Source organism: Tripterygium wilfordii, chromosome 10 (assembly GCF_013401445.1).
Source record: "Tripterygium wilfordii isolate XIE 37 chromosome 10, ASM1340144v1, whole genome shotgun sequence".
NCBI classification, from domain to species: Eukaryota; Viridiplantae; Streptophyta; class Magnoliopsida; order Celastrales; family Celastraceae; genus Tripterygium; species Tripterygium wilfordii.
In genome coordinates, this window is record NC_052241.1 from 7,543,625 (window position 1) to 7,604,572 (window position 60,948).

The 60,948-nt window shown below is 38.0% G+C and overlaps 3 protein-coding genes and 1 pseudogene across 5 annotated transcripts; 2 read left to right on the plus strand and 2 right to left on the minus strand.

The window, feature by feature from the left end:
• The first annotated feature begins 994 nt into the window (after positions 1–994).
• LOC120007319 lies at positions 995–7,098 on the plus strand (annotated as a pseudogene).
• A 38,551-nt stretch (positions 7,099–45,649) lies between these two features.
• Positions 45,650–46,042, minus strand: LOC120007320. The gene has a single exon (XM_038857519.1). The coding sequence runs from the start codon at positions 46,040–46,042 to the stop codon at positions 45,650–45,652; it is 393 nt and encodes a 130-aa protein (XP_038713447.1).
• Positions 46,043–46,636: 594 nt separating this feature from the next.
• On the minus strand, positions 46,637–47,161 carry LOC120007321. Its single transcript, XM_038857520.1, has one exon. It carries the CDS (start codon positions 47,159–47,161, stop codon positions 46,637–46,639), a length of 525 nt encoding a protein of 174 aa, XP_038713448.1.
• An 8,998-nt stretch (positions 47,162–56,159) lies between these two features.
• Positions 56,160–60,355, plus strand: LOC120007140 (membrane-embedded CAAX protease MroQ). Of its 3 annotated transcripts, XR_005470149.1 has the most exons (11): positions 56,160–56,389; positions 56,486–56,577; positions 56,718–56,825; positions 57,114–57,196; positions 57,355–57,488; positions 57,943–57,992; positions 58,092–58,184; positions 59,421–59,512; positions 59,672–59,778; positions 59,945–60,115; positions 60,213–60,355. XR_005470149.1 is itself a non-coding variant. In XM_038857331.1 (10 exons), the coding sequence occupies exons 1-10, from the start codon at positions 56,198–56,200 to the stop codon at positions 59,984–59,986; spliced, it is 993 nt and encodes a 330-aa protein (XP_038713259.1). In that variant the 5' UTR covers positions 56,160–56,197; the 3' UTR covers positions 59,987–60,355. The 3 variants fall into 3 exon arrangements, 2 of the variants coding, with proteins under 2 accessions (XP_038713259.1, XP_038713260.1); XM_038857331.1 differs by having other exon boundaries at positions 59,945–60,355; XM_038857332.1 differs by having other exon boundaries at positions 57,114–57,148; positions 59,945–60,355.
• Positions 60,356–60,948: the final 593 nt, after the last annotated feature.

The window sequence follows — 60,948 nt, forward strand, 5'->3', positions numbered from 1 at the left end:
TGGTCCCCTTATTTATATTTTAGGGTTAAAGAACTAGGATTCCTAAAAAAACAAAAATTGCACTTCTATGTTTTGTGGACCAGGGCGCTCGAGCGGCCAAGAATGTGGATATTGATCAATTTTTGCTTGAAAGAAGTGCTCGAGTGCGCCCAAAATATCCCTCTTGGCGTTCGAGGCTCCTTTTGCGCCCGCTTGAGCGCTTCTGGGCGCTGGAGTAGGCCTTCTAGGGTCCTTTTATGCTGATTTAGCTCCTTCTTCCTCTATGTGAATGCACCAACTCTCCTACAGGCCTCGTTTGGTAAAACTATTGAGAGTAGCAAATATGATAGCAAAAAAGATGATCGCAGAAATGTTGGACAATTTTAGTACTAGATATATTGTATGAATGGTTTGTAGTGTTTTGTTCAATTTTTGCTAGTAACATTTATGATGTGTAACATTTGTGACAAATTACATGCAGGGATATTATGTATTTTAGTTGCAACATTTGCATATAAATAAAGATAATTAATTAATTTATATAATAAATATTATTAATTAATTTATAAAATAAAGATTATTAATGAATTTATAAATAAAGATAATTTATTAATTAATGGGGTGATGGGTAGAATGGGAATGACAATTAAATATTAAGGACATAAAATGAATATAAATGTCAATGCTATAAAAATTGTTCAAATTGATAGTATTTTGAAAGTAGCATAAAATGCTGACAAAAGTGTTTCGGAATTGTTATCCAAAAATTGTCGTTTGGTAGCAATGAAGCATTTATGCTAAAGACTAGCATAAATGTTAACAAAAATCGTTTGCCAAACACACCTGCCATGAAAATACAAGAAAACCAAATAGCATCAACTCAATTCAATCATTAATCACCTAGAACTTACATAGAAATAAGCACACAAGTGTCGTATAAATTATGCACATCAGCAAACGTGAGAGATTGTGGGAAACAATCTTCTTGCCAGTTGCTTGAATTGTTGGGTCAAGCAATATAAATTATAACAACGTCAATTAATAAAAGAGATTAATATATTTGCCTATAATTTCTATAGTTTTCTTTAAATGGGAATCTATAACGACTCTGTCAATTTATTTGAAAGTAAATGTACAATTAATTGGATGTGCACCGCAAATGCTACTGTGACCAACAACTAGCTATAGTTGCAAATGATCTCAAGACATTGTTCTTGGACTAAAAATCTTATTGTGTATGATCTTGTCTTCTTTGTGATCTAATTACTAAGTGTGAACTCTCATTGATTATTGGTCTATTTTGTCATTGTTGTTGGTGGTTCATGTTCCTTTCTTGTTCTTGTTCTGTCAAGGTTATCTTAGGTAGGCAGTTAGTGTTTAGAATACTTTGGAATAGTGTTGTCTATTTATGACAAGTATGGAGTTTCTGTCGATTATATTGTGGGTGGGTCAGGTTGAATTTGATTCGCAGGCAGGCTGTTCGATAAAACGCTTCAGTGATTGCTGCTTCTAGTCGCAGGCCTACTGTTCGATAAAATGCTTCAATGACTGCTGCTTACAAAGTCTAGTGCATTCAATGATGCGCATGACCGCAAGGGCTCTTCAAGAATGTGTTTTTCTTTTAGAACAAACAGAACAAGGCAGTTCTTGGTGCCCTGAAGAAGCTGTCAACGAATAGCCTTGACAAGATAACAACAAAAGTGCCAAATTTATGTGATGATGCATTTTGTCAGTGATTCCAAGATACCATAAAGAAGATGGCAACACTAAAACTAGTTAGTTTTTGTTTATGCAGGCATGGCGCCTTGAAGATGCTGTCGATTAATAGCCTTGACAACATAACAACAAAAGTATCAAAATGTCACTATGGTGTCAAGAATTCCAATATACTATGGAGTAGAAGACAAAACTGACGTAGTTTATTAGGTTTTGTTTCTATCATGTGAAGTAAACGGATGAAGAGTTGCAGATAATCTATCTTCAATATCCTTGGCGAAATTCATCGGTACAATTTCCTCATGGACGTCTTTCAATTCCCAAGCTTTTCGATCCTCCTCGGCTTCATTTTCTTTACGTTTATGGTTATGAAAGTGTGGAAGATATTTGAGCCAAATGAATCAAATATGGCTCCTGGGCTGTGGAAGTTACCTATCATAGGGAACTTGCATCAGTTGGTTAGCTCTGCTCCACCCCATCACACTCTTCGGGACTTGGCGAAAAAATATGGACCCTTGATGCGCCTACAACTCGGAGAAGTTAACATCCTTGTTGTTTCTTCTGCGGAATATGCCAAAGAGGTAATGAAAACTCATGATGTTGTATTTGCTTCAAGGCCCCAAATACATAGTTTAAGAGTCATGACCTATGGTTACAAAAACATTTCTTTTTCACCATATGGTGGGTATTGGAGGCAATTGCGAAGAATTTGTGCTCAGGAGCTTTTGAGCGTGAAACGAGTCCAATCATACCAATCAATACGGGAACAAGAGATGTCCAAAATGGAGATTTGTTTCCGTCAATGAAATTTCTTCACTTATTGAGCGGGGTGAGTTCTAAAATGGAGAAGCTACATAAACAACTTGATAGGATTGTTGGAAGCATTCTCGATGAACACCAAAAGCGTAGTACTAGAAGATGTGAAGAAAATGAAGATCTGGTTGATGTTCTTTTGAAGTATCAAGAGCAGGGTGACCATGAGTTTCCGTTATCTATGGATGATATCAAAGCGGTAATCGGTGTAAGTAAATTTCCATTACAGTGAATAATACTAAGACCAATCATATGAACAATAACATAAAACTTAATATTTGATACTTGCTCTCTCAATATCATATTATCATGTGACGATTTTTGTTAGACAAAATCTGTTATTTTTTTAGGATATGTATGCTGGTGGAACTGATACATCAGCCACAACAGTAGATTGGGCTATGGCAGAAATGATAAAAAACCCAAGGGTGATGGAGAAGGCACAAGCTGAGGTGAGACAAGTTTTTGACGCTAGAGAACGCGTGGATGAAACAGGAATTCCTGAACTAAAATATTTGAAGCTGGTTATTAAAGAAACACTAAGATTACATCCTCCCGCTCCTTTATTAGTCCCACGAGAAAATTCAGAAAAGGGCAAGATCAACGGATATGTAATTCCTGCTAAAACCAGAGTAATTGTGAATGCATGGGCGATTGGAAGAGATTCCAAGTACTGGCCTCATGAACCTGAAATGTTCTACCCAGAGAGGTTCCCAGAAAATCCCATTGACTACAAGGGAACCAACTTCGAGTATATCCCATTTGGTGCTGGAAGAAGGATATGTCCTGGAATGACTTTCGGCCTCGCCAATGTCGAGCTTCCACTTTAACAGTTTTTGTATTATTTTGACTGGAAACTTTCAGACGGATTGATGCCAGAAGATCTCAACATGGAAGAGGACTTTGCAGCTGTTGGACAAAGATTTTATTCTAGGGTATAAAGAACACTGTCTATTCCATCTGCAACAGATCCAAGTTGTACTGTGATCTCAGTGATTGCTTCGTGCAATTTATCTGGGTCATGAGTACTTGCTTGTCTGCCCCATGACATATATCGAACACCTTGTATGGCATACCTTGAAACCATAAGTTGCCTTTTGTAGTCTTGAACTTTGTCGGTTGCTTTTTCAAGTCTCCTTTTGGTTTCCATCAAAGCTTCTTGTAGAGATTCGATGGTTTTTTGAGGATCGTCCTCGTATACGTCTTCCCTTATAGGGGAGAGGTTGAATCTGGGATCACCTCCACCTTCTTCTTCTTTAGAAGTAGAACCTTCATCAGTTCTAGACCTTTTTACAGGTGGAGAGTTAGGAGTATCCATCCTTGAAGATTTCTTGAGAAAGATATTGGTTTATGATGATTCTTACTTTTGAATATTTATACGAATGGAATATGAAGAGATTGTTGGACCAAGACTTAGTGTCTAGTCAACATTGTGTTTTTGATGATTGTGTATGATTGTATACTAAAATGTGTGTGAGCATGCTTGACTTGAACATATCCTAAAATGCTAGAAAACATGCTTAAATGATTATTTGGTTAATTGTTTAATATCTTAATTGTGCATATACAAATGAAGGCTTATGCATATCTCTATGTGAATTTGGTATCTATATATTTTTGAGATAGTGCTGGAAATTAAGTTTTGAAAATAAATATACATGGACTAAGTTAGGGTATTAATCTTCTAATGATCATAATTTATCTTACTTAGGTCCAAATTACTTGAAACTTGAACCACATGCACATGAAGGTTTAATATATGTTCTAGGACTATAATCATGAGAAATTAAGTGCATCACATATATATTTGGTCATATGCTTAAATTCCGCCAAAACTAGGTTTTACCTAATTTTGTGCATATGTGTTCTTTGTGAACGTAGTGAACCAAATGAACTCCGATTTAAATGAAATTTCGTGTGCATCTTAGTTTCATCACTATGAACATATTTGATTTAGTAAAGGTCAAGAGAAAAGGTCATTTACACTGAGTTTGCAAAATGACTTTGAATTTACACTTAGAATTTATCGGTTTCACTATTAGTGATCAAATTGCTTGGTTGAGTGACCAAACGATTTCCGATTGTTATGAAATTTTACATGGACATTCTAATACATATAAAATGATTTATCATGCAGTAATATGAATTTTCTGGGTTGTTTTTCTAATATAATTAACCTATGCGCTCTATATGAAGCTCTTTGAGCTTACATGCAATTGGGGAGTTCTACCTCCTATTTCCTTGTAGGTTAATCATCATTGTGGTCTCATATGACTCAGAGTTCAGTATGCTCAGGTGAATTGAAGTCCGGTTTTCAAGTATGAGCTTGGATCTCTAGAAAACCAAGAAAAACCTATGTTCATCAACCTTCTACTAAGGCATTTTGATTGATGTTTGGAATTAGCCTTGGAGCTGTATAATATGAATATATTGGTGCTGCCAAATTCAGAGTTTGAAGTCAAGATTGGAGGGACATGTTTGGTCATGTGAAGGATCTCTTATCTTCATCAAACAAGATCTTGCACATGCTTCCTTTATTGAGGTCAATGATAAGATTTTTGTGAGAAGAAAATTGATGAAGCTAAAGGACAAATGCAATGGTTGAAATTTGTAAGAGATGAGAAAGTATATTTTGCAACTAGACAAGACTTAGATTATGAAGATATTCTTGAAGACTACAAGCTCCAACGGTACACTAATCTATGGCCGAGATTGAATTGTTTTGAATTATGAATGGAGCAGATTACAACAAGACTTGAAGGGTTAAGATGACCATTTAAAAGGTGAATCCAATGGTTGTGCATAAGACCATATTCTTGCTTGAAATTTTTGACTTAAAAGAAGATCTTACTTGATTTTTGGAGTCAAAGATGGCTGCAAGTTGCTACACATTTTGTAGGAAATCGTTGGAGATACCAAGGCCAAGATTTGGTGTAAATTTGATCAAATGATCAAAGATGACAAAATTGTTGAAGATACCAAGGCCAAGATTTGATGCAAGATTGATCAAATGGTCAAAGATGGCTGCAAGTGCACATGACAACTCAAATCTTGCAAAGCTAGACTTGGAAAAAGATGCAAGTGCAACGGCTATGTATTGCAAGGTTGAGATTTAATGATCTATTCATTCAATGGCCGAGATTTGCACATGTAATTGAAGGTCGAGATTTGAAGATGGAAAAAGATCCAATGGTGGAAATCACAAGAGCTTGATAAATTATAAAGAGGGGTTCTTCCTCATTCCAACTTGGAGAAGCCAAAATTACATTGAAGAAATTCTTGCTCTCAAAACTTTCAAGCTAGTTTGTGCCATTGAATCCAAGCTTCTACCCAAGCCACTCTAAAGGCTTCCTCACTATTTTGCTTTTGCAAAGAGGGAGTGCTTCTCATTTGGCTTCTTATTTTCAGATTCAAAAATCCTCATTATTCTTCATTTTCTGTCCAACCCGTGAGGTGATATTGTGATTCTTGAGTGTTCCTCAACCCCATTTGCTTAGTGCAAACCTTGAGTGAACCATTTATACCGAACACTTGTAAAAGTCCCTTCATTGGGCAAAAACCTTGTTGAGATTGAGTTTAAGGGAGTGCTTGAAACCCTTGGTTGTAAAGTTTGAAGATTATCTTGAAATCTTCAGTTTTAAGGGTGACCTAAAAACCCTTGTGAGTTTTGTGGAGCTCTTGAGAAAACCACATCCTTAGTGGAGGTTGAAAAATCCTAGGTTGGTGAACCTAGGTAGTAGATGTAGGAGAAGAGTCTCCGAACTACTATAAATTGCTGTGTGGACTTTCTTGATTGCATTGCTTGCTTGTTGATTGATTAAGTGTTTTGATTGCAGAATTTTCTGAACCACTAGTCTGTCCGTGCACTGTTCACATAGCTAAACTTTGAATTTTAATCTGAATTTTTGATATAGTATTCATTAGGGTGTTGTGATACTGCATACCAAATTTCATTGAATTCTGACTTGATTTGCTAGGTGAAATTTGAGTTGTAAAATCTGTGCACAGTGTGTTGTTTAAAAAAATCTGTTTTTGCAATTCCTTGATTATTTGATAATTGATCATTCACCATATTGTATCACATCTTGCATTGAAATGAATATTGATTAAGATAATCATTAGAGTCCAAATTTGTGTGCTAATTGTTAATTGACATTGATTTCCTTTTAAATTTTAAAAAGAGATTCCTATCGGAATTTGGGGACACAATTCACCCCCCCTATTGTGTTAAGTACGATCCATCAGCAGCAACAGTTAAAAGGAAAGAAGATTTGTTGGTGATTCCTACTCTTCGTCATCCCCCATCTGCCATTAATAAGACTTCATAAGTCTCCCTTCTCTCTCTCTCTCTCTCTGTTCTCTCTCCACAAAGTTTCAGGTCTGCTTTTCGTTTGAGAGGAGGAGGGGCAGATTTTCTGTCTCTTACTCCTCCCTTTGAGTTGCTCATTTCTTACTTTCCTTGTTTGTAAGTACTTTTAATTCAAGATTGGACTAAATTTCTTCTAGTTCCAGCTCCACTCGTGCGTGATGAATCCAACTGTTCAATTGCTATCTCATCTTCAGATTGGTGACTACAAGTTCAACCCATGATGTTTTTCTTTTTTTCTTTTTTTCCTTCTTAAACCAAATGATATTATCGCCTTCTACTGGTGATATACTTACAAAACCCAAGCTTGGGTAGACCTCTTTGAAGGGCAACGGGCCACGCTCCTCACGAGTTGCACTTTCAGTATGTGTGCACTTGTTGTCTTAGTAATGAATGAATCTTATCTTGCCAAAAAAAAAAAGGTATTTAAAAGACATCCATAGTTGTCCCCCTTTTTTACTAATGGAACACAAAGCCAATGCCTATGTGTACAGAAAAAATTCGATATTGGCGACCAAAACCATGGTGTTCTCTTTCACTATAATTTTTCAATATTCGTATTTTCCTTGCAATAGAGGGCGATGAGCTGTAAAATCATACCGACTCTTCGATTGCTCAGTACCTAGCTACACGATTCTGCAGGCATATCAGTTTTAGAGTAGGGATCCAGAGGTGAATATTCTGTATTTGCACAATTCTAAAAATAGAGATTTGGGGTTCACGAGGTGTACCTTAGGGGGACGTTCCGGTGCTCAAGTTCGTTAGTAGAAAATAAGGCTATTGAGATTGCTCAGTGCTAGAGCTCTCTCTTTAGCTAGTAATGAATAATGAGAATGTGATAGAGATTGACTTGAGTGGAGATCCCTTGTTACATGTATTTTGAATTACAAATTGCCCTTGACTGCATGCAAAAATTGTGGAGGTGAATCCCCTACAAATGTCTTGTAGATTTTCTTCCTATTCAGTGATGAGGGCTCCTCAGTACCTCGAGGTGTTTTGGTCACCTAAAAATCCCGGGATTATTTCCTATTAGGCCATACTGAAGACTCCAGGCCAAGGTGACATCTAGGTTGGCCGAGATGCTCCTCAGCTCGATCTCGTCTTCCTTAGACTGTGTAGAAACATATATCAGCGGCGTCTCACTGGAGGAGTATTTTTGGTATTATAAGAAGACATGTGGGACTCTCTTATTTTTGATTCTAAAGTAAATTTCATTAATTGAAAATAAGAGAACAATGTTGTACACCACTCACGCATTAGCTGCCGACTTGATGTGAGAAACATTACAAGCCAAATTGGAAGAAACAATTAAAAGAGACTATAGGACGAACGCAGCAACAAAAAATTAAGTATGCATTGATATACACATGTAACTCATTGATTTGAATACTACTGTAAATATGAAGAACAGAACAAGGATCTTCAATTGGAATGTCATGAGGACCTGATTCCAGATCAATACCAAATCACATCAGAAATCACAAACACCCAAATAATGTCAATCCAAGCAACACCCAAACAACTCAAAATAAGATCAATGTCAAGAACAATGACTAACAATAACAAGAACAATGATTGACAATGGATATTGATGACGAGCGGAATCAGTTTACCTGTTCACTTGATTCGTACGTCTCAATTGATCATACAAATGATAAGGTAAGTTGTTCTTCTCTGCATGTGAAACGAATGTGAGCTAAAGGGTCCCCGAGGTTTTCTTAGGGGAGCCACTCTGACACTCAAGTTAGTTCTGTAATAAAGTGAATTTTGGGAGATTGCTCGGTAATAAGCTTTCTCTTGTTAAGTAAGTGAAAAAAGTGAAGTCCATTTACCTCGATGAGAATTCCCCTTTTATATGTTTCTTGGATAACTGCTACTTTGCTATTACAACCACACTTTGGAGATCGTGGGAGCCATAGACTCATTCTGTATTTGTAGCGGGGGTGATTTACCGATCAAGCCATAATAACGGTTTATAAACCGAGGAGATATTAGCCAAGGTAACACCTAGAGTAGACTAGGTGGTCCCCATCGTAGCTTCCTGTGTCCTAGACACGTGTTAATTTTTAATTGGAGGGTATTTTGGTATTATATATATATATATATATATATATAAATATATATATATATATAAAAGAGGACTACGTCCAATCAGATGAAATACAATGCCGATACAATCTATGAATGGAACATAGATGGCATGTCTGATTACAATATCCTCAATCTGTTGCAACAAATGACCATGGTAAGCAATGCTTACGAAACCAAAATGGATACCACAGACCAAGCGATTGCTAATTTGTTAGTCGTTGGGTTCACTGGTCAATTAAAAGGATGGTGGGATTATCATCTCACATCATCTCAACAAAACGAAATCCTTAGTGCTGTCAAAACTGGTTTGTTTTTCTTCTAAGAGAAGATCTGGTGCAGTTTTTTTGGAATAATATAACTTTTGTGGAGACTGCCACGTCAGTTTGTTAATCTCACAATCTGAATTGTCTGTGTGACTATTCATCTTGTCAAGATTGTGTAGTGCGGGTTTTGATGATGGTTCCGGAGTATCCGGAATCTGTAAGGAAGGGAACTATGTAATATCATTACGCAGTTGATTGAGTTTTTTGTCTAAGTCCTCTATGAAATCACTGTTTTCTGGTTTTAAGGTTTCGACTAATTTTGGAGGGATTTCATAGGGTTTGAAAACTGGTTTATCCAAAGTAGGATGAAGAATCGGTTTTTGGACGTAGTCCTCAATCCTATTCAACTGTTGTCCTATTGTGGATAAATGTTGATTTGTGAAATTGTTTTGTTCGACTAAGTTTTTGAATTCCTTATCGGTTTTTGCTAACTTAAAAGGGGTAGCAATGATAGGGGTATTCTCGTATTCTAATTTGAGTTGGGTTAAAGGCGGATGTTCAGACTCAATGACACTGTCTTGAGTCATGTCGTGCCATGTTTGGACCCTAGCGGTAGTATTTAGCGAAAGTAAGGATAAAGGATAATTATTACCTTTGTCTGGGAAGGTTAATTCAAACCAGTCAAAGAATAATACTTGGATTTGCATTACAGTCATAAAATCGTAATATCTATTTTGGATTGATTCTCTCTTTTGTCCTTTGTAATTGGTAAGGAACCAATCACATTTTAAGGTATTTTCTTTGGAATAAAATTCCTTTTGAACATATTTTTTGTCAATGACGAACTCAACGTCACTGTCTAAGACACCTAATTCAGGAATGGCAGAGTCATCTACCATCTGGGAATAAGTTGGTGACATTGGGGGTGAATCTTTGTGTTTTGTTTGGGAATCCAATGGGGATTCAGATTGTTTGATTGTATAATATGTCCTATTTAAAATTGATAATTTAGGCTCTTTTTTATAAATTTTGTTAATTTCTACTCGGGGAATATCCCTAGTATCAATTGATCTATCTAAGTTTTCAAGATTAATCTCCTCAGTGTTGACGATTCCGTCGCCAACAACTGAGCTGGAGGTAGACATAGATCTAAATAGCGAACTCATGTCTTAACTCGAGTACGGTGACCTATGAGTTGCTTCCTATAGGGTTTGAACAATGCCTACCATGGTGGGAATGTAGTATCCTGACCCGATTATACACTATTTATGGTATTTTGACACATTGATCGAGGTGGAGTGAACCTCGGTAATCGTGAATCGGGATTTAGGGAGAATAAAAATTAAATCAAGATAAAACTATGAAAATATTTTTAATAAATGGGGGATTTAAAAAGAAAATTATTGGCGCAAGAATTACTCGAATCGGATTTAAATTGGATTTATTATAAATTTTTGAAGTTAATTTGAACATTTTAGTTAGGGGTGTTTTTGAAAGATGAGTGTTTTTGAAAGTAAAATATTGTACTTTTCAAAAAAAAAAAAAGAAAGTAAAATATTGTATAAAAGAAAAATTAAAGAAAATAAAAAATAAATAAAAGATTTGGCAGGTTTGGGTAGCCGGATTGCCGGCGGTGACGTTGAATGGGTTCTGGCCGAGTTGATCGAGTTGACTCGGTTGACTAATGTGTTGACCGGTTCAACCCTGTTCAACCCGGTTTGACCCATTTGACCCGGTTTAACCTGGTTTTGACCTATTTCACTTGGTTTGACCTAGTTTGACCCGGTTTTGATCCATTTCACCCGGTTTTGACCCATTTGATCCGGTTTGCCCGTTGACCGTTGACCATAGTTGACCGAACGTATTTTAACTGTATTTTCGTATAATGTGTATTTTCGATGTAGACGGTGATCCCGGTTGAGATTTGAAGCAGGTTGACTTTCAGAGTTAGGGGTTTATTGGGGACGCGTGCGTCGTATTCGGTTTCTGATTTTCAGGTGAGTAGGATTTAGGTGATGCTGGTCAGCGGCGGGACGCATGAGCTGTTTCTTTAGCAGGTTTTGAGGATTTGGGGTTTTGTATTTGTATATATGTTACTTATTTGCTCAGTCTGATCTCGGGTAGATAAGTCTTCTTATTTCCGCTGTTGTATAGATACTCCGATGTTTTCGATAGGTGTATATATGTGGTATTCTGGAGAGACTATGCCCATGTTATATTTCAAGAGTTGTTACTATTTTATTTTATATATTTTATATATTGATTTAGGTATATTGGATTAAGGGTTGGTTCGGGGGATGGGGTCCCCTGTCGGTCACGTTCTTATGGGTTTAGGTACACTTCGGTATACCTTAGGAGAGAGGGGCGTGACAGTTTGATATCGGAGCTGTAGGTTTAGATACTTATGGGGTTAGACTACCTAAGTTATGTCGTTGGCTACACATCATGCACTTCCCGGCTGACCTGGTGAGTTTTTATTTTTGTGTTTCTTGCTTTTAGATTTATGTATACGTGTGTTACATTTTGTAGATATGGTTGACACACGTAATACTTCGGTGCGAGGACGTGGAGGGGGTAGGGGACGACATGAGGCAGATGAGCCTCAGGGGGTAGATGAGGCGGGTATGCTCGAGATGGTTCCATTGTGTTGGACCTATGGTCCTATATGTCTAATTTTGATGATATTAAATCATTTATAAATCATAATGAAACATTAAAGCAATATTTGATTTATATGAATTGAATTTAAATGACTATATATTTTTTAGATAGTGCTGGAAATTAAGTTTTGGAAACAAACATACATGGACTAAGTTAGGGCATTAATCTTCTAATGATCATAATTTATCTTACTTAGGTCCAAATGACTTGAAACTTGAATCACATGCACATGAAGGTTTAATATATGTTCTAGGACTATAATCATGAGAAATTAAGTGCATCACATATATATTTGGTCATATGCTTAAATTCCGCCAAAACTAGGTTTTACCTAATTTTGTGCATATGTGTTCTTTGTGAACGTGGTGAACCAAATGAACTCCGATTTAAATGAAATTTCGTGTGCATCTTAGTTTCATCACTATGAACATATTTGATTTAGTAAAGTTCAAGAGAAAAGGTCATTTACACTGAGTTTGCAAAATGACTTTGAATTTACACTTAGAATTTATCGGTTTCACTATTAGTGATCAAATTGCTTGGTTGAGTGACCAAACGATTTCCGATTGTTATGAAATTTTACATGGACATTCTAATACATATAAAATGATTTATCATGCAGTAATATGAATTTTCTGGGTTGTTTTTCTAATGTAATTAACCTATGCGCTCTATATAAAGCTCTTTGAGCTTACATGCAATTGGGGAGTTCTACCTCCTATTTCCTTGTAGGTTAATCATCATTGTGGTCTCATATGGCTCAGAATTCAGTATGTTCAAGAGTGGTCGAAGTCCAGTTTCTAAGAATGAGCTTGGAGCTCTAGGAAACTATGAAAAATCCTATATTTGCCAACTTTCCACTAAGGCACTTTATCAAGTTGAATGAATCAAACATTGAGGCTATTGGTTGTGGTCTTCATGGAGATACAACTCTTTTCAATCATATGAGACAAACCTTGTCCTCTCTATCATTAGTGATATATTCTTGTTTGACATTTTCACTCAAGACATGTGCTACCAAGAAAGTTAGGTTGGTGCAATCAAACAAGATCCTTGACATTTTCACTCAAGACATGTGCTACCAAGAAAGTTATGTTGGTGCAATCAAACAAGATCCTTGACTAAGGGATCACTTTTGAAGTCTTTGATTCAAAATGAAGGGACAAGATGGCATAGTACAATCTACATCCATGGCTGAGAATTAAAGAGAGTTTGAATGGTCAAGATTTGAAGACATACATTGATCAAATGGTTGTGCATAAGACAACTTTCTTGCTTGCAATTTTTGACTTAAAAAAAGGAGCATGTGCAACGTCTATATGCTCTATGGTGGAGATTTGTTTGCTCAAATCATCAATGACCAAGATTAGGAGCTGCAATGGATGGTAGAGATCAACTCTTGAAGTTTGATCCAATGGCTACAAGCATAGGAGAGAATTGCCTTTAAAAGAGGATCTTCCCTTTCATACAACTTGGAGAAGCAAATTGAAAAATTATCCTTGAGAGAAACCTCTTGCTATCAAGTTCATCAATCATCAAGCTTTCTTGCTATTTGCTACAACAATCTTCTCCAATACAAGCCTCTACAATCAAGGACTTCTCACTACTCTTGCTTTTGCAAAAGGGAAGTTCCTATATCCTTTAGGCTTTGTTTACTTACAATCTAAACCTCTCTTGTTCTTAAAATCCTATCTTTGAGAGTGTTGCTGTAATCTTGAGAGTTCCATACCAAATACCTTTGAGGTAACCTGTGAGAACCTTGGCTGAAAATCTCATTGAGAAATTCCCTTTGTTAGGGGAAATTGTAAACATTGAAGTCTGAGGGAGTTCTTAGAAACCCTTGGTGTAAGGAGTTTTGTGGGTCTCTTAAAACCACACCTTAGTGGAGTTGGGAAAATCCTAGGTTGGTGAATCTAGGTAGTAGACGTAGGAGAAGGGTCTCCGAACTACTATAAATCGCTGTGTTGATTTCTTTGTTTACTTGTTTATATTTACTACTTGTTTCAAACTGCAGGATTTTCAAAACCCTAATCTGTCCGAGATTAGCAGACTGCCATAAACTTTGAATTTTGATCTGAAATTTTGATATAGTGTTTATTGAGGTGTTGTGACATTGCATATAAAATTTCGTTGCATTTTGACATCATTTGATAGGTAAAATCTGAGTTGAAAAATCTGTGTGCAGTGTGTTGCTTGAAAATCTGTTTTGTGCAATTCTTGATTATTTGATATTTGGTCATTCACTATATTGTATCACATCTTGCATTGGATTGAATATTGATTAGGAAAATCATTAGAGTCCAAATTTGTGTGCTACTTGTTAATTGCCATTAATTTGTTTAAATTGAAAAAGGGATTCCAATTGGAATTTGGGGACACAATTCACCCCCCCTCTTGTGTTAAACTCGATCCGTCAATTGGTATCGGAGCAGGTTAGCTAAAACTAGGAGTTATATCCTATTTGGCATATTTATGGCAAATATAAATTCTTATGGTGAGGCCGAAGGCCTATCCATGAATAGACCACCATTTTTCAATGGCTTGCAATACGGTTTTTGGAAAAATAGGATGAAAATTTTTATAAATTCCATTGATTATGATTTGTGGGAAGTTGTAGAGAATGGTCCTTATGTTCCTAGGAAACTTTTGGGTGATGAGATGGTAGATAAGGAAAAGAGTGAGTTTACTAAGGAAGATAAGAGATTACTTAGCCTAAATAATAAGGCAATCAACACTTTGCACATTGCACTTATTAGGAGTGAATTTGATTACATAGCTCAATGTAAGAGTGCAAAGGAGATTTGGGATATGTTAGAGTTGAAGCATGAAGGAACAAGTCAAGTGAAGGACTCTAAGATAAACATGCTAGTCACCGAGTTTGAGACCTTTAGAATGAAGAAGGGTGAGAGCATTAGGGAGATGTTTTCTAGACTTACTTGCATATGTAATGAATTAGAAGCTTTGAACAAACCATATGAGGAAGTTGATAAGGTCCAAAAGATCCTTAGGAGTTTACCTAGGATTTGGAAAGATAAGGTAGTAGCCATTAAAGAGGCTAAAGACCTTAGGAAGCTTAAGATAGAGGAATTAATAGGAAGTCCAATGACACATGAGTTGGAGATGTCAAGATTAGATGAGGAAGATGCACCACCTAAGAAAAATGGCTTAGCTCTTAGGATCAATAGTGACACTAGTTCGGATTCTAGTGATGATGATAGTGAAATAGGGGCAGCCCTAATAGCTAAGCATTTCAAGAAGTTCTTGAAGATGAACAAACGTGGAGGATTCAAGAATAGAAAGGCTTTTAAAGAAAAGAGAGAGGAGAAAGAGAAAGAAAAGAGTCATTGCTTTAAGTGTGGCAAAGTAGGTCACTTTATGGCCGATTGCCCTAAGCTTCAAAAGAAGAAGCATAAGGAATATAGAGAGAAAGAGAAGAAGAAGGACAAAGGGAAGAAGGAGAAGAAGGCATTCAAGGCCACTTGGGATGATTCTTCATCATCATCTTCAAGTGATAGTGAAGAGGAACTCCAAGCCAACTTGTGTCTCATGGCAAATGAGGAAGAGGAAGTGTCCTCATCAAATTCGGATGAGATGGTAACATCTTCTAAACCTTCTTATGATGAGCTCTCTTGTGTTTATGATGAACTTTATATTGCTTATGAGAAATTGATGCATAAACACAAGCATGCTAAGAAAGAAGTTAGTGGACTTTCTAAAGTAGAAAAAATGCATCTAAATGAGTGTTGTGATTTGAAATCTAAATATGATGATGTATGTTTTTCACTTGATGCATTAGTTCAAGAAAATGAGGATTTAAAAAATCAATTGAAAACATGTGTTAATTCTAGTAACATTGCATCATCTAGCAATTCACATGACTTAGATGCTTTGCATGCTAGGATTCATGAGCTAGAAGGTGAGTTGGATACATGGGATGATCATGAGTGCATTATTATGCCTAACTCTTCTTCTCTACAAAAAGAGCTTGATATGGCCAATGAGAAATACAATATGCTTGAAAAACAATTTTCAAAATTTTCTATGAGTTCTTCTAAATTGGATGAACTTCTTGCATCTCAAAGACATTATCTTGACAAGAGTGGATTAGGATATGATCCTATGAAACTTAAGGACACCCTAGAGGCTAAGGAGGCCACGGTCAATGTGAACAAAAATGGTACCTACCCCAAGGGTAAGGCTAATGTTCCTAAGGGAACTACACCTAGGAAGAGAAAAGTTTATGTGAAGAAGGTTTGGGTGCCTAAAGGGTTGAATGACTTTGAAAAGAAAGCATATGTGATGAGAACTTTCAAAATTGATGCATATGCCTTTATTGCTACTAACCCCAAAGGATCCAAAGTTTGGATACCTAAGGTATATTAAACATGTGTTTATCTAGGTGTGCTTAAAATCCAAATCCGAATCATGCAAATGGTATTTGGATAGTGGTTGTTCTAGACACATGACGGGAGATGCTTCATTATTCACATCCTTTGAAGCAAAGAAGAATGGAGGATTTGTGACCTTTGGAGACAAGGTCAAAGGTAAGATCCTAGGCTTGGGATTCATAGGTAACTCTTCTTTCTCCCTTAGTGAAGTAAGATTGGTTGAAAATTTATCTTTTAATTTATTGAGTGTTAGTCACTTAGCCGATAAAGGCTTTGATATTCTTTTCAAAAATGATAAATGTTATGTGTTTGATGTTTATGGTAATGTTGTGAAATTAGGAAGTAGAAGTGGTGATATGTATGTAATGCATTTTGATGCTATGAAAAATTCTAAAATATCTTGCTTGCTTGCTAAGAATGATGATGCTTTGCATTGGCATAGAAGATTAGGTCATATCGGAATGTCTACATTGAAAAAGTTGTGTGCAAATGAACTTATTAGAGGATTGCCTAAGTTAAATTTCAATGTTGAACATGTTTGTGATGTTTGTGTTAGGGGTAAACAAACTAAAGAGTCTTTTAAGCCTAAACTTGATATTAGTACTTCTAGACCTCTAGAATTGTTACATATGGATTTATTTGGTCCTAGTAGAGTTAGGAGTCTAGGTGGAAAATACTATGCATTTGTTATTGTGGATGATTATACTAGATTTACATGGTGTTTGTTTCTTGTGCATAAAAGTGATGCATTGCATGCTTTTGAAAACTTACTTAGGAGATTGCAAAATGAGCATAACTTAAAAGTTTCAAAAATTAGAAGTGACCATGGAGGTGAATTTGAAAATGCTAATTTTGATTCTTTGTGTGCTTCTTTTGGTATTAAACATGAGTTTAGTGCTCCTAGGACACCTCAACAAAATGGGGTTGTAGAAAGGAAGAATAGAACTTTACAAGAACTAGGACGAACCATGCTTCTAGAATATAATCTTCCTAAATATTTTTGGGCCGAAGCTACTAGTAATGCATGTTATGTGAGTAATAGACTTAGCATTAGAAAAGGATTAAAGAAAACTCCTTATGAACTCTTGTATGGCAAGAAACCTAAAGTAGATTACTTTAAGGTTTTTGGTGCTAAATGTTTTATTTTAAATACCAAAGACAATTTGGATAAATTTGATTCAAAGAGTGACATTGGAATATTTTTAGGATATTCATCATCATCTAAAGCATATAGAGTATTTAACTCTAGAACTAAAATTGTGGAAGAAAGTGTAAATGTTAAATTCGATGATATGACCACACTTGCTCCAAATGTGCGTGTAGAAAATAAATTTTCAGATTTGGAACATCCTTTGAAGCACAAAAATGAAGGTACACATGGAGTACAATTGCTAGAAGAAGATGAAAATGATGTCCCTTTGGTGGAGAACTTAAGGGAGATGAATATCTCAAATGAAGAAACACCACCAAATGAAGAAAGTGAAGGTGAACCCGAGGGAAATGAAGAACCAAAAGAAGCTGAAAATGCTATGGAACAACCGGGTGTTCACAAATACAAGGTGATGAAGTCTCATCCAAAAGAACTAATTATTGGAGACTTGCATCAAGGAAGGCAACTAAGAGCCAAAAGGGACTCTACGGTCAATTCTAATCCTTTAAACTCTTTTGCCATGCTTTCTTTAGTAGAGCCTAAAAATGTACGTGATGCTTTGCATGATGATGATTGGGTGTATGCCATGCAAGAGGAGTTAGAACAATTTGAGAGAAGTAAGGTTTGGACTCTTTGTCCTAAACCTAAAGACCACACCATTATAGGAACAAAATGGGTCTATAGGAATAAGATGGATGAAAATGGTAATGTAACTAGGAACAAAGCTAGATTAGTGGCCCAAGGATATTGCCAAGAAGAGGGTATTGACTTTGATGAAACCTTTGCACCGGTTGCAAGGTTAGAGGCTATTAGATTATTGCTTGCATTTGCATGTTACAAAAATATCAAACTTTTTCAAATGAATGTGAAAAGTGCATTTTTAAATGGTGTGATAAATGAGGAAGTTTATGTTAAACAACCTCCCGGATTTGAAAGTAAGAAATTTCCAAACCATGTTTACAAACTAGACAAGGCTTTATATGGTTTAAAACAAGCTCCTAGAGCTTGGTATGAAAGATTGTCTAAGTTCTTGCTTGAAAATGGTTTTCAATGTGGTAGTATTGATGATACTTTGTTTATTAAATACAAAGGTCTTGATATGCTAATTGTGCAAATATATGTTGATGATATTGTGTTTGGTGCTACATTAGAATCTATGTGTGAAGATTTTGCATTATGCATGAAGAATGAATTTGAAATGAGTATGATGGGTGAGTTGACTTACTTTCTAGGTTTACAAATTAAACAAACCCCACTTGGCACTCACATTAGTCAAACTAAGTATACAAATGAGATATTAAAAAGGTTTGGCATGGATATTTCTAAAGGTTCATCCACACCTATGGGAGTGGGAACCAAATTAGAACCCGACCTAGATGGTAATGATGTTGATCAAAAGAGATATAGGTCAATGATTGGTAGTTTACTTTACTTGACCGCATCTAGGCCCGATATTATGCTTAGTGTTTGCATGTGTGCAAGATTTCAATCTAATCCTAAGCAAACACATCTCATGGCCATAAAGAAGATTCTTAGGTACTTAAAAGACACACCTTCCCTAGGGTTGTGGTATGATAAGAAATCTTCATTTGACTTGCATTCATTTGTAGATGCCGACTTTGCGGGTTGCAAAATAAATAGGAAAAGTACTAGTGGTACTTGTCAATACCTAGGAAATATGCTCATATCTTGGTTCTCCAAGAAGCAAACATGTGTTGCTTTGAGCACTACCGAAGCCGAATATATGGCTATTGGTAGTTGTACTTGCCAATTGCTTTGGATTAAACAACAAATGCTTGATTTTAATATGGAATTTTCAAACATTCCAATTCTTTGTGATAACATAAGTGCCATACATTTGTCTAAGAATCCTAGATATCATGGTAAAGCTAAGCATATAGACATTAGACATCATTTCATTAGAGATCATGTTGCTAAAAAGAACATTGTGCTTGAACATGTAGAAGGGGAACATAATATTGCCGATTTGTTCACTAAGCCTTTAGCTAAGGATAGATTCATAAAACTAAGAAATGCATTGGGTTTGTGTGAAGCACCTTGAGTGCATATTACTTGAATGCTTATTATATTTTCTTGGTGATATGTGCTTATAAGCTAAATATATAAATTGGTATGCATGATTGAAGGGGGAGTAACCTAGTGTCATTAGGAGGCCATGGGTCACTTAGTGTGATAGGCTCCAAATTGGGTCACTTAGGTTCTATTAGTTCAATTGGTGTGTTGCCATTTGTTGATGAGAACTAGTTTTGATATTATTTGAAGCATGTTTATGGTCTTAAATCACTTTTGTGATAAAATCTCAAAAATGCTTATAAATCTTTTACAAAACTTGCATCAACCCCTTAGTTCTCCACTTTTTGATTTATTACAAAAAGGGGGAGAGACATGATGATAAATTGCATTAAAATCATTTGCCAAAATGCATATATAGGCATAACTTAAGGGGGAGTGTATATGCCATGATTGGGAGAGAATAGATGTTAAAGTAAGGGGGAGCTAAGCTTACTTAACTAAAGTTGTATATGAGTTTCAAAAGTGTTTTAAATTGATATCATTAAACTTTTTAATGCACTTTGAATTGATATTAAATTCAATTACAATCAAATAGACATTTATATCATGCATGTTTTGTAATCATCAAAAAGGGGGAGATTGTTGGACCTATGGTCCTATATGTCTAATTTTGATGATATTAAATCATTTATAAATCATAATGAAACATTAAAGCAATATTTGATTTATATGAATTGAATTTAAATGACTATATATTTTTTAGATAGTGCTGAAAATTAAGTTTTGGAAACAAACATACATGGACTAAGTTAGGGCATTAATCTTCTAATGATCATAATTTATCTTACTTAGGTCCAAATGACTTGAAACTTGAATCACATGCACATGAAGGTTTAATATATGTTCTAGGACTATAATCATGAGAAATTAAGTGCATCACATATATATTTGGTCATATGCTTAAATTCCGCCAAAACTAGGTTTTACCTAATTTTGTGCATATGTGTTCTTTGTGAACGTGGTGAACCAAATGAACTCCAATTTAAATGAAATTACGTGTGCATCTTAGTTTCATCACTATGAACATATTTGATTTAGTAAAGTTCAAGAGAAAAGGTCATTTACACTGAGTTTGCAAAATGACTTTGAATTTACACTTAGAATTTATCGGTTTCACTATTAGTGATCAAATTGCTTGGTTGAGTGACCAAACGATTTCCGATTGTTATGAAATTTTACATGGACATTCTACTACATATAAAATGATTTATCATGCAGTAATATGAATTTTCTGGGTTGTTTTTCTAATGTAATTAACCTATGCGCTCTATATGAAGCTCTTTGAGCTTACATGCAATTGGGGAGTTCTACCTCCTATTTCCTTGTAGGTTAATCATCATTGTGGTCTCATATGGCTCAGAATTCAGTATGTTCAAGAGTGGTCGAAGTCCAGTTTCTAAGAATGAGCTTGGAGCTCTAGGAAACTATGAAAAATCCTATATTTGCCAACTTTCCACTAAGGCACTTTATCAAGTTGAATGAATCAAACATTGAGGCTATTGGTTGTGGTCTTCATGGAGATACAACTCTTTTCAATCATATGAGACAAACCTTGTCCTCTCTATCATTAGTGATATATTCTTGTTTGACATTTTCACTCAAGACATGTGCTACCAAGAAAGTTAGGTTGGTGCAATCAAACAAGATCCTTGACATTTTCACTCAAGACATGTGCTACCAAGAAAGTTATGTTGGTGCAATCAAACAAGATCCTTGACTAAGGGATCACTTTTGAAGTCTTTGATTCAAAATGAAGGGACAAGATGGCATAGTACAATCTACATCCATGGCTGAGAATTAAAGAGAGTTTGAATGGTCAAGATTTGAAGACATACATTGATCAAATGGTTGTGCATAAGACAACTTTCTTGCTTGCAATTTTTGACTTAAAAAAAGGAGCATGTGCAACGTCTATATGCTCTGTGGTGGAGATTTGTTTGCTCAAATCATCAATGACCAAGATTAGGAGCTGCAATGGATGGTAGAGATCAACTCTTGAAGTTTGATCCAATGGCTACAAGCATAGGAGAGAATTGCCTTTAAAAGAGGATCTTCCCTTTCATACAACTTGGAGAAGCAAATTGAAAAATTATCCTTGAGAGAAACCTCTTGCTATCAAGTTCATCAATCATCAAGCTTTCTTGCTATTTGCTACAACAATCTTCTCCAATACAAGCCTCTACAATCAAGGACTTCTCACTACTCTTGCTTTTGCAAAAGGGAAGTTCCTATATCCTTTAGGCTTTGTTTACTTACAATCTAAACCTCTCTTGTTCTTAAAATCCTATCTTTGAGAGTGTTGCTGTAATCTTGAGAGTTCCATACCAAATACCTTTGAGGTAACCTGTGAGAACCTTGGCTGAAAATCTCATTGAGAAATTCCCTTTGTTAGGGGAAATTGTAAACATTGAAGTTTGAGGGAGTTCTTAGAAACCCTTGGTGTAAGGAGTTTTGTGGGTCTCTTAAAACCACACCTTAGTGGAGTTGGGAAAATCCTAGGTTGGTGAATCTAGGTAGTAGACGTAGGAGAAGGGTCTCCGAACTACTATAAATCGCTGTGTTGATTTCTTTGTTTACTTGTTTATATTTACTACTTGTTTCAAACTGCAGGATTTTCAAAACCCTAATCTGTCCGAGATTAGCAGACTGCCTTAAACTTTGAATTTTGATCTGTAATTTTGATATAGTGTTTATTAAGGTGTTGTGACATTGCATATAAAATTTCGTTGCATTTTGACATCATTTGATAGGTAAAATCTGAGTTGAAAAATCTGTGTGCAGTGTGTTGCTTGAAAATCTGTTTTGTGCAATTCTTGATTATTTGATATTTGGTCATTCACTATATTGTATCACATCTTGCATTGGATTGAATATTGATTAGGAAAATCATTAGAGTCCAAATTTGTGTGCTACTTGTTAATTGCCATTAATTTGTTTAAATTGAAAAAGGGATTCGAATTGGAATTTGGGGACACAATTCACCCCCCCTCTTGTGTTAAACTCGATCCGTCAATTGGTATCGGAGCAGGTTAGCTAAAACTAGGAGTTATATCCTATTTGGCATATTTATGGCAAATATAAATTCTTATGGTGAGGCCGAAGGCCTATCCATGAATAGACCACCATTTTTCAATGGCTTGCAATACGGTTTTTGGAAAAATAGGATGAAAATTTTTATAAATTCCATTGATTATGATTTGTGGGAAGTTGTAGAGAATGGTCCTTATGTTCCTAGGAAACTTTTGGGTGATGAGATGGTAGATAAGGAAAAGAGTGAGTTTACTAAGGAAGATAAGAGATTACTTAGCCTAAATAATAAGGCAATCAACACTTTGCACATTGCACTTATTAGGAGTGAATTTGATTACATAGCTCAATGTAAGAGTGCAAAGGAGATTTGGGATATGTTAGAGTTGAAGCATGAAGGAACAAGTCAAGTGAAGGACTCTAAGATAAACATGCTAGTCACCGAGTTTGAGACCTTTAGAATGAAGAAGGGTGAGAGCATTAGGGAGATGTTTTCTAGACTTACTTGCATATGTAATGAATTAGAAGCTTTGAACAAACCATATGAGGAAGTTGATAAGGTCCAAAAGATCCTTAGGAGTTTACCTAGGATTTGGAAAGATAAGGTAGTAGCCATTAAAGAGGCTAAAGACCTTAGGAAGCTTAAGATAGAGGAATTAATAGGAAGTCCAATGACACATGAGTTGGAGATGTCAAGATTAGATGAGGAAGATGCACCACCTAAGAAAAATGGCTTAGCTCTTAGGATCAATAGTGACACTAGTTCGGATTCTAGTGATGATGATAGTGAAATAGGGGCAGCCCTATTAGCTAAGCATTTCAAGAAGTTCTTGAAGATGAACAAACGTGGAGGATTCAAGAATAGAAAGGCTTTTAAAGAAAAGAGAGAGGAGAAAGAGAAAGAAAAGAGTCCTTGCTTTAAGTGTGGCAAAGTAGGTCACTTTATGGCCGATTGCCCTAAGCTTCAAAAGAAGAAGCATAAGGAATATAGAGAGAAAGAGAAGAAGAAGGACAAAGGGAAGAAGGAGAAGAAGGCATTCAAGGCCACTTGGGATGATTCTTCATCATCATCTTCAAGTGATAGTGAAGAGGAACTCCAAGCCAACTTGTGTCTCATGGCAAATGAGGAAGAGGAAGTGTCCTCATCAAATTCGGATGAGATGGTAACATCTTCTAAACCTTCTTATGATGAGCTCTCTTGTGTTTATGATGAACTTTATATTGCTTATGAGAAATTGATGCATAAACACAAGCATGCTAAGAAAGAAGTTAGTAGACTTTCTAAAGTAGAAAAAATGCATCTAAATGAGTGTTGTGATTTGAAATCTAAATATGATGATGTATGTTTTTCACTTGATGCATTAGTTCAAGAAAATGAGGATTTAAAAAATCAATTGAAAACATGTGTTAATTCTAGTAACATTGCATCATCTAGCAATTCACATGACTTAGATGCTTTGCATGCTAGGATTCATGAGCTAGAAGGTGAGTTGGATACATGGGATGATCATGAGTGCATTATTATGCCTAACTCTTCTTCTCTACAAAAAGAGTTTGATATGGCCAATGAGAAATACAATATGCTTGAAAAACAATTTTCAAAATTTTCTATGAGTTCTTCTAAATTGGATGAACTTCTTGCATCTCAAAGACATTATCTTGACAAGAGTGGATTAGGATATGATCCTATGAAACTTAAGGACACCCTAGAGGCTAAGGAGGCCACGGTCAATGTGAACAAAAATGGTACCTACCCCAAGGGTAAGGCTAATGTTCCTAAGGGAACTACACCTAGGAAGAGAAAAGTTTATGTGAAGAAGGTTTGGGTGCCTAAAGGGTTGAATGACTTTGAAAAGAAAGCATATGTGATGAGAACTTTCAAAATTGATGCATATGCCTTTATTGCTACTAACCCCAAAGGATCCAAAGTTTGGATACCTAAGGCATATTAAACATGTGTTTATCTAGGTGTGCTTAAAATCCAAATCCGAATCATGCAAATGGTATTTGGATAGTGGTTGTTCTAGACACATGACGGGAGATGCTTCATTATTCACATCCTTTGAAGCAAAGAAGAATGGAGGATTTGTGACCTTTGGAGACAAGGTCAAAGGTAAGATCCTAGGCTTGGGATCCATAGGTAACTCTTCTTTCTCCCTTAGTGAAGTAAGATTGGTTGAAAATTTATCTTTTAATTTATTGAGTGTTAGTCACTTAGCCGATAAAGGCTTTGATATTCTTTTCAAAAATGATAAATGTTATGTGTTTGATGTTTATGGTAATGTTGTGAAATTAGGAAGTAGAAGTGGTGATATGTATGTAATGCATTTTGATGCTATGAAAAATTCTAAAATATCTTGCTTGCTTGCTAAGAATGATGATGCTTTGCATTGGCATAGAAGATTAGGTCATATCGGAATGTCTACATTGAAAAAGTTGTGTGCAAATGAACTTATTAGAGGATTGCCTAAGTTAAATTTCAATGTTGAACATGTTTGTGATGTTTGTGTTAGGGGTAAACAAACTAAAGAGTCTTTTAAGTCTAAACTTGATATTAGTACTTCTAGACCTCTAGAATTGTTACATATGGATTTATTTGGTCCTAGTAGAGTTAGGAGTCTAGGTGGAAAATACTATGCATTTGTTATTGTGGATGATTATACTAGATTTACATGGTGTTTGTTTCTTGTGCATAAAAGTGATGCATTGCATGCTTTTGAAAACTTACTTAGGAGATTGCAAAATGAGCATAACTTAAAAGTTTCAAAAATTAGAAGTGACCATGGAGGTGAATTTGAAAATGCTAATTTTGATTCTTTGTGTGCTTCTTTTGGTATTAAACATGAGTTTAGTGCTCCTAGGACACCTCAACAAAATGGGGTTGTAGAAAGGAAGAATAGAACTTTACAAGAACTAGGAAGAACCATGCTTCTAGAATATAATCTTCCTAAATATTTTTGGCCCGAAGCTACTAGTAATGCATGTTATGTGAGTAATAGACTTAGCATTAGAAAAGGATTAAAGAAAACTCCTTATGAACTCTTGTATGGCAAGAAACCTAAAGTAGATTACTTTAAGGTTTTTGGTGCTAAATGTTTTATTTTAAATACCAAAGACAATTTGGATAAATTTGATTCAAAGAGTGACATTGGAATATTTTTAGGATATTCATCATCATCTAAAGCATATAGAGTATTTAACTCTAGAACTAAAATTGTGGAAGAAAGTGTAAATGTTAAATTCGATGATATGACCACACTTGCTCCAAATGTGCGTGTAGAAAATAAATTTTCAGATTTGGAACATCCTTTGAAGCACAAAAATGAAGGTACACATGGAGTACAATTGCTAGAAGAAGATGAAAATGATGTCCCTTTGGTGGAGAACTTAAGGGAGATGAATATCTCAAATGAAGAAACACCACCAAATGAAGAAAGTGAAGGTGAACCCGAGGGAAATGAAGAACCAAAAGAAGCTGAAAATGCTATGGAACAACCGGGTGTTCACAAATACAAGGTGATGAAGTCTCATCCAAAAGAACTAATTATTGGAGACTTGCATCAAGGAAGGCAACTAAGAGCCAAAAGGGACTCTACGGTCAATTCTAATCCTTTAAACTCTTTTGCCATGCTTTCTTTAGTAGAGCCTAAAAATGTACGTGATGCTTTGCATGATGATGATTGGGTGTATGCCATGCAAGAGGAGTTAGAACAATTTGAGAGAAGTAAGGTTTGGACTCTTTGTCCTAAACCTAAAGACCACACCATTATAGGAACAAAATGGGTCTATAGGAATAAGATGGATGAAAATGGTAATGTAACTAGGAACAAAGCTAGATTAGTGGCCCAAGGATATTGCCAAGAAGAGGGTATTGACTTTGATGAAACCTTTGCACCGGTTGCAAGGTTAGAGGCTATTAGATTATTGCTTGCATTTGCATGTTACAAAAATATCAAACTTTTTCAAATGAATGTGAAAAGTGCATTTTTAAATGGTGTGATAAATGAGGAAGTTTATGTTAAACAACCTCCCGGATTTGAAAGTAAGAAATTTCCAAACCATGTTTACAAACTAGACAAGGCTTTATATGGTTTAAAACAAGCTCCTAGAGCTTGGTATGAAAGATTGTCTAAGTTCTTGCTTGAAAATGGTTTTCAATGTGGTAGTATTGATGATACTTTGTTTATTAAATACAAAGGTCTTGATATGCTAATTGTGCAAATATATGTTGATGATATTGTGTTTGGTGCTACATTAGAATCTATGTGTGAAGATTTTGCATTATGCATGAAGAATGAATTTGAAATGAGTATGATGGGTGAGTTGACTTACTTTCTAGGTTTACAAATTAAACAAACCCCACTTGGCACTCACATTAGTCAAACTAAGTATACAAATGAGATATTAAAAAGGTTTGGCATGGATATTTCTAAAGGTTCATCCACACCTATGGGAGTGGGAACCAAATTAGAACCCGACCTAGATGGTAATGATGTTGATCAAAAGAGATATAGGTCAATGATTGGTAGTTTACTTTACTTGACCGCATCTAGGCCCGATATTATGTTTAGTGTTTGCATGTGTGCAAGATTTCAATCTAATCCTAAGCAAACACATCTCATGGCCATAAAGAAGATTCTTAGGTACTTAAAAGACACACCTTCCCTAGGGTTGTGGTATGATAAGAAATCTTCATTTGACTTGCATTCATTTGTAGATGCCGACTTTGCGGGTTGCAAAATAAATAGGAAAAGTACTAGTGGTACTTGTCAATACCTAGGAAATATGCTCATATCTTGGTTCTCCAAGAAGCAAACATGTGTTGCTTTGAGCACTACCGAAGCCGAATATATGGCTATTGGTAGTTGTACTTGCCAATTGCTTTGGATTAAACAACAAATGCTTGATTTTAATATGGAATTTTCAAACATTCCAATTCTTTGTGATAACATAAGTGCCATACATTTGTCTAAGAATCCTAGATATCATGGTAAAGCTAAGCATATAGACATTAGACATCATTTCATTAGAGATCATGTTGCTAAAAAGAACATTGTGCTTGAACATGTAGAAGGGGAACATAATATTGCCGATTTGTTCACTAAGCCTTTAGCTAAGGATAAATTCATAAAACTAAGAAATGCATTGGGTTTGTGTGAAGCACCTTGAGTGCATATTACTTGAATGCTTATTATATTTTCTTGGTGATATGTGCTTATAAGCTAAATATATAAATTGGTATGCATGATTGAAGGGGGAGTAACCTAGTGTCATTAGGAGGCCATGGGTCACTTAGTGTGATAGGCTCCAAATTGGGTCACTTAGGTTCTATTAGTTCAATTGGTGTGTTGCCATTTGTTGATGAGAACTAGTTTTGATATTATTTGAAGCATGTTTATGGTCTTAAATCACTTTTGTGATAAAATCTCAAAAATGCTTATAAATCTTTTACAAAACTTGCATCAACCCCTTAGTTCTCCACTTTTTGATTTATTACAAAAAGGGGGAGAGACATGATGATAAATTGCATTAAAATCATTTGCCAAAATGCATATATAGGCATAACTTAAGGGGGAGTGTATATGCCATGATTGGGAGAGAATAGATGTTAAAGTAAGGGGGAGCTAAGCTTACTTAACTAAAGTTGTATATGAGTTTCAAAAGTGTTTTAAATTGATATCATTAAACTTTTTAATGCACTTTGAATTGATATTAAATTCAATTACAATCAAATAGACATTTATATCATGCATGTTTTGTAATCATCAAAAAGGGGGAGATTGTTGGACCTATGGTCCTATATGTCTAATTTTGATGATATTAAATCATTTATAAATCATAATGAAACATTAAAGCAATATTTGATTTATATGAATTGAATTTAAATGACTATATATTTTTTAGATAGTGCTGAAAATTAAGTTTTGGAAACAAACATACATGGACTAAGTTAGGGCATTAATCTTCTAATGATCATAATTTATCTTACTTAGGTCCAAATGACTTGAAACTTGAATCACATGCACATGAAGGTTTAATATATGTTCTAGGACTATAATCATGAGAAATTAAGTGCATCACATATATATTTGGTCATATGCTTAAATTCCGCCAAAACTAGGTTTTACCTAATTTTGTGCATATGTGTTCTTTGTGAACGTGGTGAACCAAATGAACTCCGATTTAAATGAAATTTCGTGTGCATATTAGTTTCATCACTATGAACATATTTGATTTAGTAAAGTTCAAGAGAAAAGGTCATTTACACTGAGTTTTCAAAATGACTTTGAATTTACACTTAGAATTTATCGGTTTCACTATTAGTGATCAAATTGCTTGGTTGAGTGACCAAACGATTTCCGATTGTTATGAAATTTTACATGGACATTCTACTACATATAAAATGATTTATCATGCAGTAATATGAATTTTCTGGGTTGTTTTTCTAATGTAATTAACCTATGCGCTCTATATGAAGCTCTTTGAGCTTACATGCAATTGGGGAGTTCTACCTCCTATTTCCTTGTAGGTTAATCATCATTGTGGTCTCATATGGCTCAGAATTCAGTATGTTCAAGAGTGGTCGAAGTCCAGTTTCTAAGAATGAGCTTGGAGCTCTAGGAAACTATGAAAAATCCTATATTTGCCAACTTTCCACTAAGGCACTTTATCAAGTTGAATGAATCAAACATTGAGGCTATTGGTTGTGGTCTTCATGGAGATACAACTCTTTTCAATCATATGAGACAAACCTTGTCCTCTCTATCATTAGTGATATATTATTGTTTGACATTTTCACTCAAGACATGTGCTACCAAGAAAGTTAGGTTGGTGCAATCAAACAAGATCCTTGACATTTTCACTCAAGACATGTGCTACCAAGAAAGTTATGTTGGTGCAATCAAACAAGATCCTTGACTAAGGGATCACTTTTGAAGTCTTTGATTCAAAATGAAGGGACAAGATGGCATAGTACAATCTACATCCATGGCTGAGAATTAAAGAGAGTTTGAATGGTCAAGATTTGAAGACATACATTGATCAAATGGTTGTGCATAAGACAACTTTCTTGCTTGCAATTTTTGACTTAAAAAAAGGAGCATGTGCAACGTCTATATGCTCTATGGTGGAGATTTGTTTGCTCAAATCATCAATGACCAAGATTAGGAGCTGCAATGGATGGTAGAGATCAACTCTTGAAGTTTGATCCAATGGCTACAAGCATAGGAGAGAATTGCCTTTAAAAGAGGATCTTCCCTTTCATACAACTTGGAGAAGCAAATTGAAAAATTATCCTTGAGAGAAACCTCTTGCTATCAAGTTCATCAATCATCAAGCTTTCTTGCTATTTGCTACAACAATCTTCTCCAATACAAGCTTCTACAATCAAGGACTTCTCACTACTCTTGCTTTTGCAAAAGGGAAGTTCCTATATCCTTTAGGCTTTGTTTACTTACAATCTAAACCTCTCTTGTTCTTAAAATCCTATCTTTGAGAGTGTTGCTGTAATCTTGAGAGTTCCATACCAAATACCTTTGAGGTAACCTGTGAGAACCTTGGCTGAAAATCTCATTGAGAAATTCCCTTTGTTAGGGGAAATTGTAAACATTGAAGTTTGAGGGAGTTCTTAGAAACCCTTGGTGTAAGGAGTTTTGTGGGTCTCTTAAAACCACACCTTAGTGGAGTTGGGAAAATCCTAGGTTGGTGAATCTAGGTAGTAGACGTAGGAGAAGGGTCTCCGAACTACTATAAATCGCTGTGTTGATTTCTTTGTTTACTTGTTTATATTTACTACTTGTTTCAAACTGCAGGATTTTCAAAACCCTAATCTGTCCGAGATTAGCAGACTGCCTTAAACTTTGAATTTTGATCTGAAATTTTGATATAGTGTTTATTAAGGTGTTGTGACATTGCATATAAAATTTCGTTGCATTTTGACATCATTTGATAGGTAAAATCTGAGTTGCAAAATCTGTGTGCAGTGTGTTGCTTGAAAATCTGTTTTGTGCAATTCTTGATTATTTGATATTTGGTCATTCACTATATTGTATCACATCTTGCATTGGATTGAATATTGATTAGGAAAATCATTAGAGTCCAAATTTGTGTGCTACTTGTTAATTGCCATTAATTTGTTTAAATTGAAAAAGGGATTCCAATTGGAATTTGGGGACACAATTCACCCCCCCTCTTGTGTTAAACTCGATCCGTCACATTGGAGCGTGGGTGGGGACGGAGAGGTAGGGGTGCGAGACGTGGTAGGGGTGTGAGAGGTGTGAGGGACGGGGGCAGGCGAGGAGCGTATGTAGCTCCAGTAGATGATATTGGGGAGGTACCACTGGTACAACCAGCACCACAGGGGGTAGAGGCAGTAGTGACTACTTTATGGCAGGAGGTTCGTGATGTGACTGAGTTGGTGCGAGCACTTGGGCAGACTGTTACTGGACTTGTGACACAGATTGCCACTCCAGCCCCAACTGCATTACAGGCTCCTGCTGAGGTTCCAGTACAGGTTCCTATTTTAGGTGGGTTACAGGAGGGTGCATGATAGATTATTGAGGCGCAGGCCGCTCCTTTGGCGATTGATACTTCGATCAAGGAGCTAACTGAGTTACGAAAGACGAACCCTCCAATTTATAGGGGAGTGATAGATCCTGTGGTAGCAGAGGAGTGGCTTCGCCAGCTACGCAGGAAGATGACTTCCTTGCGGATTCTTGAGGAGAGGAGAGCCTTATTGGCAGTAGAGTTTTTACAGGGTGATACTTTTACATGGTGGGGGGTGATGACAGTTAGTCGGGGCAGGGAAGGTATGCCATGGGCGGAGTTTGAGACAGTTTTTCTGGCACAGAATGTACCACAGACAGTGCGTGTAGCTAAAGCTAAGGAGTTCCTTGAGTTGATTCAGTCCCCGGACATGACAGTGACTCAGTATCAGGCTCGCTTTGAGGAGTTAGGGAGATATGGGGAGGAGTATATTTCCACTGAGGAAAAAAAGATACTGAGATTTCGGAGAGGATTGTCTCCAAAGATTTCACCTCACTTGGCGGCTCAGACTATCACCACTTATCGCGAGTATATTGATAAGGCACTCGGAGTTGAGAAGGCTTTAGTGGAGATTAAGGATTATTGGGAGATTCATAAGAGGAAGCTTGAGAGTTCTACATCTACTACTGGTGAGAGTAGTCAGCGCAGACAGAGGACTGATACCCATGTGCAGCAGCAGAGTCAGGGGCAGAGTTCTCAGAGTCAGAGATAGAGTTATCGGGCACCTAGGCAGGGACAGCAGGGTCCTAGACAGGGTCAGCAGGGGCAGAGACAGGGTCAGCAGGGGCAGAGACAGGGTCAGCAGAGGCAGAGATTGGATCAGCAGGGTCAGGGTCATGTGCAGAGAGGTGGAGTGTATGCACTCGGGCCTGATGCAGTACCAGTAGAGCGAGATCATTTGGGAGGTAGGTTTCTCTTATTCAGTTCTTGGGTACGTGTTTTGTTTGATACTGGTGCTACGCATTCATTTATTTCTACATCATTTGCTGAGGCATTGGGTTTAGGGATTACAGGAGTGGCGAGGAGATTTATAGTTGATTCGCCCCTAGGATCAGGTACCGTGATTAGTGGTATCTGTAGGGATTGTGTATTTAGTTTTACAAACCATGAGTTTAGAGCAGATTTGTTTGTGATGCCATTTACTGATTTTGATGTTATTCTCAGATTGGATTGGTTGACTGAGTATGAGGCAATTATAGAGTGTGCTGAGAGGAGGATTACACTGACCACACCTGTGGAGAGGGTTAGATTTCGTGGAACGAGACTTCTTCCGCGTCCACATTTTTTAGATAATCCTCAGTACACCGATTGTATTGTAGCGGGTTTGATTACCTCAGAGTCTAGAGAGGAATCTTTGACTCATATACCTGTGGTGGAGTACTATATGGATGTTTTTCCTGATGATTTACCGGGGTTGCCACCGCAGAGGGAGATTGACTTTGTGATTGAGTTGTATCCGGGTACAAATCCTATTTCTATACCACTGTACAGGATGGCACCAGCAAAGCTGAAGGAGTTAGACAGTTGACAGGTTTATAGAAGTTGAGTTTTATCAGACCGAGTACTTCACCTTGGGGAGCACCTGTTCTATTTGTGAAAAAGAAGGATGGTACGATGCGGATGTGTGTGGATTACCGACAGCTGAATCGGGTGACAGTGAAGAATAAATATCCATTGCCGAGGATTAATGATCTGTTTGATTAATTGAGGGGTAGCCAATATTACTCCAAGATTGATCTCAGGTCGGGATATCACCAGCTGAGGATCAGGGAGGAGGATATTCCGAAGACAGCTTTCCGCACATGGTTTGGCCATTATGAGTACTTGGTTATGCCATTTGGGCTAACCAATGCACCTGCAGTGTTTATGGATTTGATGCATAGGGTATTCAGGCCATATCTGGATCAGTTTGTGATTGTGTTCATTGATGACATATTGATTTATTCAGCCACTGAGGAGGAGCACGTTAGACATTTGGGGATTGTGCTGCAGACGCTCAGGGAGCATAGATTATATGCCAAGTTGAGCAAATGTGAATTTTGGGTGACTCAGGTGAAATTTTTAGGGCATGTGATATCCCAGGAGGGGATAGCAGTGGATCCAGCTAAGGTGGAGGCAGTGATAGCATGGAGAAGACCGAAGAATGTAGGAGAAATTCACAGTTTCTTGGGGTTAGCAGGGTACTATCGGCGTTTTATCGAGGGGTTCTCGCGGCTTGCAACACCGATGACGCAGTTGACCTGAAAGGATACTCCGTTTGTATGGTCAGACGAGTGTGAGCAAGCTTTTCTGGAGTTAAAGACTCGACTCACGTCACCACCAGTGTTGGTGATACCAGACAGAGATATTGGCTATCAGGTATATTGTGATGCTTCAAGAGTTAGATTGGGTTGTGTGTTGATGCAGCAGGATAGGGTGGTTGAGTTATCCGGTGCATGATTTGGAGTTATCTGTTGTTGTGTTCGCATTAAAGCAGTGGATATATTATCTTTATGGAGAGAGATTCGAGGTATTCTCAGATCATAGGAGTCTCCGGTATTTGTTTACTCAGAGAGATCTGAACCAGAGACAGCGTAGATGGATAGAATACCTTGAGGACGTTGATTTTACTTTACAGTATCATCTAGGCAAGGCCAATGTGGTGGCTGATGCCTTGAGTAGGAGATTGGTTGTAGCTCGATTGGCTATCCGTGAATTTGAGTTAGTGGATACGCTTTGTCAGTATCGACTAGATATGGAGGAGCGTGGAGACTCATTGAGTTTACGGAGTTTGATTGCTCGCCCGACACTTGTACAACAGGTGTTGGATGCACAGTTGGGGGATACACCATTTGATGACGTTAAGGATATTGAGGGATGGGTCAGAGGCACAGATGGCGGAGTTAGATTCCGGGGTCGGTTAGTGGTCCCAGAGGATACCGAGTTACGGAAGGAGATACTTTGGGAGGCATACCATTCACAATTTGCGATGCATCCTGGTGCTACTAAGATGTATCGAGATTTACGGAGACAGTATTGGTGGAGTGGCATGAAGAGAGATGTTGCACAGACCGTGACTCGATGTCTTACTTGTCAGCAGGTAAAGGTAGAGCATCGACGACCCGCAGGATTGTTACAGCCGCTTCCATTACCTGAGTGGAAGTGGGAGCATCTTACTATGGATTTTGTGGTGGGTTTACCTATGACTCCACGGAGGCATGATGCGGTTTGGGTGGTTGTTGATCGGTTGACAAAGACAGCTCATTTTATGCCTATTCGACAGACAGATTCGATAGAGTCCTTGACCAGGTTGTATGTACGAGAGATAGTCCGACTGCATGGCGTACCATTGAGTATTGTGTCTGATCGGGATCCCAAATTTACTTCACGGTTTTGGGGCAGTTTTCAGGATGTTCTAGGAACGAAACTGAACTTCGGTACAGCTTTTCATCCTCAGACTGATGAGCAGAGTGAGCGTACCATTCAGATTTTGGAGGATATGCTTCGGACTTGTGTGGTAGACTTCCGAGGAGATTGGGAGACTCATATTCCTCTGATGGAGTTTGTGTATAATAATAGCTACCAGAGCAGTATACAGATGGCACCATATGAGGCATTATATGGGAGACCTTGTAGATGACCATTATGCTGGTCAGAGGTTGGTGATAGACCATTATTGGGTCCAGATATGGTGCAGCAGACTACTGAGGTAGTGACAGTGATCCGGCGGTGACTTTTGACAGCTCAGTCACGTTAGAAGAGTTACGCAGATAGGAGACGTAGACCTCTAGAGTTTCAGGTGGGGGATCACGTGTTTCTGAGGGTTAGTCCGAAGCGAGGGGTACAGAGATTTGGGAGAGCGGGCAAGTTAGCTCCGAGGTTTATATGACCATTTGAGATTTTGGGGAGAGTGGGGACAGTAGCTTCTCGATTAGCTTTACCCCCATAGTTGTCAGGGGTACCTGGTGTGTTTCATGTGTCTATGTTACGGAGATATCATAGGGACCCTTCTCATATATTAGATTGGTCTACCTTGGAGATTGGTGAGGACGCTACTTTTGAGACACGTCCTATTAGGATTACGGATAGACAGGAAAGGCAGCTACGATCGAAGACCATACCTTTAGTCAAGGTGATATGGCAACACTATGGTGCTGAGGAGGCGACCTGGGAGTTGGAGTCTGACATGCGAGCTAGATTTCTGGAGTTATTCACTACCTAGGTAGGATTTTAATTTCGGGGATGAAATTATTCTCTTAAGGGGGGAGGATGTAATATCCTGACCCGATTATACACTATTTATGGTATTTTGACACGTTGATCGAGGTGGAGTGAACCTCGGTAATCGTGAATCGGGATTTAGGGAGAATAAAAATTAAATCAATATAAAACTATGAAAATATTTTTAATAAATGGGGGATTTAAAAAGAAAATTATTGGCACAAGAATTACTCGAATCGGATTTAAATTGGATTTATTATAAATTTTTGAAGTTAATTTGAACATTTTAGTGAGGGGTATTTTTGAAAGATGGGTGTTTTTGAAAGTAAAATATTGTATAAAAGAAAAATTAAAGAAAATAAAAAATAAATAAATAAATTGCAAAAATACCCTCTTCTCTCACGATTTTTTCTCTCTCTCTCTCCTCTTTCTCTCTCTAAAACGGGTTCAACTGTGATTTCATGATTCCGGCGACGGTGACGGTCAAGGCTGGTATCAAAAGAAGCGTACGGACGAGACGAGTGTAACCCAATTTGACTCACGTCGATCGGAGCTCCAGTTATAAGGTACATATGAGTTCATTTCATCGAGCTCCTCAATTTGATATAAGGTTTGGCAGGTTTGGGTGGCCGGATCGCCGGCGGTGACGTTGAATGGGTTCCGGCCGAGTTGACCGAGTCAGGCCGAGTTGACTCGGTTGACTGATGTGTTGACCGGTTCAACCTAGTTTGACCCAATTTAACCCGGTTTGACCCTTTTGACCCATTTCACACGGTTTGACCCGGTTTTGATCCATTTCACCTGGTTTTGACCCATTTGATCCGGTTTGCCTGTTGACCGTTGACCATAGTTGACCGAATGTATTTTAAGTGTATTTTCGTATAATGTGTTTTTCGATGTAGACGGTGATCCCGGTTGAGATTTGAAGCAGGTTGACTTTCAGAGTTAGGGGTTTATTGGGGACGCGTGCGTCGTATTCGGTTTCTGATTTTCAGGTGAGTTGGATTTAGGTGATGCTGGTCAGCGGCGGGATGCATGAGCTGGTGTGTAGCCTCGAGCTGTTTCTTTAGCAGGTTTTGAGGATTTGGGGTTTTGTATTTGCATATATGTTACTTATTTGCTCAGTCTGATCTCGGGTAGATAAGTCTTCTTATTTCCGCCGTTGTATAGATACTCTGATGTTTTCGATAGGTGTATATATGTGGTATTCTGGAGAGACTATGCCCATGTTATATTTCAGGAGTTGTTACTATTTTATATATTTTATATATGGATTTAGGTATATTGGATTAAGGGTTGGTTCGGGGGATGGGGTCCCCTGCCGGTCACGTTCTTATGGGTTTAGGTACACTTCTGTATACCTTAGGAGAGAGGGGCGTGGCAGGAAAGAGGGCTCAGGTCTTACCAGCCTGTTCGTCGGCCCTTACTGTCATATACCTCACCCACAAAAGCCAGCACGTCCGGCCCTATATTTCACAACTACCGGCCAGTCTACCAACCCAGACTGTAGGTGACATGGACTCACTATATTTTAGATATATGCACTTGCCTCTGGCTCCGATACCAAAACGAAGAGGATCAAGGCAACCGGAGAGGAGACTAAGGGAGAAGGCTTAAGACAGGCAATTGAGGCCCGTGATATGTCTGAAAGTAGACATGAACAAAAATGTATATAAAAGAGGACTAAAATTATGCTAAGCTATGGACAAATATTTTATACAAATACAAATATTAAATATAAAATAAATTCAAACAGTAAACATAAAATTAATAAAATAAATTGAATAAATATAAAGCGGATAAAACCATCCATTGGTAGTTAAACCATCCGGTGGAGGTGTGCGCAAATAATTGATAAGGGAAGCATTAATTTAAAGCTTTAGGCGGTAGAACCAGACAAGAAATTGATAATAATATGATAAAAGAATTATGATAAAAGAAGGCGGTTAAACCAACCTATAATTTGTATTGATAGGCAGATATCTGTGTGGATATCTGTATGATAAGGTACAGAAATTAACTTACAGACGACTTGTGATATCTGTGATATCTGTCTATAAGGATCTATTTAAGGCATATAACTTATGCAAACATATATGTATGCAAGCATATATGAAAGCTTATTGAAAAACTAACCTACTGCGGAGGAACTCCTTCCGACTATCAACTTGAGAGTTTTGTGTTGTGTGTTAGGCTAAGCCCCCTTGACTTGTGCCTCGTCCATCACTCTTGGGTTTTTGATCATTTCTGCCATAGCCCAATCTACTGTTGTGGCCGATGTATCAGTTCCACCAGCATACATATCCTGAAAAAATTACATACTTTATCTAACAAAAATAATAACATGACGATATGATATTGCGAGATCAAGTGTCGATGTTAAATTTGCACTGAAGTATAGAATGTGTATTAAGTAGAAAGATTCAAGAGAGTAACAATACAGAATTTACATGGTTCGGCAACTTACCTAGGTCCACGGAGTCTGATATTTTATTAGAGAGTCGATTGTTGATGAATGCTTACAAATGTCAAATAAAATGTATTTATAGACTTAGGATATGTCAGTTGGTGCGGTTAATCGCCTCTGGTAACTTCTCTTGTAACTGCTCATGGAAACCGTCGGTAACTGACTGTCGGATGAAACTGCTTCTGGATAAGGTCCTACCGTCTGGGAGAACCATACATACGGCTGTACTTGTTTACTCCACAAATACCCCCAGCCTTTTAATTTACCTAAATAAATTTAGGATAAATTTAAAGGCTTTTTTCATGTTTAAAGGAAGTAGTTTCCTAGCTGGATTAAAATGCTCTCAGCAAATAGTCTCCTTCTCCTAGTTGAATTAGGAGTCTTGACATCTTCTATAAATAGTTGCATTATGTGAAGATTTTCCTTTGTTTCTAAACTTCATATGCTTCAAAGGTCATCTCTTTTCTGCTCTTCAAGAGGTAATTCTTTTTTCTCAGCTTAAATTTTTTGTTGAATTTACAACTTTTCTTTTTGTAATATGTTTACTTGGGATAAACCCTCTTGAAATAAAGGATAAAAACTACTTGGATTGAGATTGGGGGGTCTGGTTCCCTTGCCAGATCCCCTTGCCGAACCCCCTCATTGGGGGTTGGGTTTGGCAGAACCCCATGTGGGGGTTCGGCTGAACCCCATGAGGGGGGGTTCGGCTCGAACCCCCTCATTGGGGGTTGGGGTTTGGCCGAACCCCATGTGGGGGTTCGGCCCCAACCCCCCTACTAGGGGTTTGGCCGAACCCCATGTGGGGGGTTCAGCTCCGACCCTTTTATTGGGGATTCGGCTGACCCCATTTGTGGGATCGGCTCCTGACCATAGATTGGGGGTTCGGGCAAAGGCAAAAAATTTTATATATATATATATATATATATATATATATATATATATATATTTTTTTTTTTAAATCTTCGATCTTACAGGTTTCGCCGTGGGTAAGCTCAAAGATTTGATTTCCTCTCCAGAGAGCTTAGCTGCATTCAAAGCGAAACACCAGATTGTACCCCCATTTGACATTCGAGTTCCTTTTAATGACAATAGGGATTCTGATCCCGAATTCATCAAGGTTCCCATTTTTCTATTATCGGAGTGCAAAATCCACATTCCATTCTCGCCACTCCTTCAGGAATTTTTCATGTATACTGATCTTCATCCCTCAGAATTAGCTCTGAATGCTTATCGGATCATCGATTGCGTGATACAAATGAATTCTTTCCTGAAGAAAAAACTTGCTACTATCGATCTTTTCTGCTGCTACTCCATCCTCAAGAATAAGAGTTCAGATGGCAAGTATTACTTGTCTCCGAAGAAGTGTGATTCGGCATTAATCCATTGTCTTCCAAATTCCAATAAAGACGTGGATTATATGCTCGTCTCCGGGCATTGGAGCGGCTTTACATCTCATAAAGGGGAACCCTTAGGTATGCCTTTGTTCTGACCTTTGATGATTTTCTTGTGATATGCATATATATATGTTACAAATTTTTCTGTTTACTACAGGGCGCATGCCTACACTCCCGGATGTGCTTAGTGAAGCTGTGCAAGAGGTCCTTGATGATTCTTATGCTAAGTCTAGATCTGGTGGTAAATTTTGGAGATTTGCCCCAGTATTATTTGGTTGTAAACCCTCTTATCGTGGTTTCGCTCCTCTCCCTCATGGTGTATCCATTGAACAAGCATGTGAATACTTCAAGTTACCCCCAGCACGACAACGACGTAAGAGGAAGCGTTCTTCAGCTACAATTACTCTTCCCGTCACTTCTCCTACGTGGTTGGATCAGATTCTGAATGTGAAAGTGAGGAGGACCAGAATGATGATGAACTTCAGGATACTTCCAGTGAGCATTCCGTCTCTTTAGGTGTGTTTCCTTTGCTTAATTTAGTTGTTATTACATATGTATGTTTCTACATAGGTACTTTTATATACATACCTTTTACGTATGATTACAGAAGTCCTTTCAGGCGGATCTTCCGGATCTCTGAAAAGTATCTCCATTCCTGATCTGCCTAAGACAAACTTCAGTCCCTGGGCAAACATCTTTGGAGCTCCCAAAACCTATTGGAGGATCCTCAACATTATACACGAGCTCTTCTTTAGTTAAGTCGACATCGTCTTTTCCGTCTCCAGGAACTCATAGTCTGCCTTCCTCTTCCTTTGGAGTGTCCAGAAGTGCTGATAGCTCTTCTTCTCATGGTGGCACTACATTTGCTCCCTTTTCTCTAAGTAGAACCGCCTTGAGTCCCTCATCTTGGAATAATGCCGACAGCATGTTCAAAGGTTTTGTGGATAATTCCTTGTCGATGCAAGTCGGATATTCACCTTTCTGCCTTGAGAAGCTTTGTTCTACCATCTCCAATGAAGATAAAGAGTTCTTTAACAAACTTCCCAAAGGAGAAGACCTTGGCTTGCAGATGCTCCTTGGGGTTTTCCTCTTACTTACGCTTATTCATTAAATATTAAATACATGTGTACGTGGATTAAGCCATACTAACCTTTTCTTTTGTTTGAATCAGGGATCTCAAATGTGCCTTCATTACATAGTTGATTTGAAGCAACAACTTTTTGACGCAAAGGCTGAGCTATCGAAATCAAAGACGATGCAAACTGAATTTGAGAAGGCCGTTCAAGAAAAATCCATTCTTGAAGCGAAACTTGCCGAAGCCAAGGAAGAGATAGAGAAGTCCCGGAGCCAACTTTCCAAAGCCAAAAGCCAATTGTCTAGAGCTAAGGCAGAAAAGGCGAAAGTGGTTGAAGAAAGCATAGCCCAGTGTTGCAAGAAATATACGGAAACTCTTGCTGTGGAATCCAACGAAAATTTTGGACTTGGGCGTGGTTGTACACTTCTCGCACTCAAGATTCCTCCAGAACATGAAGCTTGGTCTGAGGACTTCTTCCAGTGGCCCGCCCCCAACCATCCTCGCCCGAGCCTAAAGAAATTTCATGAAAATAGCACTGGCCTGGGCACCAATGCTCCTGGGACTACTTCGGCCACTGATCCTGGACAATAGGAATATGTCTCTTCTTCCTAACATTTTAGATTCTGCCTTTTCGGCTTGCATATTTAATTAATTGTATGAATAAAGCCTTTCGGCTTAGACTTTTCTTAGTCTGTTTCTTTGAATAAAGCCTATTGGCTAAGACTTCTCTTAGTCTATGTCTTTGAATAAAGCCTCTTTAGCTAATTTGTTTTTGGAATAATGCCTCTTTGGCTTAGACTCATTTGTCTTTTTCTTGGAATATAGCCTCTTTGGCTAAGACTCATTCGTCTTTTTCTTGGAATAAAGCCCTCTGTGGCTAAGACTCATTTGTCTTTTTCTTGGAATAAAGCCCTCTTTGGCTAAGACTCATTTGTCTTTTTCTTGGAATAAAGCGCTTTATTTTGTATAGCTTTTTTCCGTAGGCATATATTCAGAAAGTAAAATACCTTATTTATTGCATAGAAGGGAAATGATTACAATCTTTAAATGGACCAACTTGCTAGAACTACCATCGCCCTGTCTAAAATAGATTTAACACTGGCTGAGAGGTCCAGAAGAGACATCCGGAGCCTTTGTGGGTCTTGAGCCATTGCCGCCACCCAGGCCATGTCACATATCTGGATGAGTGAGTGTTGAACAGTTCGCGGAGCGCCTAGAAGCTCTTTGTTGCAATTGTCAGCAGTCTGGAATTCCCTCTTCATATACTGTAATTGTTCCTTAAGGTCCTCGACTTGGTCTTCCACATTGCTGGTTAGGGATGAATCGAGAACCTTCAGTTCTTCGTCATCTTCATCATCTTCAATTTCAATCACCTGTGTCAGTGGATTGTTTATCGGTTGCTCAAGGATGATCATATCCTCGTCCTCTTCTTGATATTCCAACTTAGCTTTCTTCTGGAGGGAGGCGTCTGCTGGATGTTTAGGATTAACCAACTTGTCATCCTCCTCGTTCTCTACCATAGACCTCTTCTTTGGTGGAACATTGGCGGAACGTGAGGAAGAACTCATTATGAATTGTCGTTTCTTTCTTTTTCTCCGTCTCTCTGTACTTTTCTCTTGTCCATTTATAGGTGGAAGTGATAAGACGGTTGAACTGTGATGAATAACAGTCGAGACGTGTGGAGTAACTGCTGAGACGGTTGAATGACAGTTCTGAAGTAACTTCTGGTCCTTTTCAACCGTAATTAACTTCTAGCCTCTTTGCCAACCACAAGTAACTTCTTGCCTCCTTTCCAACCGCCTCTTAGTGAAAACACTGGATTGATCTATGAGTCCCAACTTGTCTTGGAATCAAAAATCAATATTCTTAAGAAGTAGCAAGAAGTAACTAAATGCAAATTTAAATGAAGAGAAAACTTATTCTTTTATTGATGATACGTTGACGAAGGCTTAAATTAGCCATAATCGGCATTACACATAAAATCTCCTTAGGTTGGAGGTATTCCAAGTTCCGTGGACAGTTTTGCCATCTTGCCTAACTAGCTTGTAGGCTCCTTGGCCAACCCGTGCAATGACTTGGAAAGGTCCTTCCCAATTTGGACCCAACTTTCCATCAGTTGGATCCTTAGTTTGAGATAAGACTTTTCGTAAAACGAAGTCCCCAATTTCAAAGCTTCTTGCCCTAACATTTTTATTATAGGATCGGGACAACACTTGTTGGTAAGCAGCCAGCCGCACCATGGCCTGATCCCTTCTCTCCTGCAGCAAATCCAAATTTCTTTCCATTGCCAAATCATTGTTGCCTTCTTCAAATACTTGCGTTCGGAGAGTTGGAAGCCCTATTTCTAAGGGAATGATAGCCTCTGCTCCATAAGCAAGCACGAATGGAGATTCTCCCGTAGACCTGCAAGGAGTGGTTCGGTATGCCCATAATACTGAAGGAAGTTCTTCTACCCACTTTCCTTTGGAAGACTCCAATCTTTTCTTAATTCCGTCTAAAATGATCTTGTTGGATGCTTCTGCCTGACCATTGCATTGTGGGTAGGCGGGGGTGGAATAGAGATTCTTTATCCCATATCCGCCACAAAATTCTTTAAACTTGGCACTTGAAAATTGAGTTTCGTTATCACTAATCAGTGCATGAGGGATTCCAAACCTTGTTATGATATTTTTCCAAACGAACTTCTTTGTTTCTATATCTCGGATTGCTGCCAGAGGCTTTGCCTCGATCCATTTTGTAAAATAGTCAGTGGCGGTAATCAAGAATCTTCTATTGCCAGTAGCCCGCGGAAGTGGTCCAACAATATCCAACCCCCATTGGACAAAAAGCCAAAGACTTGTAAGAGGACAAAGATCACCAGCCGGTTGGTGGGGGATTGGTGCAAACTTCTGACACTTTTCACACTTTTTTACGTACTGCAAAGCATCCTTCTGCATGTACGGCCACCAAAAGCCTTGGGTAATCGCCTGAAATACAAGTGTCCTTCCTGCAGCATGTGCTCCACAAGAGCCTTCATGAATCTCAAACAACAAGTCCTCCACTCTTGCTGGGTGAACACATAATAAATATGGACCTGAGAAAGACTTTTTATAGAGCTTCTGATCAGGAGACAACCAGAAGCGCGCTGCTTTGACTGCCAATTTTCTGGCTTCTTTCTTATCTTCGGGAAGAATGCCATCCTTTAGGTAAGCAACGATGGGATCCATCCAACTTGGCACATGCTCTTCTGCGCATCGTATCTCTTCTGGCATCTCATCTATGCTTTGTCGTTCGAGCACTTGCACTTGGATAACCCTCTTCACCCCTAGTTGGTCGGCCGACGCAAGGGTAGCCAAATCATCGGCGTGGTCATTCTGCTCCCTTGGAATTTGTATTACCTTATAGTCATGAAGTCGGTCGAGCAACTGTTTAGTTTTTTCCATGTAAGCTGCCATAGTTGCCGTCCTGGCACTATAGAGTCCAGAGAGTTGATTGACTATCAATTGAGAATCGGAATAGATCACCAACTCCTTTGCCCCAAGTCTTAGAGCATTCTGGACTCCTTGAAACAAGGCCTCATACTCTGCTTCATTATTTGTTGCTGGGAACCCTAGTCGTATAGCCATTTCCAATACTTCTCCTTCCGGTGCTACTATCACAATTCCTGCTCCGGATCCTCGTCTTGTTGAAGAACCATCAACTTGCAATTCCCAAAGATGCGAAGGAGTTACTTGTACCTTCCATATCTAGTTGGCATTTTCAGGTTCGTTGCTCTGTGGTGAACTCGGCAACAAAATCAGCTAAAACTTGTGCTTTAATGGCAGTCCTTGGGACGAACTTCAAGTCATATTGAGCCAATTCGACTGACCATTTGGCAACCCTTCCAGACATGTCCGCTTTTCCTAACAAGGTCTTCAATGGATATTCTGTCACCACTTCCACTGGGTATGCCTGGAAATAATGGTTCAACTTTCTAGAAGTCATTACCAATGCCAAGAGAAGCTTTTCCAGGGGTGAGTACCTCGTTTCAACATCTAGCAGTCTCTTCCTTACATAGTAGATTGGGTACTGGACCTTCTTTTCTTCTCTCAGGATTACGGCACTGACGGTATGCTCTGACACTGCCATGTATAGTTGAAGCGTGTCTCCTTCCTTGGGAGTTGCTAATTGTTGGGGCTTCTGCAAATAACTCTTTAACCCAAGAAAAGCGGCCTCACATTCATCATCCTATTGGAAAGCTCTCCCCGACTTAAGCAGTCGAAAGAAAGGCCTAAATCTGTCTGAGGATCTACTGATGAACCTGTTAAGTGCTGCCGCCATTCCAGTTAATTTCTATATCTCCTTCACTTTAGTGGGTCGCTCCAAGCATTGAATGGCCTTGATCTGTGCTGGGTCGGCCTCGATTCCTCTTTGTGTAATGAGATGGCCCAGGAATTTGCCCGTACTAACTCCAAAAGCGCATTTGCTAGCATTGAGCTTTAGGTTATTTTTCTTTAAGACATCAAACACCTCCTGAAGGTGCATCAAATGGTCCTCTTGAAATTTACTTTTGACCACCATGTCATCTATGTAAACTTCCATAGTCTTGCCAATTAGAGGTACAAAGAGTTTCGTCACCATTCTCTGAAATGTGGCATCTGTATTCTTTAAGCCGAAAGGCATTACTTGGTAACAGAATATTCCCTTTGGGGTAATGAACGAAGTCTTCTCCTGATCAGACGGATGCATTGGGATTTGATGGTACCCTCGGTATGCATCCAAGAAGCTCATTCTTGCCATTCCTGATGTCATATCCACCAATTGATCGATTTTAGGAAGCGGGAACAAATCCTTTGGACATGCTTTATTCAAATCAGTGAAATCAACACAAACCCTCCATTTTCCATCCTTCTTTCGGACCACCACTGTGTTTGAGAGCCATTCGGGATATTGTACTTCCCTGATGGCCTTAGCTTCCAACAAGTTTTCTACCTCCTTAACCACGGCCTCCATATGCTGTACGGCGAACCTTCTCCCCTTCTGAATCACAGGTTTAAAACCTGGTTTGACATTTAACCTATGGATTGCCAATTCCGGATCCACCCCTGGCATCTCATAGGGAGTCCATGCAAACACGCCCACATTTCTCCTTAACATCCCAATTAAGGATTCCTTCTCTGATATAGACGAGCTAGTCCCAACTAGAAAGTATCTGTCAGGACTTTCTGGTCTAACTTGAACCTTCTCAAGCTCTTCCATTGACTTGGCTGCTAGCTCCTTTCCAACTTCCTCTAGGACTGGAGCCTCTTCTTCCATCATCATTATTTTTCCTGCTTGCTTTGTTTTTGCCATAAAACATTCTTTTGAGGCAGCTTGGTCTCCTCTTATTTCCACCACTTTGTCCCTGAAGGGAAATTTGAGCATCTGATGATAAGATGAGGGGACAGCTTCCATTAAGTGAAGTCAAGTCCTGCCCATGATTGCATTATACGTTGAGGGTAGATCTATAACAAGGAAATCCACTTCAACTGTTCTTGGACCTGCCGTGACTGGCATTCGTATCCTTTCGAGAGGCCAAACTGGGGTCGCATTAAGGCCCACCAGATGTGTCGGAACAAGAATCAAATCTGCATGAGTTTTCCCTAACTTCTGGAAGAGTGAATAATACATGATCTCTGCAGAACTTCCTTGGTCTACCATCATTCGCTTCACTGTTGCTGCTCCGATTTGCAGGGAGATCACGAGAGCATCATTATGCGGAAAGATGACTCCTGTTGCATCTTCCTTGGTGAAAGTGATTGCAGTTGCCTCCCTTGGTCTCTTAGTTCCCAAATTGGGATTAAGATCCATCCGCATTACCTCTTGTTGGTGTCGGATCCTCCTATACTCCGTTCACCTTATCGCATTATCAAGTTGTGCATCCGGTACCATTGCATCAATAAAATTAACCACGTAGTGTGAAGGTTCTCCCCGCTCCTTTGACTGAGGTTCTCCCTTCCTTTCGGCAGCGGTTTTTTCTTTGTCAATAAATTCCTTAAGATGACCCTGTTGAACCAATTCTTCCAAATGTCGTTTGAACTCTCTGCAATCTTCTGTCCTGTGACCTTTGTCTCTATGATAGGAACACCATTTGGATTGGTTTCGAGTGGACGGATCCCCTGACATCTTATTTGGCCGTCGAAAATACAGTTTGTCTGCGATCTGAGGAAGAATTCAAAAAATTGGGTCCTTAAATATTGTTTTTACCGCCTCGTAAGAAGTGGGCTTTGGGTCCTTCTTCGAGTATTTTTCTTTCCTGTTCTTCTTTTCAAACTTCTTATTTTCCTTTTTTGTTCCTTCTTGAGAAGCAAACTGCCGATCCCCTTGTTTGTCTTCTTCCAGTTTGACGTATTGTTTAATCCTGTCTTGAAGCGCGGCCATATTCTTGGCTGGAGCCATCGTCAAACTTTCTCACAGTTTATAATCACGAGGGAGCCCGAGGTGAAAAGTAGCCACTGCGGTCCTTTCATCACAATCTTCTATATCCGTATAGGTATCTGAATACCTGGCAGTGTAAGCCCGAAGTGACTCTCCTCTCCTCAGATGTAAAGCAAATAGAGTATCCAATGTCGCCGGATCTCGACTATTTGCTATGAATCTTGCTACGAAGATCCGGGCCAACTCCCTCCAAGACGAAACTGAATTCTCTGGAAGTTGGTGAAACCATTTCATGGCTGTTGTCCCGAGACTTGATGGAAACATTTTGCACATGAGTCCGTCTCGACCTGCCCAAAGAGCCATCTTATGAGTGTAGGTTGAAATATGTGCTACAGGATCCGTTTTTCCATCATAAATTGCAAAGGTTGGGGGTGAAAACTTGTTTGGTGGATCTTCCAGTCGCAGAGCCCGCACGAAAGGTGTGGAAGTCATTTTTCTGAGGCTTTGATCGGCCTTCTTCTGAGCACTCCATAAGACCTCCCCAGTATCTTTCTTCATCCGAACTGTTGGGGAAAGGCTTCGGTGTCTTATCCTCCTTGCACCCCTTGGAGAAGGAGTATGCCTTCTCCTCTCCGTAACTTGTCCCCCCTCTGACGAGACCTCCCAGTGCTCCCACTGTCTTGCTCCCGAGCACGCTTTGGATCCGTATCCCTATCACCTCGGACAACACTCTGGATTTCACTAGCCAAACGCTTCCCCTTTCTCCTCATAGTATGAAGTCTTTCCTTTAGAGCTTGAGCATGCTCTTGTCTCTTTTGCAAATCTTCTTCTGCCCTAAGAAGCGCTTCTTCCAATTCCAATTCATTTGGAATTTTCTCTTCTATTTCATCATGATTATGCCGAGGCCTCTCCTCTTCTGGACGAGGCAGTTCCTCCTGTCGTGATACTTCCGCTTCTTGAGACATGGCTTATATTAATAACGATTTCCCACAGACGGCGCCAATTGTCGATGCTAAATTTTGCACCGAAGTATAGAATGTGTATTAAGTAGAAAGATTCAAGAGAGTAACAATACAGAATTTACGTGGTTCGACAACTTGCCTAGGTCCACGGAGTCTGATCTTTTATTAGACAGTCGATTGTCGATGAATGCTTACAAATGTCAAATAAAATGCATTTATAGGCTTAGGATATGTCAGTTGGTGCGGTTAATCGCCTCTGGTAACTTCTCTTGTAACTGCTCCTGGAAACCATCGGTAACTGACTGTCGGATGAAACTGCTTCTGGATAAGGTCCTTCCGTCTGGGAGAACCATACATACGGCTGTACTTGTTTACTCGACATCAAGTATAAAATATTATTGTTCACATGATTGGTTTTAGTACCATTAACTATAATACTTACACCGATTACTGCTTTGATTTCATCCATACATAATGAAAACTCATGGTCACCCTGCTCTTGATACTTCAAAAGAACATAAATTAGATCTTCATTTTCTTTACCACTTCTTGTATTACGCTTTTGATGTTCATCGAGAATGCTTCCAACAATCCTGTCAAGTTGTTTATATAGCTTTTCTATTTTAGAATTCACTCTGCTAATCAAATGCAAAAATTTCATTACAGGAAACAAATCTCCTATATGTTAGGAATGGTATCAACACATAGAGAAGCCAAAATAGAAATCCAAAGAACAAGACACCAAGATTTACAAGGTTCGGCCAATTGTGCCTATGTCCTTGGAGTTGGAGAGAGTTTTCACTATTTTAAAGAAAGAATACAAGATAGCGAATGTAGGGTTACAATCACAGTTATATACCCTAACCCTACTTAATCAGTTGGGCCAAAAAATTGCAATAAAGGCCCCAAAATTTTTTTCCCAATGGACGCTCCGGTTCGGGCCTACTGACCCTCACCTATGCTCCACAAAGTAGGCCTTCCAAAAATCCACTCTCAGGATCTGCAACAAATCTTCTCGGGTCGAGTCATCAAGCCAGGTCACCGCGCACAAAACAGGCTTCATACTAAAATCTCAACAATCTCCCACTTGGAGACTGTTCAATCACAAGTACCAAAGCCAACTGACTTCAAACAACAAACCACCATCTCTGCAACTCAAGCCGCTTGTCTTCAAGCTAGAAGACCAACTAAAATTGCACACAGCCTAAGTTTATCAAGTGTAACAACCTTTGTCAACATGTTGTTGAATTCTTACTTCCACAGATCTTCTCAAGCTTAAACTCTTCTTCACTAACAAGATGTCGAATGAAGTGATACTTTAGCTGAATATGTTTGGTTTTGGAGTGAAAGGCAGGATTCAACTTTGACTATCATTGTAGAGAACACTTTTATCACCTCGCTTGCCCAATTCTTCCATAAAAGTCTGCAAACAAACCATCTCCTTTACAGCTTCTGACATAGCAACATATGCAACCTCAGTAGTAGACAGGACCACAACTTTCTACAAGTTTAAATCCCATGAAATCACTATACCACCCAAAGTGAACACAAAACCCGTAGTGCTTTTTCTGCCATCAATATCACCAGCTAAATCAGCATCTATAAAGTTTTCCAACTTCAGGTCACTCGCACTGGAACACAAACAAGTATCTGAAGTGTCTATAAAATACCTCAATATCCACTATATAGCCTCCCAATGCTGTTTTCCTAGATGACTCATGTACCTACTCACAACTCCTACTACATGGGTAATTTCTGGTCTTGTATAAACCATAGCATACATAAGAGAACCAATAGTTGAGGCATAAAGGACCTTACTCATGTGCTCACTCTCCTGATCTATCTTCAGTGACTAATCTTTACTCAATCTGAAGTGACCTCCTAACGGTGTACTCTCAAGCTTAGCATTATCCATGTTGAACCTGCTAAGCATCTTTTTCACATACTCTGCTTGTGAAAGCTTCAATATTCCTCTAGCTCTGTCTCTGGTAACTCGTATCCCAAGGATTTGTTTTGCATCTCTCAAATCCTTCATCGTAAACTGCTTTGACTACTGTATTTCATATTATTAATCTCTTCAATGCTTGATCCTACGATAAGCATATCATCCACTTTTGGTGTACCCTGATGTACCCATGAAGCCGTCGAACTTCTTATACAACTGTCTAAGAGCCTGCTTCATATACTGTGAATCTCTCTGGTTGTTGCATGTAGATTTCTTCTTCCAAATCCCCATGGAGAAACGCAATCTTTACATCTAACTACTGAAGATTTAAGTTCTCACTAGCCACCATTCTCAATACCAATGTGATCATTGTATGCTTTATAACTGGAGAGAAAATCTCAGAGTAATCAATGCCATATTTCTACTAAAAGCCCTTAACAACAAGTTTGGCCTTATATCGTTGGCTGCCATTATGCTCATTCTTCACTCGAAATACCCACTTGTTATGCAAAGCCTTCTTACCTGCAGGCAACTCAACTCGTAAGGATCCCCCATAAGTTCCTAGCTCACCACCATGAGTCTTTAAAATATAATTTAACGAAGGAGAATAATGTACAAGAGCTCTAACAGACCTAGATGACTTGAGTAATGCAATAGGAGGGGTACTCGGCTCTGTATCATCCTACGAATAAATAGGCTGCATTTGTGTGTTGTACTCGAGAATATCTAGACTGACAAATTTAGGCTCGCGTGTCACAGCTTCATCTAAATCTGCATCCGTACTAGATTTTTCTTTGTACAGAACTTTCTCACAAAACACCATACTCATGCTTCTAATAATCTTCCAATTTTGATCATCCCAAAAACTATAGCCAAATTGCTCATCTCTACAACCAATGAAGAAACACTTTCTTACCTTAGCATCAAACTTGCTACGATCATTAGAATCAATATGCACATACGAAAAATAGCCAAAAACTTTTAGATGAGAAAACTTTACCTCTTTTCCACTCTAGACTTCCTCAGGTAGCCGATTTTCCAAGGGAACTGATGGACCACGGTTGATCAAATATATCGTTGTACTAACTGCATTTGCCCAAAAAGCCTTAGGTAACCCAACATGTAACCTCATGCTCCTGAAACGCTCATTAATAGTCATGTTCATCCGCTCGGCAATATCGTTTTGTTGTGATGTCCCAAGGATGGTTTTCTCCATTCCAATATCATTTTCAGCACAATACTCCCTGAATCCTCCATCAATGTATTCACCGCCATTATCAGACCTCAAGCATTTTAATTTCAAATTTGTTTCATTCTCAACCATAGCCTTCCACCTCTTGAATACATCAAACACATCATATTTATTTTTCAAGAAATAAACCCATACCTTTCTACTATAGTCATCAATAAAGGTGACATAATATCGAGAACCTCCGACAGATATTACTGGAGATCCACAAATCTGTATGTGCAAGTTCCAGCATGCTCGACCTCAGTGTTCTGCCTCTTGTCAAGAAACTGAGCTTCTTCTACTTCCCCATAATACAGCTCTCACACATGTCAAAATTAACTGATTCCAAATCTGAAAGTCTGCCCTTTGACATAAGTTCTTTCATCCCTTTATGACTCATATGACCAAGTTTGCAATGCCAAAGACTTGCGTCATTCTTTGACTCTACAATTGTGACCATGTTATCAGGGTCTGCAATTAAATATAAAGTGCCTCTTTTTCTATCTCGAGCTACCACCATAGCCCCTCTTGTGACATTCCATTCATCAGTCGCGAAGTGTATGGAATGTCCACTATCATCAAGCTGACCTACAAATATCAAATTTTTCTTCAACTACGAAATATTTCTAACCTTCTATAGTGTCTAGACTGATCCGTTTGACTACTTAATGGTTCCATCTCACTGACCGACGACATCTAATGACTACGCATCAGCCAAGTATACTTTGCCAAAATCACTGGCAACATAATTCTTTAGAATTTCGTGATGTGATGTAGTCTGGAATGAGGCACCCGAATCCAACACCAAATCATCAACTGGACTATAGACTACAAGAAGTAACGCATCATCAACAGTTTCAGTCACAACATTGGTAGATTTATTTTCTTCTTTCTTTGGTGCCCTACAATCCCGACTAAAGTGGCCTGGCTTATTACAGTTTCAATAGACTCTCTGTGGTCCGTTACGTGACTTACTCTTTCCTCTTCTTCTGAATTTAGATCTTCCTTTTTTTGAATTATTGTCATCTCTTCCATTACCCCTGCCCCAATTATCAACATTAATGGTTGAACCCAAACTTGAGTATTGACCAGAACCCTGCGCACCTCCTCGGCCAAGATTAAATCACAAATATCATCATACTTTAATTTAGTCTTCTCTGCATCATGGATCTCAAATATATACGCATACTAGACCTTGATTGTCAGATGTCCAATTATGTCTTTAAATATCAATTGGTGGCAACTTCAAACATACTCGGATGGGTTGTGATCACATGCCCAAGTACACCTTGTCGTGGCTTCGATTACGACACGAGGTTTTTACAATTAATGGAGTTCTCCTAGTGACACATGGCAAGGGCGTGACATTTTTATTTCTAATTTTTGTCCATTTTGCAAGATTTTCTAGTGGTTGTTGGCCTGGAATTCAAGAAAAAAGGTACTAGAAATCAGGGTTTGTCTAAAAATCAATGTCCAAAAGGCTACAAATAAAGGGATTTTTATCTTAACGGGTTATCGTCTTCAAAGTTGGGTCGTTGAGGATTAACCAAGATTTCAACAAGATTATCTCAAAGAGAGTCCAGAAGAAATCAAAATCTGTTAGCCCTATGTCCCTGATTTTTCTCAAACATGTTCCTAGTTGAAACACGACACTGTGAATCCAAAGCCACGTTCATCCTGCACCTAAAGGAATAAGACATCAATAGAATGACGACTTTTAGCCATGCTTCCATAATTTGAAACACAAAGCCTTCCAATCGAGAAGGTGGAAGATTCCACAATTTCCTATAATATCTACATCCACCATGAAGAATGAGTACGACCACAAAGATGCTATCATCGTCCACATTTCTAGGAGAAGGTTGTTAGAGATTTTATTGAATAGAAATTGTAGGGAGTTGGTTAATAGGTTTGACTGACTCCCACTAACCTAGTCTTTGGTTAAATCACAAATTATGTGATTGACCTAGTCTTGTGTTGTTATAGGGGTAGGATATTGTGGCTAGAATATCTCTTTTGTTGATATGATTTCTTGATTTCAAAGCCACGATTTTATGCCTATTTTTCCTATATAAAGAGCTCTTATTCCTCTTTGTTGGACACAATTCCAACTATCTTCTCTTCTTTCTTTTCCTCTACCAATTCGTGTGATTGAGAGAGAGTTTCTTCAATTCTTGATTCGTTGTTACACTAATAGTTGTGTTGCTGTTGGTGTGTTTCAAGGAGACCCGGGAGGTGATATTGCACAAGTTGCAAGCACGATAAAAGCAAGCAATAAATCACTTTAAGGTAAGAGGTGAACACCTCGACTCGGTTGATTTTGGTTCTCAAAGGAAATTTCAATCCTGTTCAATTTTCATATTCAATATATGTATTTTATTTATCTGTATGAACGTCACTAACAAGTTTATTTATTAGTGATAGAAGGTAGGTTCTTTACTTGTTTTTGAACTACCGGAACTACCAAGGTTACGGTTATGAATCCCACTAACCCAGTCACTCCAGCAAGTAATAAGAAGGTGGTTTTCCATGATTCCCCACAACTTATAATGTGAGGGAAGTGTCAGAAAAACAGGAGAAGCAACATCACCATGATCATCATGAGCACTATAAAAGAAGAAAGAAGAGAAGTCTACAATCACCCCACTTCAACCACAGACCCATCGTCTTCAATCATTTATTGCTTACTTAGGCATGGCTCAGACCGCTTATCATTTCAATTAACATGGCTCAGGCCAACAAGTTTATATTTGTCTTTTCCTTTCCATAAAAGCCTCTGCGGCTATGTCTTTAACTTAACTTGTAAAACACGCCTTGTTACATCTACCCTTGTTCAATGAAGTTTCTGATATATTTCAAGAATGTATTGTTTCTCATTTCCCTATCATCTATATCTTTGATGCATTTTACGTGATTTAAGTTCCTAGTATTCCTTTCGCGTGTTTTAGCTAAGAGTAAAATGCATCAAAGATATAGATGATAGAGTTTTAGTGAAAGATGTAGAAATTAATGAGAGGTGGAGGCATTATTTCAATGAATTGCTTAATGGCGAGCACGGACGAAGCATTGAAAATCTCCATAGCTCTGGAGAAAATAGGAATCCGTGGTATATAAGACGTATTAAGGAGACTGAAGTGAAGGACGCCTCAAGGAAAATGAAAGGGGTAGCCATGGGACCGGATGGAATTCCAATTGAAGTATGGAAGTGACTAGGTGATGTAGGCATAGTATGGCTCACTAAGTCATTTAATCAAATTATTAAGACCCGTAGGATGCCTGATGAGTGGAGGAGAAGCACTATAGTACCCATATACAAGAACAAGGGTGATATCCAAAGTTGTAATAATTATAGGGTCATAAAACTTATGAGCCATACATTAAAACTTTGGGCGAGAGTTGTGGAATGGAGATTGAGATTGGTATCTACGATATCAGAAAATCAATCTAGTTTTATTCTAGGACGGTTGACAACGGATGCAATATTTCTACTAAGGGGACTTGTAGAAAAATATAGACAAAAGGAAAAAGACCTCCATTTTAGTATATGTTGATTTGGAGAAGGCATATGATAGGGCGCCTAGGGAATTAATGTGGTGATTTTAGAGAAGAGATGAGTTCCGACTAGCTATATCACTATGATTAAGGGTCGTAGCTTGTGTTAGGACTATTGGAGGAGTTATAGGGGAGTTTCCCATTACGATAGGATTACATTAGAGGTCAGCACTAAGTCCGTTCCTGTTTGTTATAGTGATGGATGCACTCACACGACATATCCAAGGTGAGATACCTTGGTGTATGTTGTTTGCTGATGATATAGTTCTAGTGGATGAACTTGAAATATAGAGGCAAGCATTAGAGTCTAAATAATTGAAACTAAGTAGGACTAAAATAGAATATATGAAATGTAAAGTTTAGTAAGAGTAGGCAAGGAAACGAACAAGCAATTAAAATAGATGGGAAAGAAGTAACAAAAAGTAAGGCTTTTAAATATCTTGGATCGATTTTCCAAGAAGATGGTAACATAGGTGATGATATAGTTAATAGGATTAAAAATGGGTGGAATAAATGGAAGAGTGCATATGGGGTGTTATGCGACCGGAGAAAATTCTATAAGTCAACTATTCACCCTGCAATGATGTATGGTTCCGAGTGTTGGGCTATCAAGAGACAACATATCCAAAAAATACATGTAGCAGAAATACGAATGCTTCATTGAATGTGTGGTTACACTAGGAAAGATAGGATAACAAATGAGATTATTAGATCTAAGGTAGAAGTAGCACCTATTGAATATAAGTTATGAGAAAATAGATTAAGATGGTATGGATATGTCCAACATAGAGATAGTGGTGCGACAATGAGGAGGAATGAGAGAATTTTTATCGAGAGAGTAGGAGGTAGCGAGGTAGACCTAAAAAGACATGACTTGAAGTTATAATAAATGATATGAATTCAATAGGAGTGGATGAATGTATGATCCCTGGTAGAAATGAATGGAGAAAATAAATACATGTGGTAGATTTCCAATGATGTTCTCATATACTCGTGTAGTCGACCCCAAACTTTTGGGATAAAGGCTCGGATGATGATGATGATTGTTTTTCATTTCCCTCAATTAGAAATCTTTTAATTCATCTTTTAATTTCGGTGATAGCCTCTTGTCTCTTGATTTTTTCCAGATTACACTACACGAATTTTATTTTTTTTTCCTGAAAGACAAACCTCGAGCTAACAGTTTTGTATTCTCTAATTGCACACAGTTCTTTTGGTGAAGGGGTCAAACTTGGTGCAACACATTATCAAAATCTTTGAACTGACAGTAAGTGGGTACACCTACATTTTCATCATCTATAATCCCAATACTCCAGTTTCCAACAATCCCAATACTCCAATTTCCAACAACCAAATTCTGGATATCTCCTATTCAATGCAGAAAACACCGAACAATTACGACTTTCATTACGTTTTTTATTTCACGACACAGCCTTCTTGAAGTATATAGCAAGGTTTTGAAAACCAGACCGAACTAGTCGATCGTACAGATCCAACCAATGACCAGGCACTTGTCTGGTCCGATTGATGTGTCAAAAACGATAGTTTTAGGAATCGAGATTTTTCAATTGAACCGGTCTATTCTTCAGTTGAATCTGTCAGAATCGACCCATTAAGAAAGTAATTTAACCACTAGGATATGAGACTTTATTTGTTTAAAATGACACTTAATTTGAATATAAAGTATTTTATAAAGTTTTCTTATATATATACATACAATGTAGATATGTTGAATCCGGTTTGAATATCTATTGAACCTTTAAACCGTGAATTAAAGATTATTCTGGTTTGATGATCCGTTCGGTTTTTAAAACCTTGGTATATAGCTTTATTTTTTCACAAAAAAGAAAAAAGAAAAGAAAAGTATATAGCCTTATCCTTCTTCCTCCACTTTCGCAGAAAATATGGTTTCAGTAATTCTAACGAGTGTCCAATCTTCTCTACACTGCCGCTCTGTTTCATCCAATTTGTCCAAACAACCTCGAGCTCTTTATCTCAACAGACTAAGCCCACCTCGGCGGTTGAATCCTTCTCCTAAAAGAGCATTTCGTCAAGTTTGCTCCTTCAAGGCTGGTGAGGATTCTAACGGTAACAAGGTATTGATTACTTATTCCAATTTCTCTATCTTATTTCGCTATACAATTTGAGATTTGATATAACGAGAAATTTTTCTGCCTTTTGTGTTCTCGTAGGGAACTGGGTCAGAGTGGCCGGTACTCAAGCGATGGGATGTGCCTTGGCAGTGGCAAACTGTTTCGTTAACCTCGCTTGCTTGTGGATTAAGGTGTCATTTTCGATTCTTGACATTAACTCAGCGTTTAATTTTGATATTCCCCCTGAGTGTTTTGTGGCTTTTTGAGGAAAATGTTTTTAGGGATGTTTTATCGACTGGTTTTCATGGAATATAAATTTTGTCCCAGCCAGTTTTGTTTTGACGGGATTGGTAGAGTCAGCAGCTATACCGTATCTGGGTCTTCGAATTGAAGAACTAAGTCTAGATGAGAAGGCAGAGATATTGCTTGTGGACCAGAGGTATGAATCAGTTCCCTTGACATTTTTATTGTACTGGAGTCAAGTTATACTACAATGATCATGTTCGACTTATTTGTTGAATTGGGCCATTATGACATTGCTAAAAGCCTGAAACTTTGTATACTTTTTTTGAGTGGGAGTGTGAGGCAGTGTACAACAAGCGAAATGATCCGATGGTGCTCCCACAAAATTAGAAGCACCAGATTTTTTACTTTATATCAACTTGCAAAAGTATTCAACTCCAAGCTCCTGGTAGTTTTTAACATCATCTAGTTATGGTCTTTGCAGCATTACTACTGCAGCTGTCCTTGGAGTTATTTTTGGTATTACAAACGCCTTCCAACCATTTTCTGAAGATTTGTTTCGTTATGGTATTCATCTTTTGAAATTTATTTGACCATTTCTTTCACACCAAATAATATTCATTTGACTCTGTTTAATAGCAAAAGAATTGATGTGAGAGCTTGATATTGGTCTGTATGTTGGTTATGGTGCCAAGTCTGCAACATGTTAAATTATATAATTTCAGATTGGAGGGAACCTTTCAATCTCCAGAAAGGGTGGCTTTTATGGGCTGGGATTGGCCTTGTTGCTGCACTACTTGCAATTGGAGCGACAGGAGCTGCCATGTCTTTCTTTGGTGGTGAGAACCCACAAAGAGAGGTTAGAAGTTATTTTTATTTTACACACTCAGACTCTCTCTAAAAATAAATAAATAAATATAGCAAGAAGAGAATATGTTTAATTCCAAAGGATAAATGGTAAACTTATAATTCAAAAGAAATGGTAAACTCTCTACCGTTACCTTACTATGAATAGTGACAATAATATCCTTTTACATATGTATTTCTCTGAACGATTAATCAAATGATCACCTTCCAAATAGATTCATCAATACTTATATCAGTGATTGCATAAGGAACAATGACTTTAGATGCAAATATATCTAACGCTCTAGTTGAAGCGAATGATAGATTTTTAGGGATTAATCATTTGTGTGTGTTTACACACTCCTTTAGTAGATGAAGTGAATTTGATACACACAACTTCCCCCTCCCCCTCCCCCCACTAAAATACAAGGATACCTGGAGTATTTATTTCACTTTCTTTGTTTCAGACTGATGCTCTAGTTAAGTTGCTTCCATTGATTGGATCTTCTACTATCAGGTGCGTAATGCAGTAACAGACTAACAGGTTCATTCTGATTTTATATTTTGTCGTTGGATTATTGGATGAACTAGTGAATTAACATAATTTTTATTGTAGCACTGCTTGCTTGGTGGGCATCACAGGTGTCTTGGCTCCAGTTCTAGAGGAGACTCTGTTTCGAGGATTTTTTATGTCATCCTTGACAAAGTGGTATGGTTTTACCTCCAATTAATGCAGATGAAGTTTCCTTTGGTTGTGCTTATTACGAGTTTAAGAGGTTATTTTTTAACTCTGTGTCTGGGACTCTGTGTGTATGTACATATATATACGTCAATCACCCAACACAACGATGAAGAATAATTATTTTTTCCTTTCTCAGAATTTAATGCACTCAAATTGAAGGCCACATGTAACAATATTACTTGAGATGTATTAAAAGAACTCTAAACTTACTTGTATTCAATGATGATAAAGCATTAGTATCATGACTAGATCTTTGGCTGAGTACTTTGGCCTATTATCAAATGATTTATTAAGGAGAATCTGAAGTTTTTCGTAAGTCAAATATATGTTAATGGAGACAACTTCTAGTGGAAATATATGCAACCCTTCTCTCTTACAGAGATGTCGTTTCGTAGTTAAACCTTTTGAGGCCTAGGTTGGAATTACACAAGTTTACCATTGCATCAAGGTTCTCCTTAGAATGAAAAAAAGACTTTCAAAATCAGATAATATTGACGAATATTGTCAACTCTATTTTGATAAGAAAGGTGAAAATTGAAAACCACTTTGGAATATGCATCTTTGGATGGTTGTTGCGGAAACCATGTTTCATTTCATAACATTGATTGGTGGCAAGACTAAACTGTTTTGTTGGATTTGTACCACGACTTTGATGCAGAAGCTAAAAAATTAACAGGCTTGAAGTTATGGAAAGTTCTCTAAGATGGATATTTAGTGATTAAATGTGGACTGACCTGCAGTAGGTTCAACATTATTGCGCAGAAAAAATGTGGATCTAGGCTTACTAAGAAGATACATTGCAAGACCAAAATATTATTATACCTTTTGTCGTTGTAGCATAATAAGACTCTTTGTGGCTGAACATTAGTGTTTGGAAGGTGCTTAGTTGAGTTGATGTAATTGAGTGCTTCAGGCCAAGAACTTATATTTCTCAGTTCATCTGGTGTTTCTTAAGTTTTCTTCCATCCATTTTTTAGTTAATATACAGCATGATAATAGCACTACAAGACAGTATAGGAGATGCACTGTTCTTTGTTCAACTCTATGAAATAAGTTAACATACAAATGTGGGGATTGTCTATACTTAAAGATTGTTTAAGCTTGCATGAATTTGAATATCTCAATGATCTTCATCTGATGTTGATTTACAATTTATTTTGCATTTTTTAAGCTCTCCCATTTTGGCAATTCTTTACTTTGCAGGGTACCTACTCCAGTATCCGTTTTAATTAGTGCTGCTGTATTTGCCCTTGCACATCTAACTCCTGGAGAGTTTCCCCAGCTGTTTGTCTTAGGTAATTTGTGCTCTGAATGAATTAATGTTTTCCCATACCCTTAATGTGGACCATCTCTTTGTGACATGATATAAGTTTCCTCAGCAACATATTAAGTTGACTTTGAAAGATTTTCCTTTCAAGTTTGACGAAATTTACAGAACTTTGAGATCCATGTAGGGACTATGTTGGGTTTTTCATATGCTCAAACTCGCAACCTTCTAACTCCAATTGTGATCCATGCTTTCTGGAACTCGGGAGTGATTTTGCTTCTCACTTTCCTGCAGGTATTTTGTTTTTTCTTCTAATGGGTAGTTCCCAGTTTGGTGAAGTTAAATACTAACCTTTTTTAGTTTTTAACCAGATTTAAATAATACTCTATTTTTGTTTATCGTACATGTTTGTGTTGTGGAGTCATCTGCTAATGGTTCTTTTGCTTGTTTATGTGTATAGATCCAAGGATATGACATCAAGGAAATATTGCAGGTCACCTGATTGGGTTGGTTTTGTCCACTAATAGGGTTCATGCCTCTGTGGGTGCTTCTGTTACTCATTCTCTCTAAAATGAATTGTTCAGAGCCAATGTGTGAGTTGAATATTTGATTAGTCGCTATTATCGATAAGGTTAGTCTTAACTTTTTTTGGTGGATTTTTGACTCAGTTATGTTCTTAGGGGCACATTTAAACTCAAATTAGTTTTAATGGTCAGATATTTTACCAGGTATTATCTTGAACATCTTGCGTGGTTTATTTAATTTGTACTATATCATCTCAAGACAAGACACGGAGTAGTGCAACATATCGTTTAAGTTTCTTATGTTGTGTATTTGTGAAGTAATACATGCTCTTGCTGGCTTACTATGAGTCTGGTGTCTCAAACTTGATTGGCCAATCACTAAGAACTGGATGTTGTTAATGGAGGATGTCGCTTCCTCGATAAATGCAGCAGAGGAAAGAATGATATTAGGCTTTCTTATTGCACAAACTTTATTTATGTTATGACTGAGATTCCCAATATTTTGGGGTCGGCTGCATGAGCCCGTATAAAAATCCCTTTTTCTTGAATTGAGCTTTATTCATGGATTCTCGTATCTTTTGGTGGATTTTATGTTGTCATCCTCCAGCCTTGTTTTTCTTTGCAGGAAATCTTTTCTAATGCCATATAATATAATGCACGACTTAATGAATCAAGAGGATGAAATTGATAAAAAAAAGGAAGAAGAAGATGAACACAGAGAAGAGAGAGAGCTTTTCGTATTTTCTTATCAACAACTTTTTCTTCTGTTACACCAACCCTTGATAAGTCAACACATACCCAGACAAAGACTAAATTACCCTTACAATATTTAACATCCCCCCTCAAGCTGGAGCATACATATTGAACATGCTCAGCTTGGTACAGAACTTATGAAACATAGAAGGAAACAAAGGTTTTGTGAAGAAATCTCCTAACTGAG

Coding starts and splice junctions, on each gene's coding strand:
- LOC120007140 (XM_038857331.1), top strand. CDS start 56,198: ATGGTTTCAGTAATTCTAACGAGTGTCCAATCTTCTCTACACTGCCGC. Junction 56,578..56,717: donor TCGCTTGCTTGTGGATTAAG/GTGTCATTTTCG, acceptor TGTCCCAGCCAG/TTTTGTTTTGACGGGATTGG. Junction 57,489..57,942: donor GTGAGAACCCACAAAGAGAG/GTTAGAAGTTAT, acceptor TCTTTGTTTCAG/ACTGATGCTCTAGTTAAGTT.
- LOC120007320 (XM_038857519.1), bottom strand. CDS start 46,042: ATGCGGATGGATCTTAATCCCAATTTGGGAACTAAGAGACCAAGGGAG.
- LOC120007321 (XM_038857520.1), bottom strand. CDS start 47,161: ATGAAGAAAGATACTGGGGAGGTCTTATGGAGTGCTCAGAAGAAGGCC.